Genomic DNA, 56,857 nt, shown 5'->3' on the forward strand with positions numbered 1-56,857 from the left:
TTTTTATTAGAGATTTTTCGAAACCTATTAATGCTCATAACCGATACTGTTCCTCCAGTGTCGACCTCCATTTGAACTGGAGAATTTTCTATATTTACTTTAATCATTATATATTGGTGGTCTTTTAGGTAATTCCTCGCTAAATGTTTTGTCATTTAATGCGTGCAACGGTACGGATATAGTATTTTCACACGAACATCCGGGTTCAGTGTCAATTTGTTTCTGGTTAACATGTTTATATTGTTTTGCTCTAGCGGCAGAAAAACACGCTTTTGTTAGATGTCCAACTTTATGGCAGTAGCCGCATGTTGCAGATTTGTATTTACATTCCCTTGAGGAATGGTTAGATCCCTTACACCGATAACATGCAAAGTTATTTTTTTCTTTCGTTTTGTTAGACCAGAATTGTTTCGGTTCTTTTTTCCTGTTAGCCTTAAATTCTTTAATTTCTGTTGCCTTCCCAATTATTTCTTGGGTGCTCTTACTAGCCTTTTCCATGGCCAAAGCAATTTTTACAGTGCGCTCGAGATCTATATCATCTTCTTCAAAAAGTCTGTCTAATGTGGCACGATCACGGACGCCACTCACAAAAACGTCCCTCAGCATAGTGTTCAGCAGTTCTTGTTTATAATTGCATGGCATTGCCAATGAACGAAGTTCTGCTAAATAAGCATTAATACTTTCTCCCTCGTGTTGTTTACGATTAAGGAAAATATGTCTGCTAGGAATAATTAATGGTTTTGGGTGAAGATGATCTTTAAGAGTGTTTTTTAAGGTTTCAAAATCAGCTTCAGCTGGATTGTTGGGAGCCAACAAATTTTTTAACAAATTATACAATTTTGCTGATAAGCTGGAAATTAATGTTTTCGCTCTTTTTTCATTTGGAACATTTTGTATGTCCAAAAAAGCCTCAAACCGCTCCAAAAAAGATTCAAATGTTTCTTGGGAATCATCGAATTTCTCGAAATTCACACCAGTAACGTTACTTTTGTTTCTGGTTTCGTCTTTCGGCTGAAGCGCCGACATTAACAATTTATTTTGTTCAACTAATTGAGAGATGAGGTCCTCCATTTGGAAAAAGAAATAAATTGTCCTACCTGGAGCAGTCTTCAAGAGCAAAAATATTACCTATCTTCAGGTACTTGAAACCTTAATCCAAATTAGTTTCGTTTTGAAACGAAACTTTTTCAAGCGATGATTTTTTGTATTATTGGAAAATAAAATTCACCATCCTCGTCGCCAGTGTGCTGTCCCATAGCGTGGGGTTTAGGAAATAACACTCTTATATTTAACAAGCACTATTTATTAATTAATTACAACATTTAGAATTTAGAATACAAAAGATGCGTCTTAACTAGGGTGACCAGATTTTTTCGGGCAATGCCGGGGACACTCATACCCCTCCCCCCCCCCCAATTTTATCGACAGAAAAAATTGAAGAAAAAAACATTTGATCATTTATCTTAAAAAATATTTTTTTTTTTCGTTTACATTTTTTTATAAATTAGTATATAAATTATATCGTTAAAATCGTGATCATAACATTTTTACACAATTTTAAAATCTGTTAACAAAACAATTGTATTGCTTTTAAAATTATACTATTTCTAAACACCGTATTTTTCTGAAGCATGAATCTTCTTTAAAATTTCAGGCTTTTTTTCGAGTAATTGAGAAAATATGTCACATGAAAAATCAAAATTAATCAGTACAGATAAAACCGTTTTCACTGTATTCATATCCATTCGCGATTTTTCATTAGTCCAATAGTTATTTATGCGCGAAAATACCCGTTCTACAGGCGCATTGATGCTTGGCCAGCACATTGCAAGCTCAACAATTCTTTTGATATTTGTAAATGGTATATTGTTTTTTTTTGAAAATAATTGTTTATTTCACGCCATTTGTCTGTTATGTGTACGGATTGGTACCATTTATCGTCTTTTGAATCCAAATAACCTTCAAGATAAGTAAACTCGTCAAATAAATCGTCGGAATTAACATTCAAAATTGCACATTTTGAAGAGAGAGACAGAACTGCCTCGTCGAATTCAGACCGTGAAGGCTTACAATCTAAAAGAAGGCACTTCAAATCAGACATATCATCGTTGTTATCGTTCCAAGCATCTAAATATGAAATCGCAGCTTCATAGAATTCTTTCGACGTTTCTAAATAAGAATCTACAGTAATGATATTCTCAGCAATCAATTTAGTCAATTCAGGTTTTATAACAAGTGGAACAAATTTGGCATTCTTTCGTGCTTTCAATTTAAATATCAAATCCCTGACAACCGCTCCAGATTCAATAACACATTTGTCATCGCTTTCAATTTTCAAGATGCTTTGATTAAAAATTGCAGCATGCGAATGCACAAAAAACAACCATAACTCGGTTGTTTCACTCTCAAAATAATTCTTCAAGATTTTTGGGCACTTTTTTTCAGACAACATAAATTCTTTAAGAGATAAATAAATTTCAAGAATTCTTTCTGCAGCAGGAAGTAATGTCAACCACCTAACATGAATGTGTCCTAAAATTTTATGATATTCTTGGTCAGCATACTCACAAAATTCTTTCAGTCTTTCAATTCGGACTGTTTAAATTTTAAAATAACTAAAAAGTTTAGATACCATAACTTCAATATCTACAGGCAAACAATCAAAAGCAGTTTTAGCGCAATTATGTATAATATGCGCATTACACCCAAAACCAAAAATATCTCTTCCTAACTCAGTTTGAAGTTTAGCATGAACATTTTCTGTTCCTCTTCTTAACAATCCTCCAAAATTAGTGTTAGTATTATCCGCAGTACCGCAGTCAAACCAGCCATTTTATCCTTCAATTGGAACTCGAATAGTGCGTTTAATATTTCTGAAGATAAAATCTTTACAGTTTCTCCTTTAATTTCGTTTAGTGATACAAGTTTATTATTAATTGGATCTTTAGCACTGTCCCACTGAAAATACCGCACTAAAATAGGAAGTAATTTTACTGATTGTGATTGGAAGTATCGTAAATCTTTCTTCAATTCAAGAAATGCCCACGGAGAAAAAACATTGACAGCGATAGCTTCGCATTTTGTTCGGGCACAAGAAAATTTCTTGTCTACAAATTTCTTTTGTAAATTTGAAGTACAGTCCATGCTGCGAAACGATTGGTTGTGACGAATGGTGTGAAATGCAAGCGTTCCTTCATATGTTGCTAAGTCAAACTCTTCTTTGGATGGTTCCAGCTTACGAAAAAACTGTTTGACGGTTTTCGTTTTTGTTTTTGCTGCCAAAGCTTCTTTGTGTTTAATTGTAAGAATATGATCTGCTATAGCTGTTCGTCCTCCACTTCCAACTGAAAACGTTGCTCTACACATTATACATTTTACTTTGGAAGAATTATTAGGATTCGGTTCAATAAATGGAAACTCGTTTTTCCAATCATCCAAATAATGGCATTTTCTTTTTTTTGTTCATGTTGCCATATTGACATCTATTTTAAAGAAATAAAAATGTTTTTCTAAATATCTATTACGATAACAAATTATGAGGTTTTCAAAATGTAGAATAATTGTAGAATTTATGAAAATTAATTAGTCGTAAGTAGGACTGGGCTATAAATCGATGTATCGAGACATATCGATTTAACGCATATATCGGCAAGACGATACAGTGACTTTCATTCAAGGCGATACATCAGGAATCTGATTTAAGCCGTCGAGTAAACACAACGAGCGCGAAACGATATAGCGATATAAGACACGCAAGGATATAAGAAAACGATATAGCGATATAAGACTCTTCTCTTACGTTCCGATGTCGACTCGCGCTGTGGAAGACGATGTTCGTTTCGTTATGTTGAAATGGCCTAGATTGGTGAGCTGTTGAATCAGAATCAGAGTTTTGAGAACATATATCGTAATCTCGCATGTTCGTTTTCGCACCTCTTAGTTTTTTTTTTTTTTTTTGTGGCGACTTGATATCGTTTCTTGTAGATTATTTTCAGTGGGATTAACTTCGTGATCGCCTATGTTACCTTGTTCTGAAGGCAATCTATTATTGAAAAGAATATATAAAGAGGAGTTTCTTCATTAATTAGATAAGTTTTTTTTTAACAAAACTTTTTTTTTATTTTTAAATGTGAAAATTATCGGAAATCTAATTTAAGGCGCCCATAAAAAATTAAATTTGTTAGGTTATTTTTTTACTTACTTTCCATTTATTAAAAACTTTTTGGATAAAACTCCTAATAATTTAATGGGTTTTTATTACTGATTTTAAATTTATAAATCTTGTTGTTTTATTTTTAGAAATAAAGTTAAAACAAAACTTATTTTTTGTCATTTGGATTTGGACATAAATCACTCAACTTTGCTTATTCAAAAAAATTTGAAAGGTTTGCGCATTTTATTCATTTTTTTAAATCATTTAGCACTTCGTTTTATTAAAGAGAATAATAAATTTTTTTAAAAATACTCTTTTCATATTATTTGTTAATTAGCTAAATATATTATCGAATATCACAATTCTTTTGTTTTTATTTTTAAGAAATTAAACCTTACTTGTTTTCCGTTCATAATTAGGTCACTATTCAATTTAATTTAATTATTTATCTGAAATAATAACAATAAAAAATGCTGTTTTAAAAGCGTTTTTTTTTTCTAAAATTTATTTAGCACGTTGTTTTAAACATACAAATAATTTTTAACGAACTTATTTTTTAAATTTTCTTTCTATACTGTTAGGTAAATATATTGATAAATTTCAACTTCATTTATTTTTTTATTATTTATTTTTAAATTAAGAAATATTTCATTTATTTGCGTGATCAATTTTAGAAAATGTAACAAAACTTGCATTTACTTTTTCATTTAGAAATTGAACATTAAGATCGAACTTAATAATTATGTAATTATTTATGCATAATAGTACAAGAAAATATTAATTTGTAAAAAACGCTTTAAAAAAAGTTTTTAACACTTTGTTTTAAGCGTATTATGAATTTCCAAACAAACATTTCAATAAATATTTTAAGTAAGATTTGTACATTGTAGTCAATTTATTTAATATCTTTCCTAAGCATAACATATGTATCTTCAAATTTATAAATTGATTTAAATCAATCTGAGTATGGAGTTTTGATAGAAATCTGACTTTCTGTGCCTTACAAGCAAATGAAATTCAAAAATACTATATCGCGATACATCGCTATATCGCGATGCAAAACTGACGATGCATCACGATATATAATTTCTAATATCGCCCAGTCCTAGTCGTAAGTGATAATAATAACAATATCATAAAAAATGGTTTTATACTTTATTGGTTAGTTATTTATAAAATGTTTACCTGATTTTAAAATGTTTTAGCTATTTTTCTAAAATAAAACGGAAATGTAGTAATTGTTGTTGTTTTTAGTGGAAATTAGCTAATATTGGCAGTTTATGTAACCCAAGATATTAATTGTTTTAAAAGCAGCAACTAATATTCATGTTACGTCTTGCCTTAAACTTCTTTTCTTACATAAACTTGTCTGGCGTACAGCCTAGTAAAAATGTAAACATAACTAGATATTAAAGTTATGTGCTCCAAAATTTCTGTAGTATAAGTTATAGTGCGTTCTTAAAAACTAGTTTACATTTAATTTTCAATGCTTACATTAATTTGTATGAAAATTTTTGAGAAAATAAAAATTGCATATAACATATTTTTATAAAATATTTTACACAAAATTTTTTAATTTTATAACCGGGGACAAAACCGGGGACGCAAACCGACCGGGGACACGAGGTCCTCGCCGGGGACAATCCCCGGAAATCGGGGACGTCTGGTCACCCTAGTCTTAACGCAACGCTAACAGATGAGGAATACAAACTGAAACTTTTAGAGGGAAAGTCCCAATTCGATTGCGTAGGCGTGATAGTTCGTAAACATAGCCTCGAACGGCTAAATACACGACAATTATCATGCAAAGAAGGATTTTTATTAAAACGCGATGTTAAACTACTTAACCTTCTTTTAGACAAATTAAAATTGTCAGAAATGTTTACCTCATCTTTAAATGGTAATTTAACTACGTATCTGCCATCCTGAAGTTTTATATTTTGTTCAAACTGTTTTAAAGTTTCTTGCTCTAAAGGTGTATTCTGAATTTTATCATTTATGCCTAAGCTTTCAATATCCCAAAATTTCCGTAACTGTAAATTTATATCATCACAAGAATTATTTTCATTAGTTAATTCCTCACAATTAAATTTTTCCTTACAATAACATAAATTTTCAATGATAGAGTCATTTTTTAAATCTGAATGAGTAATCCCAGTTACGCTTCCGCCGAGTAATGTTTCGACATAAAACAAATCTTTAGTCAACTCCTTTATGTACCCAGTGTGGAGTTTCCAATAATAATCTGCTCCAATTAATATATCAATGGAATTTATTCCTTTCGAAAGGCATAAATCAGTAAGCGCAAAATCCTCAAGCAGCAACTTTATTTTATTATTATGCGGTGGGAAAGAAGCACGTGTTATGGTACTTGAAACCAATAATTCGAACTCTGACCTTCGAGTAGGATATTTTTTATTGCTTATACTCGCCTTTACTATATCAAATGTTTTTTCTTGCGGTTCACTGCTTCCAAAAGTATAAACTAATAAATTTTCCTTTCTTATTATCGGGAGATTAAGCTTTTGAGCTAATTCTCTAGTAATGAATGACCTCATCGATGCGGAATCAAATAAAATATTTATCTCCTGCGTTTTGTCTGCCAAATGTAAATTCGCAACACATGTTTGTAAAATCACTGATTGAAATTCCCCTTTTTGTCCCTCTTATCGACATGAGAAACGCTGGCTACGACTGTATTTTTCTCTGCGGTTTCTTGCGAACTTTCGTTTTGAGTTTTCGGAATTCCAAAACAAATTATTTCGTGATGAGATTTACTATTACATTTTTTACAAGGACTAATTTTACTCCTACATTGTGAACTTAAATGTGATTTTCGGAAACATTTAAAGCAACGACCTTCGCGCATTAATCTATCTCTTTTTTCAGAAACCGACATTTTTTCACAAATAAATGAATCATGTTCTGATTTACAAAATACACAATTAAATTTTACATTAGTAGCCAATGCTGAAGCTGTGGGAATATTCGATCTGAACTGTTTTTTGTTATTTATTACTTCCCTGGGATTATAATAGTTATAGTGTTTATTTTTCTTAACATTATCATGGAATAATGTAGATGATTCGCGTACTTGAACTTCTTCCTTAATAAATTGAATTAATTCCGAAACATTAAATTCTGATTTTGATTTTCGTTTGCGGTTGTATTCTAAAGTTAAATCTTCTGGTATTAGTTTTAATAATATAGGGCATAATAAGTGTCCATATGTTCCAGAGACTACATTTAAGCTTTCTAAAGATCTAATGTTTACTTCTAAATTATCATATAAATTCCGTAATGCTCTAATATCACTAGAATTTTTTACGGGATCAAGATTTAATAGACGATTCATATGACTATTAATCACTAAATCTTCGCGCCCAAATCTATCTTTTAACAATTCTATACTTTTCATATAATTTTCTTTAGTCAAAGCAAACCCTTTAATAGCATTTAATGCTATTCCACCCAGTAAGCCTTTTAAATAAGTAAATTTTTGTATCTCAGTTAAACTTTCGTTTTCATGGATCGCGATTTCAAATTGATTCCAAAATTCAAGCCATAATGTTGTTTCTCCGTAAAATTTATTTATACTTAGTTTTGGGAGTTTAACTGCATTACTTATTTCTGGAACAAATTTAGATTTTTCATATTGTGCGCTGTTAAATGATTCTTCTCCTCCTCTACTTTCTTTATTATTTTCTTTCAAAAATCTTGCGATTCGAGATTGCCACTTTATTATTTTTTCCGAATATTCTTCAATTCCAGTAATTTCAATTTCTATTCCCTCACTTTCAATTAGTGGTTCAATTCGATTATTTATTGCTTTTAAACTTTTATTTTTATCAATTAACTGTTCCTTATGATCTATTAATTCCTCGATTTTTTCTTTAGATTCCACATTATCATCATTCATCAAATTTTCAATTTTTGTTATTAATCGAGTTGTTAAAGAGCGAATTGTTTTTCTTTTATTTTTCAAATCATCGTATGAATCCATTATTTCAATCAAGTGCACTCACCTTTAATCAAATTCTTAGCTCCAGGTTGGTGCGCCAATCTTAAATACGGTGATATGATCTCAGATCTCGGGGTTTCAATCATAACAAACGCCTTTTAACATAATATATATTTAATAACAAGAAGGATGATGATGATGGTACAGTGTTATGGAGGAAACTGATTAGAAACTAATGATTTTACATTACTGCGCAGAGCGCCATCTATTGAGCTTTAGAAATTATAATTAATATGGAGAAATAAATAATATTAACAACATGCTTTCTCCATTAGCGTGTGGAAAGTCATAGAGGAAGGAAGTACGTTAGTTTCTCTCTTGATTTTCATATAGATTAAAATCTTTTAAGTTGAAAACTATATGGAAATGAAAACTGCATTAAACATAGTTCTAAAGAAAAGTATCACGGAAATTTTAAAAAATATTTTTATTGAATAAAAAGGAAAAATATTAAGAAAAGGGAAAATATCGTAGTACATTCCTATACAACTGAAAAGAGCAGGAGAGGGAAGGGAGAAGGGCTAAAGGCATGAAACCGGTCTCTCCCCAGATGGCGTATTCGAGTGTTGCGATCGCGTTTCAAAATAAAAATATTTCTATTTTGTCAAAAAATAGATTTATTATAAAAATAAAAAGATTTAGAAAACGAGATGTTTCTTTTTTTTATCACATCACGTAATGCAATAGTGCATCTTAAAATGTTCTTGAATTAAAGCAAGAGATAAAAAAAAAAAAAAAAATAGATGAATATTCTAAGAGCAACATAAATGCGAATTAAATATTTTAATTAAAGAAATTGAATTGGTCTAAAATAATTTCAAATAAAGCGTACAGTTCAGAATAAGATTTAAGAATCAGTTTGAATTCAGTTCAGTATATTTTTAACTTTATGACGTTAATATTTAGTGAATTATCAGATTAACGAGATTTTATTAATGTTAAATCTTAAAACGATTTCCTTAAGCCCCTGATAATTTCTTTTTTTTTTTTTTTTTTGGTACAAAAACTTAGAAATAAAGTTTAATAACAGTAAGTAGTTTGAAAAACACATTTTCGAATTTCGGGTTATGTAATAATATTTTAACAAAATTTTTTAACAAAAAGTAAAAAGTGCCCCCCTCCCCAATAAAAAAAAATTTAAAATAACATGGACGATGAAATCGGTATAAATGAGGCACGTCGATGGTTTAACGACTTGTGTTTTTCGAATCGATTCGAAAAACACAAGTCGTTATAGCACCGGATTGAAAATATCGGAATTTTCGAAATCCCGTGGAAAAGCGTAGCAATGAGTGTTGAAATTTTTTTTTACATTTGCGATGAAATAGATACAAAAAAGCGCACGTTTCGAGTGCCGTATTAATACACATTAAATATATTGAGATTTTCAAATCCATGTGGAAATGCGTAGTGCCGAAAAAAATAACTTGGATTTACTATAAAATTGACCCAAATAAATCATGTTAAAAGTTATTACCATTTTAATGATTCATAATTCGATAAAGTATCGCATTAAAGAGTTCCGTATTTTTAAAAAAACACGTGTAAATTTCAACAATGGTGCAAAGTTACTTGGACTAACTATGAAATTAATGCAAATAGAGTTTCAAAAGTGGTTACTAAAATTCGAAACTAACGCATCACAGTTTTGTCGTATTAGAAATATAAGGATTTTTAAAACTTTGAAAATTCGTGGCGGTGGTAACCATCGAAAAACTACATCGATTTAGATTTGGCGCGTCAAAAATTTAAATGTACAATTCATAATTTAAAATTTTCTTTTATTTTCCAAAGAAATTATAATATAGTTTATAATTATTATATTCAAGTTCTGCTGCAGGTCGCACATCAAAAGTTGACGGGTTGCAAGTTTTGCACCCATATACGTATAGGGTACTATTTCTGGATCGCGCATCCCACGCACTGTGGGGGTGTTATTTACGCTACTGTACGAGTGCGTGATCACCATGATCAGTCTGAAAAAAGGAGGGTGTGCAATACCGGCCCTCATGACACGGCCTGTTCTACCATGAAGTGCTTAAGTTCACGCACAGATTGTTGGGCTAGTGAAGCAATGAGGCTACCCCCACTGCAGGGGATCAAAATTGTGATGGATCGTCTTCAGTTATGTTTCCCAGACCGTTGCCAATAGCCTGATGTGCAGTTCCAGTGCGCCATAAACTAACAATTTAAAATGTCAATCATATTTTTTAAATATTTCATAATGCTTATTTTAAAAATAATATACAATGTAATTCTAAGGTAGTTATAATTTATTTACGTCGCACTAGAACTGCAGTCTGCAAGAAGGGCTATTTTATTTTATAACCATTATTGAACAGTCGAACCAAATTTTGAGTTTATGACTATCAATGGTCAACTCCGAAGCCTAGTAATTCCAGAATCCCAATCCAGAAGACAAGGGAACTCCTGGATCAGTACTTCCAGAGGTATTGATTTGTTATGGAAACTTGGAGGACTTGTGATCCCGACAAATTTAATGTGCACCAGTCACCAATTAAAACATGGGGATTCTTTGGCCGGCTGAAATAGAGTTCCCCTTCTCACGAACTCGAGTCTAACGCCCTATCCACCCAGCTGGTGGCACAGAGCAGAACGCTGCATATGGTATATACCTATGGCAACACAACATGCTTTCACCATAATAGTATAGATAGTCATAGAATATAGTATACTATATGGAATGCAGAACTGAGTTCTTAAAGAATGAGTCTTGGACATTTTAGAAGATATTTTAACAATTAAATGCGAAAAATGTTATGACAGGGGAAATTTTTGCAGAACATTCCCATGCAACTGACCAAAAGAGGAGAGGGAAGGGTTAAGACATAGAACTGGTTTTCTCTTCAGGTATCATACTCGAGTGTTGCAATCGCGAATAGTTTCTGAACTGAAAAAAGTTAATATGCTTGAATCAATTCATGTAGTTCCAATCACCGTCAAAAAAATACGAGAACACTATTGGTGAAAAAAATTTTTCCGCAAAAAACTCACCTTCATAATTTTTTGCAAAGTTGAAATCAGAGCTATTTATTATATAAAATCGAGCGATAATTTGTAAAAAACTACCCATATATTTTCAGAAATGTTTCCAAAAAAGCTTGCTTATTCCAAAAAAGGCTAAGTTCTATAGCATTTCAATAATATAAGAAAGGATATATACTCAGCAATTTTTTCATTTTAAATTTTTGTTATGCACAAATTATTTAAAGTTTGTCTTTTCTGCAAAAGAGATCTATTTGTTAAAACTACTAATTGTGTTTCATGATCATAGAATTTTTTAAAAAAGCTTGTTTATTATGAAACATGCTAAGAGGTGAGTATATTTATACCGCTAATATAAAGTAGAATACTTTGCGAAATTTCCTAATTTTTTATAATGCTGATGTCCTTTCTAACTAATTGAAAGCTTGAATTTTAACAAGAATATAGTAATTTAAAATGGCAATGTTTTTTTATAGTTAACAACAATAAAAATTAAACTGCTGAATTATACTTATTAATTATATTTATATTAACTGTTAAGCTTATAAATAGTAAAAAAATTGCTACAAAAAATCCTTAGTGTTAAAATACTTTTATTATCCTTTAAAATGATAAGGTACACACATTTAACTAAATCATAGTCTTTCTGGTATATAATAAATGTTCTACACAAAATAATTAATAGATTAATTGTAAAGATAACAAACAATGCAACTACCTACAATATTAAAAGCATACTGTTAGAACAGTTTAAGTAGACAAAGCCATTAATGAGTTTATACAGAGAACAGGTTGAATTTTAATTCATAAAAATTCAAAATTCCTATTTGTCTATATTATAGTAACACAAGAGTCAATGGTACTGTTTCTAAAAAAAAAATATATTACTTTTCAGGTTAAGCTTGTTTCTAGGTATTTCAAGAATTATATATTTTTAACAAGTGTGCCATGAATCAAAGTAAATGTCACCAAATGTTTTAGTATAACATAAAAAATATAAGCTGTTCCGCTATTTTCCATTTCAAAACTTGCGGATCCTTAAAACTGATTCTTACTCCTAGAAAATTAGTAGTTTTGAAAATCCCTGAACGTAAAAGTAAGTACACACAACAAAATTAAAATCTTTTTTCCTAAGAAGAATTGCTATGCATGTCTAATTACCTAAGTACATCAATGTTTAGCTTTTTGCCTTTTTAAAGAAAGAAAAAAAAAGCTTGATGTAGTTAGTCATAATTTAATATCTGCATGTTGAGCAATGCCACAAATTGAATCAGATTACTCATCAAGCAGCTAAATGGCAAAATATTGACGAAGATTAAGTCCTATCTCTAATAAGTGCATACAATTACCATTATTACTAAATATACGTAAAGAAAAAAACAATAAAAAAGTTTAGATTACTTTCTGACAATTATTCAGTATGCAAGCAAAATATAAATTTTAAGATCTGTAGGATTTCCCATTTTAAATGGTATTATTTTTGTTAACAAATTCAATAATGAAAGTTTATTAGTTGAGTAACGTATTATTAGTTTAGTAAAGTTTATTCGTAGTGAAAAAAAATATTAAAACTGTTTTGGAAACAACCAATACCAATTTACTGTTTTACAAACATTTTCTTTCCTTAATTCCTAATGTTTTCAATTTTTGCTGAAGTTAGATTATCATTTATTTAACTGAAAATTGAACCACACTGGCTAACAAAATTTTTGCATTTAAAAAGAGCCCAAAAAATCAAAGATGTGAAATCAGAAATAAAATAAAAATAACAATTGATCTAATAGCAACATATTTACAGATTTTCAGACAAAAACAAATCTTTGCACATCGTAAAAAAAAAAAAAAAAAAAATTATAATAATTTTAATGCATAGTGCAATAAATGAGGTAGAAGAAAATCATTATGACAAATAACTCATAACAAAGTGAAACAAATTTTAAACCAAATGAAAGCACATTCATATTTAAGTATTATAAATAAAATAATCAATGCTTAATGAATTACTAAAGAAAAATTAAGTTCCTTTAAAAAAATAATAGAACAATAACAAAATTAACAGATGAGATACATGAAGTCATTAAATTAAATTTGTCGCAATAACTCTTGCTTACCAAAATAAAATCTTTCAATGTAACAAATTAACACATTTTGACACCTGAAATTTCATTGCGAAGTGTCTCAAAGACAACTAATTGCTTTTTAATACTCATTGGTAAGTTTCTTAAACTCACACATTTTCAAGGTCTTGAAGAAAACAGTTCCATTTTAAGGCTTTGTAAAATGAAAATAACTCAAAAATATTTAAACAACTAAAAATAAAAATTAATAATCAATGGTGAATATGAAAACTCAGCAAATAATTTTTCAAAATATATATACATAATTATAAATATACGAAAAGAAACAGCTGTTAAAAAATCATTCCATTTTACGCCTTTTACTTTTCTTTTCTGTGTTAGGAGCAGTTAATATAGTTTCATTTTCAAGTATCTCTTCTGATGGATTGGAAGAATTGCTTGATAATAAAACATCAAAATCTTGGGGCCCACAAAATTTGCTCACAGGAAAATCTGAATTATAGGATTCTTGTCCAAGTAATTCTAACATCTGTTGTTCATTTAGCCCAACATCATCATCTGGAGTGACAGAACTAAATTGGACAAGTTCATTGCCTATAGAATGAAAAAAAGAGTAATTAATAGAACAATTATAAAATTTTGAATAACTGAAGAATTCAAATAACAGAGTAGTAAGCTAAAGAAAGAGTGTGTTTTTCAAATTACATAATTTGCAAATTTGACATAAAAATGATACCTGTGATCAGGCCATATGTTATCTTACAAAAACGGTTATTAAAAATAGTGCAATTTTGAGTTAAGTAACTATTTAGGAGTTTTACGAGATCTTTAACTTCAAATTCTGAATAATGAAATTCTGAAGGCATGATAATGCACTTTCAACAGTCAATTGGTGACAGGGACTTAGCACAAAAAAAAAGGTATTATTACCAGATATAGGATGGACCCATTCATACATCCATTTATTCATCCACAGACTATAATTTTGACCAGAACCAGAGCACGATCAATCTCTAATTCAGTACCCCCAGAGATTTTGATTTTTTATGGAAACATGGTAGACTTTGTGATCGGACAAATTTAATGTGCACCAGCCACCATTCACTACAAGGGGGAGACTTTGGTCGGCGGGGATCGAATCTCTTGGACATGGGCCTAACGTCCTACCAACCAGGTATCCTTCCCCCCTCCAAAAAAGCTTGACTTGAAAAAATTACATGTCTGAAAAAAAAAGCACATCATATAGTAATATTTTCAAATTACATACCTGAAATATCATCAGAGGAACTAGTTATGGCCATATCTTTTTCATTCTATATTTTAAAAAAATATGATTTTAATACATTTGAAGCATTTTAGCTGTAATTCATTTTCATTCACATAAACAACAAAAACTAATAACAAAAAAATTGTTAAAGCATTTTTGAAACAGTACAGTTGGTCACATATTTTAAAGTAAGATATTTTATATAACACCTATTAATAGGTAAAAACATTCTTCGAAATATTGATATGAATACCAGGCCTAGAAGTGACTCAGAGCAAAAATATAATAGGAAATATAGGAATTCATTTAAGAAATTATAGGAATTTTATAGGAATGTTTTGAAAATAATATAAGAATCCCTAATATTTTGTTTAAAAAATATAGATTCAAAATTTGCATAGAACATGTACAACTTTTATTTATGTGTTATTCAAAACTAATGTTATGAAAAAACATTTCTACAAAACCCTATCTTGGCTTTAAAACTAAATGTTTTATTAGATAATCTAACTGGAGAAAAAAAGAACACTGATTGTAGACAAATTTTAGCTTTCTTGTCCAGGAGTAGGTAGGAATATATTTCTTAATATATTTGAATAAACCGTAGACTTATATCAGAATATAATGTTATGCATTTATAAAAGAATAATTAATAAAGTAATTATATTTTTAAAATTTTTTGAGGACCAGCAAAAGGTTTCAAATAGAAAATCTGAATAAAAACAATTAAGTTTATTAATACACAGCATTAGAGTTAAGAAAAAAAGTTTATTAGTAATTATGTTGGTAACACTAATTAATATTATATGAAAATTTAACTCCCCATCTTTGCAACACATGAACATAATCGAAACAATATATACAATCGAAAATAATAAGTGCAACTGGAATTAAAATTTAGAACAAAGTTATACAAATACGAATATAATACACTAGAATATACTAAGAGTGAACAACTCAGTTAGAATCAATACATATACGTAGAATTATTATTTTTTATTAGTTTCAGCAAGCTTTTCAGTTAATATTTTAACCTGATTAGTTGCGGATTCTATGATTGCAGAAGCAATTCTCATTTCATTAAAGTCTTTAGTTTTTAATGCTTTTTGTAGGCGGGCATTACTCTTCTGCAGTAAATTCTGGGAAAGGCTTAATTCATCTTTTAAGGATTTCACATGATTTTCTAAATCACGCAACTTTTCTTTTGCATCTTTCTTTTGTTTTTTCCGCAATTGTTCCGATTCTGATAGAGATCGTTTTTCTGCGTCTATCTTAGCTTGGGAAGCTTCTTTTTCTTTATCTTCTTTATATACTGAATGTGCTTTAGTTACAGAGTTCAATAATGAGAAAGTTATAGGAATATTTAAAATGTTATTATCATGCCTCCGAACTGCAATATGTTAAGATTTCCTATTAAAAAATTAAACACAAATAAAGCTGCATAAATAGAAAGAAAAAGATAAATTATGAAGGCAAAACTCCAAAATTAAGAAAAGAAAAAATAAACTTCAAATTTTTCTTTTAACTCAGAAAAACTCAACAGAACAAAGGGTTACTTAAAATTATTAAGAATGAAATACAGTAGAGAACCCGGCATGTTCGGGACCATCGCTATCCCAGATGTCTGAATTTGCCTGTTTTCGGGATATGCTAAAAAACATTATAGATCGATGTTTCAGCGAACCCAAATTACAATGAAAAATACTAACATAGTTTAAAATATGAAAAATAAATAAGGAAAGTTCTCCTTAGTTAAACAAATCGGAAGAAAACAAGATTTAAATCAATAAAAATATTTACAAATTAAGATAAGAAAAAAAAATTAAAAAAACTCACACATTAAAAAAAAAACAAAAACTAAATCATATTTAAAAATAAAAGAAAATAGAAAAGAATCGTATCAACTGCGAGAGTTTTTAAAAATAAAAGAAAATACATAAATTATGATAGTAAAACTGCCAAATTAAGAAAATAAAAAACTTATGTTCACTAATATACACGTGCAATACCCTCCTCCTCGTAAATCAGAGAGAAAGCGAAATCAGAAAGCCGCTCCTTTATGTTTGATTGACGGCAGCTTATCAGAAAAGCACCGTTTCTTTCCATCCCTGAAGAACTTCAAGGTTACAGAAGAAATATATTGAAGTTTTCTCTTTCAAAAACACCCCCCCCCACACACACACACACAAGTTTTTTCTTTCACTGAACTTGAATTTCATTTTATTTTGAAACTTCAAAAATCAGAATTTCCGCACATCGATATAATTCAAAACGGCGGGAAAATTAAGCAAAATTTATCCCGATGTTCTAGATACCAAATAAGTGGTCCTGTACTGTACTTGTATAAGCATATCAGATATTTTTAAGTCAGACACCCTATTTTTTTAAAATTATGTTAAACAATATTTTTAAGAAGAAAAATTATCTACATTTCAGAACAGAATTTTTAATGCAAGCTTCAGTTTCACATTGATTTTAAATAAAAAAATAAAAAAAGATTTATGAAAATGAAATAATATTAATTTTCAAATTTATTTATTTTCACCTACGTAGGCTGCAAATTGTTTAATTTTAACTCCCAAACATTTTATTGCACCTGTGTGGACTTTAAAATTAGACTACAGAATAACTATCATAAATGCTTTAAAATGAATTGCATTTTTTTTTTCTACCTGTTTGGATATTAATCAAGTAATTGAATTTTTAAATTGCATAAAAATGAATAGCGATTTGAAGACCGAATTATATATAATACGAGTATAGCTCGCAAATTATTTCGCAAATCATGATTTTTAAGTAAGTTACCTACATAGGAATCGCGATTCATAGTCCAAAATCATTAAGTGTGACATTCGTAAATCATGTTCTTGAAAACCAAATCTCTTAAATGCTAACGATTTCGGATTCGTAATTCATGTAATGATTGTTCGTCGCGTGATATGTTTCGAAATTAAACTCGAGAAAGAGAAAAAAATCACTTAATTACATTAAAATAATAAAAAAAACTTTTAAAAGGAAAACGAAAATCACTTTATTGAATCCGCATGACTACACTAAAATATATTGCTCCGTTCTGGGTTCCTTCTTTTCACACCCTTTCTATTCTATATCTTATTCCACAAACCTCACATATATTTCTTTCACTTGCTGACGATTCCCTTTTACTTGTACTTGGTGCAGCTGGGTTAAGACATTGCAAACGGATGATTGGTTAAAGAATTTTTAGGTGTGGTTTGATGATTGACATCAGACTAGCGCAAATCGGGAGCGCGGACGTTGAGAAAGGATTATAAGGGAAAATTAAGGAAAATAATACAGAAAATATAGGAAAAAATAGGAAATATAGGAAATATAGCAATTTTTCTAGATTAATAGGAAATATAGGAAATATAGGAGCGCTGCAAGGCCTGGAATACACAAACAAATGATAGCATATTTTTGAGTGACATAATAATAAATGAACTGATACACAGATAATTTGCATTCAAATAAATCTTTTGAGACAAATTTTAAACACAATTTTGGCTTAAACGGGTTAATTAAACAAAATTTTGCCACGCAAGTTTCTTTTAAATTCAATATGAAATTATACTTTCAGAATAAGCATATACTCTTGAAATTTCAAATGTAGAAGTGACTGTTACATAAGATTCTGTATTATGTTGATGTAAGCGAAAAAGTACAAAATATGCACAAAAATCTTTATAAGACATAACAGAATTAGCTAGATTTAAGGTACAATAAAGTTCCCCAGAGAAAAATTCTAAGAATAACATTTTTAAGGAGTTAAAATCAATACATGTGAAAATATTTTATATTTACAATTAGAAAAAATCTAAATTAGTTAACATTTATAAACTGATTATGAGATAAGAAACAAATATTTTAATTTACTTACATATAATGGTATATAAGTATCATCTAAACGCAATAGTTGCTAAAAAATAAAACAAGTATTAATGTGTAAAAATATTTGAATAATCACAAATTTATAACATGAAGTTTAATAACAAAAAACAAAATAGAACATTATGTGTTAAAATAGAACATTATGTGGACAACACACCGAGTGTGCAAACAATGCAAATTTAATTTTACTTAATTAAAACTGCTGACAAAATAATTACAACTTTAATGATAAATACCACACAGCGCATAAGTAGGATGGTGAACGTCAAAGGTAATTCATAAATTAAACATAATGATGAATGAAAGATGATAACAACAGAAAATAGAAACAAACAATTAGCAAAATAGCACTAAGCAAAATTATTAGCATAGAAGTACGAGTGAATTCTTATTTACACTAGCATGATTTCCATAATGTTGATGCCAACACAGTTTAATGAAAAGTTATGATTATCTCTGGTTCAAAAATATATATGTATTCTGATCTGACGCAAAAAAAAGAAAGAAAAAAAGATATATGTAGTATGATATTGTATTTGATAACCTTACTCCCTAGAGTGTAACAGCTTTTGTAACCCAAAAACCCACCGATATAAAAAAACAAAAAAAACTTAAAAGTAGATTACATCGCAAGATAAATAATAAATAATGTTATACAAAAGAACAAAAAAAACTTAAAAGTAGATTACATCGCAAGATAAATAATAAATAATGTTATACAAAAAAAAAAACAAAAAAAAATAAGAAGAAAAAGACTTAGTTTGAAAAAAACTATATTCAAACAAGAAATAATTTACAATGGAATAACTAAAGGAGACCATAATTTCTACCTATTCCTTTTCAAAATATCCTGCTTAAATGATATGATTCCCCAGTCAAGTTTATTGAAACAATCTTAAAATATTTTAAAAACTGAAAAATATTGGATAATCTAGAAACATTTCTGTTTAGTTGCAATTTACCAGAACACTTTTCTGACAGATAATAAATATTTTTAAGACAGCAAAAATAAATTCCTTTTATTTCCAAATATGCATACCAAAAATATTAAACTAATATAATTGTAAAGAGTTTACCTCTAAAAGTTCAAAGCCAGGAGTGGAGTTCATATTATCTTGTAAAATACTGAATTCTGGGTAACTGCAATAAATATTTTAAAAGAAATAGAATTAGAAAACAATAATTTTCTACATATTATATAAAATTATATTTAAAAAATTACTATTAATAATAATGATAATTAGTGTACCTCTTTGATTTAACTAAGCTTGAAGATTCAGGAATAGCTAACTGATAATTTGAACTTTTAGAAGAATGTGGTAGAGATAAGGAATCTACATCCATTGAAATATCATTCATCGTTGAACTATCATTTAGATCTTCTTCTAAACTAGATATTTTAGATGCTTGTAGTAAATCTGATAAAACTGAATCATCAAAGTCACTGTTTAAAATTGATGAAGTTTCAGGCACTTGCATGGAAGACATTTTATTGGGAATATTAACACTAGGAATTTTTCTACTGGTCATTTGAGGTGATTTCAGTTTTGAGCTAGAAGACTTTGCATTTAAAGTTTCTTCATCATCTAAAACCGTTTCTTTTGCTGGTAGAGCAATAACATTGCAGAAGGCATCTGGTTTGAAATTAGATATTTCTTGGCTGGTAAAATTTTCAACTGGGACTAAACATAACTTATTCGGATCACCTGCAACAGGAAGAGCAACATATCTAACTGGTGAAGCAACAGGTGGAGATTCTTTTGACGTAGAAGCTGTCAATCTGCAGAAAAAAAGGATAATTAAAACAAATATGTATATATATTACAGTTGGAATGTAATGAACACACATAAAATTCATAATCAGATATCTAAACTTTAAGTTCCTGAAAACAAATTTCATTTATTTTTTACGTTTATACTTTGATTCTTGCAAATCCTATAACGAAAGTTTCCATCTAAATATAAGATTTTAATAGTCACTGAAAATTTCAACATCAGGATCTTTGCACAACATTGCTTACACTGCATTGTGTGCACATTGAAAATAAAATATAAATAGCAATAATAATTTCAAAATTTATAATGTTATTAGCATGGCTTGCTCTAATCATCAAAGTTATTCATTTGTAAATACAGTCAGACCTCGGTATAAGGTCATCCGCATATAAGGTCACTTTTCCAAAGTCCCGGCACACTGAATAGGAATTCTTTGTTACAGATTATCGGATATATGGTCAAGTTTTAAAAATCGTTATCGCTTATAAGGTCATTTTTATCTGAGGCGAGGGAAGCTCTTTTCTAACAAAAGCCTATTTAACTTCCTTACAAGGCAATTACCCCTCTCGAGTTTTAAGAAAATGTTGCAGCCAGCGAACAAACTGCAATTTCTGAAATTGTTTCACAAGTTGTAGACAGTGAGGACATTGACAGTGATCCTGAGACTGTAGCTGTAACCCAAGTGGAAGCCTTCAATGTCATACGAATTTTTTTTACAAACCATGAGGGAGCTGAGTAATATTTTGAGAAGTTACAAAATCTAGAAATCATTGTTAGAAAAATGAAATCAGAAACGAGACAGACCTGCATAAATGATTATTTTAAATAAGATAAGATGTAATGTGTGTATGTACACTTTGAGGAAATATGTAAACAACTTTATTTTAAAAATCTATCTTTCTTTAATTCTTTACTAATTCTGTTAAAATTTATTGACTTAAATATTTAATTTATGGCTAATCGTTTTCGTTTGTATAACTATTTTTAAAAAATCATAATGTGTACTATTTATGTGCTTAGTTACGAACTGCTAATGAATCGATTAAAAGGTCACCCCTCTTATAAGGTCACTTTTGCGATGTCCCTTAGGGTGACCTTATATCGAGGTCTCACTGTATTTATTCAGCCATTACTACCTAGCATTGTTATAACTGTGCTCTAAAATGTACAACTCTTAGTTGTTCTTATAAGTAGTTATAAATTTTTTTAAACTAATATTTTAAAATTTTTTTGTCATAACTTTAGCTAGAGTATTTATTAAGTGCCTTTGCTAAGCACTGATTATTTCATGCATATTCAAACAATCTTATGTTATAAAACATCAGGATTATTTTTAGAATATGTATATCATAAACTTTCAAGCATTGTAAATTAGCCATCAAAAAAGTAAAGCCATGAACAGGCACCTGAAGAATCCCACTGACACAAGCTAAGTAACCAAATTGCCAATAAAAAAATTTAAAAAGAAATAGGAAAACACATTTTGTACATAGAATGCTCCCATAATCTAGATGATCTTTCAGCACCATGGTAGTTACTTTCCTTTTATTCTAGTATAATGTATAAAATCAGGGTAAGGTAAAAAATAGAAAATTTGACAGCTAAACAATATATCCAAGGTTTACTTAAGACATGATTTACAAACTTATACAGTTTAAAAATTATTTTTAAAAAAAATTATGTCACACATCTGATGCCTTATATTAGCCCTATTTGTTGAGGAACTGTTTTAGTTTCAAAAAATCAGTTTTAAGTCTGTTAATTATATATTTTAACTGCACACACACACACACAAAAAGGATAACAGTATCAACTCAAATAATATAGATAAATTATATTTAAATATTATTTATCTATATTATTTAAAAAATTAAGATTTCTGTCTTATATACCCCCTCGATTTCGGATTTACACTACTAAATAGAACATAAGTGTATGACTTTAAATAAAAAAAATAATATATAAAAAAGAAAAAAAAACCTGTCATGAAGATTTTCAAGTATATTTAAAGGTTCAATAGATGATGAAGACGCATTAGTGGATGATGAGCTTAATGATAAAGTACTGCCTTCAGCATTCTTTACTAATGGCTTAAGTATAGATGTGTTAAATTTATTTGTAGACACTGATGGCGGACTACTGGCAACATCAGATTCAAAATCTGTCACTTCATGTATAACAGCTCCTGCAGGACTAGAAGAATTTTCATCAGGAACCTTAATAAATAAAATTAATGTGTAAGTGTAATATTTGATGGAAAAAAAAAATTTTCAGCGATAGTAGAATAATTAATATATTTTTTACACAATAAATTTTACTAAAAGATTCGTCAATAATGCCCGATTCAAAACTTGCAAATAGTTCTATCTATAATAAAGATATCAGAATTCTATTCACTTGATTTACACAGAGTAAAAAAAAAAAATAAGAAAAAAAAACAAATATATCACAGTGATTTAAATCTTTTGCTGTAATCTGAATTTGTAACAAAATTCACACTCATAGATGGTGCCACAATGTCTTATGTTGGCCAAAATTTAGATTTAACACATCCAAATTAAAGTATAAGTAAAATGCAAGAAGAAGGATATTTTAAATAACATTATATTACCAATTTCACGTATTTGTCTTTGTTATGGCAATTAATTCTTTCAGATGACAGTCATTTCTTAATTTTTCTTTGGGTCTCACGTTTTCTTTACAAATATACATAAAAAAAGTATGATTAACAAGAATTCCGGTAGGAAAAAAAACAGGCTTGCTGATAAAGAAACTACAAAACATTTTCTCATTAAAGGAATTGTGTGAAATATTGTAAAAGATTTCCGAAACTCTGTGAAAATTTTGTCAGAGTATAAAGTTTTCATTAACGGAAATCGGTAAGTCAATGGAAAATGACATGCCTAAACTAATTTAGTAAGCTATTTAATGCCAAAAAAGAATAACAGAAGTAGTCAAATACAAAAAATAACAAGTTACAAAAATATAAATATTTAATTTTAAATCTTTTTATTACTAAATAAAGAGTAATATTTTAAATGACTTACAAAAATACAATCAGAATCATTATTTCTCAAAACATCAACGATTCTAGCTATATGGGAAGAATTCTCCTGAGAAACCGAGCTATCTTGCAACATGCGAGCCAATTTTCTAGGAACATGAATATTCTGGTTACTCCTTTGAATAATTTGCACAAGAAACTGAATTACCTAAAACAAAACGATTTGCAAACACTCAATAAAGTACTTATATATTCATGCTTTTTAAAATAGCAACTAGATATCTAAGTTTTAACTTTACTTTGTGAAGAACTTGTTCTTGCTTTTTATGTCTTTGCTGCACAGTTGATAGTTCACGCCACAAAAGTTCATTTTCCTGTTTCATTTTTGACAGTGTCATATCCATATTCTTCTGTTTTTCTCTTAGAATGGACAAATTAGTTAAAACATCATTAGAGCTAAAACTCACTTCTGGCTCTACAGAGACCCCTTGGGATCCTCCTCTGGTATCCCTAGAAGGAGGTATCTAAACAAAACAGATATTTATATTTATATATAATAAAAACAAATATGGTATTAAGAAAATAAATTGATAGTTCCCTTGCAAATGAATTTGTTGCTTTTTGACATCTAAAATTGGCTTTTAACATGACAACTTTATAAAATAAATTAAAACTCTCTAAACCTAAGATGAGTTGAAAATAGAGTAAAAAATTTTAATTAAAAAAAATATTGCAAAATTTTACAAAAAAAAAAAAAAAAAAAAAAAAAAAAAAAATAGTAATTTTTTTTTTTTTTTAATTTAAAATTGTTTTTTAAAATGCATAATCGACACAATTTCTACCAGCTTTACTTCTACTACAACTATGATACTTAACATTTTAAAATTACAAATTATTCCTTAAAATGTAGAATTAACACAATTTCTACTAAATTTCTGAAAATTATTTAGTTTCATATTATGTTTAACAATTTCATAAATAGAATAAAAGGAATTATCACATTTGTCAAAATCTTACAAAATACATACAAGATCTACTATTCAAATTACCACTACTCTAGAATCTTGATTATTTGAAACAATTAGTCTATTTCGATTTAATGAAATATTAAGATGAAAGAAAGAGGTTTGAAGAATTCAGATTTTACTATAGATACAAACGCTTCTTCAACATTTTAACAACAAAGTATAGTGTAAAAGACAAAAAAATTAAGAACTATTTTTAGAATATGAAATACATCTAATCGTCATGCCATGTTAAGGAAATATAAAATACAATTTTGAGAGGATTGAAGGAAACTAAGCAACTTTCATAAAACCTTACCTTTCTTTTTATCTTAGTCAAAAGCTCAGGATTACCCCGTAAGAAAAAGGCATGATGGAATTCTAGTTCATTTGAATCGCTATGTTTTCCAATGTTCATAACTTTTCTAAAACCATCTGTTTAAAAATAACATTCTTGAGCAATCAGTAACTTAGAAAATGAGAAAAAGACAAAAATATAAATAGACAGTAAAAAAACACAATTAATAAACTTCGGACAGTCACATATAGAAAGTTGCACAGTGTGTGTGTGTATATATATATAAAGAGAGAAAGTTTTTTTTTTTGCATTAAAAATCAGTTTTCCCATATTATTAAATAATGTACCCTACATTAAGAAAAACGTTCTCTGAAATTTGCCAGTGTATCGTTTAAAAAAAAATTTTTCCCCTTCAAAGCAGGCTTTTTTCTTTTTTTTTAAATGCACCCTTAAATGTTCATTTTTTCATTATTTTTAGTTTAAATTATAGAAAAAAGCTTCCAAATGATAAGGTGTGATCGGAAAAAAAATTATTAGGTTTATCTATGTAAAAAAATGTTTAATTAAACAATTTTTCAGTTTACTTTTTTTGAAAAAATATTTATACTCCATTATAAAAAAATCAGAATATTATAAATATATAAATTTATTACATTATAAATATATCAGAGATTGTATTTTTGCATGCCTTCAGTTATTTTTTCTAAACTATAAATTTTCCTTTTATTTTAAAAATGTGTGAGAACTACTTTGTGAAATATATACATAAAATAATATAAGAGGGTAATTTAGAAATTGTTGAGATTCGAATTCAGTTATTACATAATATTACGCAATTTGATAAATTTTTACGGTGTTAAGTGAATGAGTTTCAAACCTCAAAGTGCCGTTTTATGTCAGGAAACACCCTGCCATTTTTTTATTCCTAGGGAGAACTCTGTATCAATAATACCGATTTAGGAAAAACTGCAATTCAATTTAAATTTACCGAAAATAAAATTTAGATAAATAATATTAATCTGGATAAATTGGAATAATAAGTCACAACTTACACATATTTAACTGCCTTATAAAACTTGCACAAGTAGGATTATTTCCATGCTTGAAATATAGCGGCAGTAATTCTTTGCAAAATCGATCAGGATCATGAATAATGACACTCGATCCATTCTAAAATAAAAAGCAATAAATATTTAAGACTTACAATGAGTACTAAAAAATAAGCATTTTTACTCTAATTAATAATAATCATTTCAATGTCAAATTGTCAAGAGGGAAGTTATTCGCACCTAATTATTCTAATTTTCAAGTGCTTAGTTCTAGATGTTTCAAATTGAAATCCTGCACTAATTACATAACAAAAATTAATCCTAAATTGGAAAAGTTTTGTCGAACATAAAACATCATTGTGCTAGAAAAGTAACTTTACATGATTTTGTCAAAACTGAAGAAATTATTTTGGAAAATTAGGTAAAGTTCAAATTGAAATCCTGCACTAATTACATAACAAAAATTAATCCTAAATTGGAAAAGTTTTGTCGTAAATAAAACATCATTGTGCTAGAAAAGTAACTTTACATGATTTTGTCAAAACTGAAGAAATAATATTGGAAAATTAGGTAAACATTGCTTAAAATTTTTTTTTTAAGTTTTAAAGCTAACTTTTCAAGCTATTTTTAACTACAAAATTCTTAGTAATATCTGTAATGAAAATCAGATCTCTTAATTATAAATTTTTACAGAAATGATACTTAAATACAAAAAAAAAAAAAAAAAAAAAGAGATGATGACGAAAAATGATAATCATTTCTAATGATTGCCTATGCATTCTACAATGTGTATCAATAACATTTATACTTTTTTTTTTTTATCAAACATAAAGCGAGATAAAAAAAATTAGAATAATTAACATCTTGTCAATCAATCAATTAATTAATTCAGCAAACAAGTGTTTCTCATCTTTGATGTAATAGTTTCAGAATGATGACTAGTATGAAACTAACACTATTGACAAATTCCTAATTTTTATTGTTCCTATTAAATTTTATGTTCTTGTAATAGTTTAAAACAGGGTTGGCAAGTTTTTGACACATGACGGTTTTTACCGGCTTATACAATGGTTTTTACCGTCATGTCAAAAAACCCACTGTCAAAAACCCATAGTTTTGATAAAACTGTATTTTAATTTGAGTTTAACTGCTTATGATTTAAAATTAATTCATTTTTGGGTAATAAAATTAGAAAAAAAGTTGTTAAAAGATATTTAAGAACAGATTTTTGCATTTTCCCAACATGATTATATCAAATCATACTATTTGAAGTAAAATATTAGGATACTGAACCAAAATTTTCAACATTTCCAAGCATCATTTTGTTTGGCATATTACATTACAGAAGAATGTCAAGTCATTCCTGATTTAGAGTTTGTTAGTTAGTAGTTACAAGTTTTGAAAGTTTTGTTTAGCTAATTTCTAATATTTAAGAAATGCCAAATTTTAAATTCTTTTTTTAGTTCTTGAATTTATTAATAGTTCCAAGTATTTTTGTTTGTTTGTTTATTGCTAATAATTAAGAAGTACAAAATTTTGAATCCTTTGCAAATCAAGCTATAATGATAAAAGTTAAGTATCACTATTTTCAATAAGTACGTTACAATATTTCTGTATGAATGCATATCCTTCTATAAGAATATGTGTACATAGTTGCAAAATTAATAGCAATCATTTACAACATTCATTTATAAAGGCAATTAAGTGAAAATAATATATTGTCCGCTATATGCCAAAAATGAAAGAAAACAGTGGGTTTTTGACGGTTTTTACCACTGTCATGTCAAAAATCAGTTTTCAGGGGTCTGTCTAGGTTTTTCTGAGAGGTATCTATTTTGTGAAAATTTAGACATAATTTGTGAAAAATTAAAAATTATATTAAAAAATCAAAACAAAAATATGAATTTATCATGTCTTAAGGGATACAAAAATAAAATTTTAAGAAAAGTACTTTGTGAAACTACCGTTTTTCCTAAAGTTGAATTTGTGAAACTACCGTTTTTGCTAAAATTGAATTTGTGAAGGTACCGCTAAACGGTAGTAAATTCGGCCTGGACAGACCCCTGGTTTTTGACGGCAAAAACCCAACCCTGGTTCAAAATTGATAATATCAACATCAATTTAAGTCAATTCAATTTTAAATAAAACTATCATATTTATCATTTTTAAAATAAGGTATATATTATAAAGTGGAAACATTAAATTTAACTTTTATGCATCTGGTAACATATAGAGAAAAGATGGAAACAACATAATTGTTTACTTGCTTCTTAAGTTATTAAAAATTATGTTATCACTCTCATCACTTTATTTAGTAATTATTAGTACAACAACTTAAGATGAATATGTATAATACTGTTGCCGTAATTACGTTACATTTAAGGAATAATCTCATTTTAATAAATCTCATCTTTAAAAGACATTGTGTAGAGTTACTGTAGTTTACCACATTGTAGAATATAAATAACAAGGAAGCTCCGCCCCCTGCTCGCTAACCCCCGAGAATTGCTACGCAATCTTATGTGTTTCACGCCGTGAACCATGGCTCGCTGCGCTCGCTCGCCAATGAACACAATGTTCTAGCACAAAGACATAGTATTGTACTTATGTAGAAGAATTCTATCAATGTTCTTATTGGATTTTAAAAAAGTATATTAGCTATTTAGATTGTACATGGTGAAAAAATCAAAACATTAGCTAAATGAGAAACATATTAGCAAAATAAATTATCAAATATTGCAGTTACTCACCTAAATTCAACTAAATGTGTATAATGAATTAGTTAATGCTAGAAATTCGAAAGTTTTAGAAAAAAAATATTATTTAAAAATATAAACTTTAAACCCTAACTTTTCCTTGTGAGTTAATAACCCTCAAAAAGTTTTTCATTTTCAAGAACACAAAAATTTGTTTTATCACCAAATGAAATATTTTTTGGTGATCAGCATTATTGAAATCAATTTCTATATTAATTAACATTTGTGATAAAGTACATAACATTTTAGAACAAAATAAGGATGTGTTACATACAATAAATTAAAATGCATGGCTGTTAGCATTACCCGAGAAATACCACGTGGAGGTCGCCATGCTGCATTTCTAATCGGGGAGTTATGATTTTGGCAGTTCCCCTTGCCTACTGCCAATAGAAGTTTCAATTAAATTTTTTTCTGAAAAACATTTTTTTTCTGCAAAGCTCTAAGAAATTAACACTAAGCATTTAGAATTTCTTTGAAAACACAATTATAGATTTGGCATCTTGGAGCAATTACTGAAAGGCTGTCAAATGACTTAAGTCTTGACAGGCCAACATAAAGTTGTCCATGACTAAAAACTTGTTTAGTCAATACTAAACTGATTTTCTCAAAAGTCTGATCTTGTGACTTATTTATAGTTATGGAGGAGAAGGCCTGCCTAATTAATTCCTAATTGAGTTAAAATTAAATATTATCATGTTTTTAGGGCATGAATCTGAATTGAACAACCTGATAATGCTCACTCTGGTATAAAAGCGCAATATGTTGAGCCAGTTTAAATTAAATATTATCATGTTTTTAGGGCATGAATCTGAATTGAACATCTGGATAATGCTCACTCTGGTTATTGTTTCCGTTTTTAAAAGCGCTATATGTTGAGCCACCTCATGTGACATTTTTAGCAACAATCATTGGTCGATTTTCTAACGTTGCCATTCGGGGAGTTGTAATGAGGCTTTTTTTTTGGTGCCGTGTAAGAGAAATATATATATAGATTGCCAGTGCCATCAGCTGCTTCAGCATTCTGTACAGTCTTATCTTCAAAGGGAATAGGAGTTTCAGGTCAATTCTTTCAAGACATTGGGTCGGTCCCTTGACAGGGAGCTTTTAGAGCTCGCTTCAAACTGCTCTGATAATTTTTTTCGTAAACAAACTGAAATGTTTAATCGGTTTTTATCTAATAAAAATATTTTTCCCCTTTTTTATTATAAATAAAAAATTTTGTGTAGAATTAACCTTTTAAAAATTTTTTTTAATTTTAATACAAAATATTTTCCAATGCTGCATTGACAATGACTTTTTGTCAATTCTTATTAAAGTAAAAATTGACATAAAATATGCATTTAGATATTGAAAATTTGACTGGTGCAAGTAGAATGATCAAACCATATTCAGTACTAATATTCTTCAAGTTTGTAAAAATCTTGAATTGTATTTTAATATTTTTTCTTTAAGATTTCAACTCTTATACAGTAGTTTAATTTTCTGAAAGAAATAATTAAAATATTGTAAAATGGAATTATTAGGTATTAAATAAAAAATAATGAAATTTTGTAAAAATTATGTATCCGCAATGTACCTTTAAGTTTGCAAAAATCGTGACTGGTATTTCATTATTCTTTAAGATTTTAACTCTTTTAATGTAGTTTACTTTTCTGAAAGGAATATTTAAAATATTGAAGAAGAATTATTATTAAATAAAAAATAATGACATTTTGTGAAAATTATAAATTAAATCAGTAACGAAATCAACAGTTAAATGACTAATAATCGTTAATGGTTAAACGATAAATGTCTCAAATAGTGAAGAAATTTGGAACAGGCTCCAAAAGCTCCATGTTGTGGAACAGACAAATTGTCTTTCTCATAGTAGGGTGACCCGGAGTAATTCACGATCACTCTGTTTCTGGGGTAAATAATGATCACCTAAGTTTTATTAAAAAAAAATTTTTTTCCTCAAATTTAAGACATGGACAAGAATGCTTGTACACTTTACTAAAGTATAACTACATTTACTTAATAATAATTTTTTGTTTAATCTAACAAAATAAGTATCTTTTAAACTGCTTTTTGTATTTTCCATTTCAAAGATGGGTTTCAAAATGTGCACATTTCTGCAAAGATCCCCCTCCTTCTCTTAGTAATAAATATTTTGAGTCACTCTCTTTTTCTTTGATATAAAAATAGTGAGAGCTTTTGTTTAATTGTTTCACATCTACTGTAAACATTATAATTGATTATAGGAAACTATATCAAATGTTGCCCCCTACAGATGGGGCAATTATTGATCACTGGGGTAATTCCTGATCATTGTCATTTCTTCTTATAAATAGTATATAAAATAGCTTATAAATACCTAATTGTCTTTTCCTAAATAACAGTTCACATTTATTAAGTGGAACAACTATAAAATATATTTTAAATGTCATCACAAAATTTGTTTTTAACTGTATACAAGACTGTATTCTGATTTGCACCATTTCTGGTTTGTCTTACCTTGCTTCTATCTTAATTTTATGTGTGTACATCGTTAGAATAATTTTTAAGTCAATAAATTAGCCTAGTATAAATATGGTGAGAAATTATAAGCCTAAAAAGGATACTAAGCTTCTAGAAAACAAAAATAGTGAATTTCTTTTAATGATTGAAAATTTCAGTGTGAGAGCTGCTGCCAGAGCTGTTGACATACCTTACTTAACTTTACACTTTCCCTAAATGAAGTTAAAAAATCCAGCAAAAGTAACCCATGTGGGAACTCTCTTATATTTCAGAAGAACATGAGAATGAGTTGGCTGATTGCCTAAAATGTATGGCACAATACAAAGATTTTCGAAATTTTAAAGTGTCAATCGTTCTTCTTGCTTTTAAATAAATCATTTTATTAGCTGCTTAAACATATCTTTTTGGTTTATTTGTTTGATCTTGATGTCTTATGTGTTAATTACCATTATATAATTATTTTTAAGCAGCCCCTTTACAACAAAAACTGGTGATCAATAATTACCCCAGAAGTGATCAGGAATTATCCCAGAAATGATCAAGACCAGGGGTAATTCCTGATCACTAAATATTTAAAATCTTTTAAATTCTAATTAGATTTTCAAACAAAAGAAGGTGGCATTGGACTCATCTCATATAGCCTCAAACTTCCAGTAAATATTAAAATTCTATTTCGAATAGTTTTTTCACAAAATAGATGTTTGCGTTTTTTGATCAGGAATTACCCCAGGTCACCCTATAGGCAAGAAATTAGTAAAAATAATCAATATAGAGCTAAATGATTTATAATTCAATAAAGCATGTAAAAATCATTAGAAATCTAATAGAACAACCTGTGGTGTAACAACCACTACAATTAGATCAACAAGAAAATGTTTTCTTATTGTCAACAAAATACAGATGAATTCTTATTTCTCAATATTGAAATTCAACTCAACACGAAAAAACACCAGGAACAAAATTTTAACGGATTTACATTCAACAAAGTTCTTACATTCTTTACGAAAAAATAAACCGATAAAAACTGAAAAAACTCAATTTAGAAAACACCTCAAATATTCTTAGATATAAGCTTTTAATTTAGAACAAAACATTCTAAAGATTTGGTATCTAAATTTACTGAGTGTTATAAAAAAAATATGAGGTACAAATATTAAAAAATTTTAGAGTGAGAAAAGAACTATTTTTTCAAATTTGATACCACTTTTAAGCATCATATAATCATCATTTTCGTAATTTCAAATAGTTGATCAACTTTTGAAAACAAAAGTGACAAAAATAAAATAGATTTTTTTGCCCTTAAAGAAGTTTTGCCCAACTTAAAAACTGCAAATTAAATAACAATTTGCATCAGTTTAACTAGTGGTTTTTAAGAACAGACAAACTTTTTAAAGTAAATATACAGGCAACAACCTGTGCCCTAGTTTATAATATTCTTCCTTTACATTACGCTATTCATATTGATCTCAGTTTAGAGATTCAATCCATCGCAACTTACAACAAACTTAATTAAAATACTTCCAGTATATGACTACAATAATAAAAATGTATTTTTTTGTTCAGAGTCATTAATTTAGTATAAAAATGAATCCAATTATTGGAAAAATAAGAAGTTAGAACATATCAAAATAAATCCCCAAAACAAATATAGAGTGTGTGCATTAATTCATATAACTGATAAGCATAACAAAAACAACAATAAACTTAATAAAAATTCTATACAGCGTTTGACATCTCCATATATGGTGTGAAAACAAACTTCTTACTTGATTCCAGGAAATTAAATCATCTGATGATGAGTCGCCTACTATTTTCCATAGCTTTACAAGAAAAGCAGGAATATTAGAACTATTATTATTAGGATGCATAATTGTTCAATACATTTAAATTAAAGGTGACGCAAGTCACTGTAATAAAAATTAATTAGATTTTTTTAAGTTGTAGTTTCAAGTCAACAGCTATATCACAGGGGGAAGAAAAAAACTTTTTAAGTCAACATGAAATAAATCAGCTTGTGGATATGATATTACATAAAATATCAACATCATTTGTTTGAAACACCGAAAGTATATACTGCAGTTGTTTAGTTTGGTTCCTGCTGTTTGGCGTTGCCATTTTAGACTTACAAATAATAGTTGTTCACATTATTGTCCCAGTAAAAACTGTCTTAGCACCCGCGATTCTACTAATCTAACCCTACAAATCTATAGGAATGAAGCCAAAAATATTTAGATTTAAAAAAAAAATGAAAATGGCATATATTTATGTTATTAATTATACTCTATTGCTCATTTTTTGTAGTATTCTTTCTTTATAACAATGTTACTAATTTAACTCCCACGCTATGGGAGTTTAAATAACAAATGGGCCTCAAAATTTAATTTTTAACGTTTTTCCTACTTATTAAATGGCCTATATTTATTTTAAGGATACTTAAAAAAAATTACGAGTAAACAAAATAATTCTGGAAATTGAAATCAAGGAGGGAAAAAAAAAGAATAAAAAGAACGATATAATAGATATTTACAGTACATTTTTAAAATAATATTAAAATTAAATAAAGCATTGTTAAAAAAATCATTTTACTTTCATAAATTGTATTGGAAAGAAAGAGAGGAATAATGATATTGATGTGGAGCCTTATGTGTATATTAATTGTAGGCACATTCCTCTAATTTGTTAAATACAATTAGCTGAATGAAATGAACATGTGGATTAAGAATGTGTCCACGCATACCAGCTGCATAAAATGCACATGCGTGATCAAAGATGCCAAAAGAGGCTATTATGCCAAATCTTGTAAACATAAGCAGTTATTAAGTGATAACGATGCCAAAATCAACCAATAAGATTCATCTATTTTGTTATTGGTCACGGCTGCTAAACAATGTCCGTTAGGGTGTTAAAAATTTTAAATTATAAATACTCTGTATTTGAAATATTTATGCATAATACTTAATTCGTTTTGTTTTAAATTCTTTTAATAAAGTCAAACACATTTCATTTAAAATGTTTATATTAAAAATCAAGCTGGCAATAGTTTACGCACCGCGCATTGTTTTGATTAGCAGAATGAAGTTTCGATGTTTTCATAACTATTCTATTCTGAATCTTAAAATTATGAATTACAACGATTAAAGAAGCTTGGAATTATGAGAAAAGATTAGAGATCGAATAGTACAATTCTTGGGACAATACCATTTTACTAGTTAACTTAATTTTATTCGAAATCTTTATTTCTAGATAAGTAAAGTTCCTCCATCTCTTTTCTATGTTGAAACTCATGTTTTTATACTGATCCTATCCTTCATTAAATAAACAATAAGCCATGTCTGGACCAACAATTTTTAAAAAAATTTTCGTCTATTCCATTGGCTTTATCATTCGTTTCCTTATTTTAAAATACCCTGCAGTGACTGAAAATCTGGGTAAACGCGTCGAAATTTCGACTCCTGTAACAGCTTGGAGGAAAGGTAAAATATGCCGGTCAAATTTTTGAAGTATACGCAATTATTAAATCATAGTTTTTATTTATCAATATATGTTCTTAATACAAGAATTCTCATAGTTTTACAAATAACGGGAAGGAGGCTAGTGTGGACGGTTTTCATTAAATTGCTAAAGCTTTCTAATCATTATTTTGAAAATATCCAGAATAGTTTTATTCAAAATTTTTATGGTTGTCTTCATTTTAAATTATGCTTAAGCTAATTTAGATATATAGTTTTTTAGCAATCTTTTTTTTTTTTTTAAAGTTGCCTTTGGGTAAAGTTGCTTTAAACCCCATATTATGGAGCAAGTGTGGAGACATCTTAAAATTTATTCTATTATTACGTATATTGATCATTCGAACCAGTGAGTAGTTTGGTAATGAAATTGATAAAAATGATTTATCTAATATAAAATTGATTATAAAATGTTTTTTTTTTTTTTTTTTAATTTTTTCTGCTTTATATATATGCTTCAATATATCATAAAAGCTATTCTAATTATTCCTCGTATTTGCCTTTCTGTCAAAGGGAGGATTTAAAATTATCTTTTTAATTTTGATATGAATATAGTGTAAAAGAGTTAAGATTAGACCCTGCTCGATGTGTTCACCAACCCTGGATTGCTTTTGTAATTTTTTCCGAATGACTTTTTTATTGCTAACATATTTAGTCTAACTTTTTATGAATAGTGGAACATTTTTTATATGCATCCTGTGAAACCTTAGATTCATATGCTTTTTTGGTGGGCTGTTTAAAAAGACTTTTTGCTTCAGTACCTGTATAAGTATACTAATTTCCTATAATCACAATTAGTTAAGCATCCCTAGCACCAATAATAGCTTAACAAGCACTGACCACAGTGCTGACATAAAATATCCACAGTGAAAGATAGATTTTGGAATAGAATTCCCTTACTGCCGGGCTAACCACGAGAGGTTTTTGTTTTTTTCTACTCCATGTAACGCAAATGTGGATTAGTTTCATCAAAAAGTTCTCCATGAAACCTAGTTTGATCCAGGAGCTTGTTTTGTGTTGGGCTCAAAATTACTAGGCTACGGAGTTACACTTTGGTAGTAGTCAAAAACCACTACCTATTTTGTAAAAAAACAATATTAAAAAAGTAAAATGAATTCTAGAATGCATGGGTGTTGTTCAAGAGCTAAAGTTGCTGTGAATCATTTAGAAAACAAAAGGGGGGATCTTTTTTCTTCTCAGAAAAAGGGGTGGTTTTCCAACTTTTTAGTATAAAAATTATTGTCACTCTTTTTATCGTAAACAACAAATGTTCCTCTTTTTCGAGCCTCCCAACTCTCAAGAATGATAAATTCCAAGTAGGGGGCTGATCAGCAAGATGTAATTTCTGCAGTAATTTAGATGATGGTAGATATTTTGTAGTTTCCTGTTTCAATTGATTTGCTTTTCTTTTTACTGAAAGTGCTGGTTTTTTTTTTAAAAGGATTATTCGTACTTTTTGTCTTTAATTGTTCGTATACTAAACATTTTTTGTTCTTATGCAATACTTTTGCCTTTGATTGTTCTAATATCATATTTTATATTCAAAAATATTTCGGTTTCTACTCTTAGCAAATCTGTAATAGTTTGGTGACTATGTAGTTAGTATTTTTTTAAACAAAAATGTTACATATTACAGTGAAACATTCGGTTTGCGCTAAAAAAACACTGTGAGAAGATCAAATTTGAATCATGTGATTTTGATAAGTGATTTAAGTCAAGGGATTCAGAACAATCATTCAAACCAAATGATTAAGATCAGTGGTGTTAATCAAATGATTTGGATCACTGATTTGAATCAAATGATTTGGATCAATGATTCGAATCAAGTGGTTCCAATCACTGATTCAAATAATCTAATTCGGATCATTGTTAGAATAAAGTGATTCAGATTGCTTTTCGAATCAAGTGATTTTAGAGCGGTGATTCGGATTAAAGATTCTTAGGAAGTGATTTGGATCACTTTTGGAATCAAGTTATTCAGATTAGTGATTTGAATCATGCCATTTGGAAAACTCATTCAAATCGTGATTGAGATTATCCTTCAGGCCAAATAAATCAGGTCAGTGATTTGAATCATGCTATTTGCCTTAATAATTAATAAATGATTCTTATAAAGTAATTCAGATCTCTGATTCCAGTCATGTGATTTAGATCATTATTTGAATCGAGAGATTTAAATCAATGATTCAAATCATATGATTCGGATCTCATTTCGAATCTAGTAATTTGGATCACTGAGTCGGAAAAAAAGTCGTTCAAAAAGTTCTACTGAGTTGTTCAAAAAAATTCTAAAATAGTTTTCTTACTATTTTTCTTTTAAGTAATATCGATAGAAAAAAAAGGTATTATTATTTCTCATGTTTTGTTATGTAATATGTTTGCCTTTAATTTTCTATATTAGACTCATAAAAGAGGACCTTAGCAATAGATATAAACTTTAAAACGTTTGCTGAATACATTTGTACAGTGGCTAAAGTAACCTATATAAAACTTAATTTTAACTTTTATATTCAATGCTTATTTTTAAATAAACTTCTATGGCATCAATTATTTTATATTTTTATTGAATATTGTATATACTTTACCACAATTTAAAAGCTAATTATTTGCGGAAAAAGCATTTTTAAAATAAACACTTAAATATTGTATGTTTTCAGCTATTGAAGGTGTGCATTTGTGGAAGCAAGGTGTTGATCCATATGATAGCGATATTTTTCATGAGGTAAATATTTATTTATCTGTGTTATCTAGGAAAAGATGTTATGAACTAAATAATGTATTTAACTATCAACCAATTTAATTGCCAAGTTTTTATTACATATTATTTTAATGACATTAAAGTTTTTGAAATTTTAAAAATACAAAATCAATTTGACAGTTAGCAGTTGATTTCAAAATAACAATATTTTTTATTTTATTTCATAATTTGAAGTTGTTAAATGTTTTTTCTATTTTTATATTTGATGATTCTTATAGATTTAGTTATGAATTAGAAAGGAAAAGACTATTTTCAACTTAGAAAAGCCTTTTCCATCCAATAACTTAGTGTAAAGTGGTAAAAACTTTACAGTTGAAGAATATTTTTGAAATGTTTCGATTAATAATAGCGCTTGCATAGCATTTTTTGGTATTGTAACTATAATTATTTGAAGATAATAGTTCTCATATATGAATATATCCTTTACAGAAACAAAGTGTAACTTTCTATTGCAGCTTTTACTTATTGTTTATACTTCAGATTTACGCCTGATGTTTACCATATACAAATGCTTGACATTTATCCAAAAAGGAAATCAACATCTGAGAGAATTCTTATATTTCTCAATAGGTCTTAAAATTGTGAGAGTTTATTTGATGAAAGGATTATAATTTCCACTTTCATAATTACTGAATAGAGAGGTATACATTAGAATTTTTTTTTTTAAATTATTATATTTTACATTTTATAAAATTGATTAAATCTTGTTTAAAACTTTAAAAATTTCTCTTTATTTTTAAGATATGAAAATAGTTTTAAATGTGTATTGTTCAGATATGCACAACTGTACTAAATTTTATAACTCTAGTAATTTAAGAAGTAAAGAAAATATTCTATTTTCTGCAAAAAGAGGTGCCAAGCTTGCAATTGACCGTCTGTTTAAATTTAAAGAAACAATTTTATTTTGCACTTTTTAACCATTGGAGTGTTAGTCTCAACTTTTAGCTGCAAGCTTTCCTACACCATGAAACCAGTTTTTTGCATGTTCATGAGTAGAAAAATAGTGTGTGTCAGGAAAGTTTCAGTACATTTTTGCCCAATGACTCAATGCAGAAGGATTAATACTGTATTTCATTGCTTTAAGATGGGGGGGAAAAAGACAACATTTACCTATTATTACTCACCTCATTCTTACTTGTGTGTCAATAAAATGTCATTATATTAAATGTACTAAAAATGTAATTACTAAAAATTAAAAAAAATTAATACTACTGTTACTAAAAATTATTAACTTGAAATTTAATGTTACTAAAATTAAAAATGTATTGTTGCAATTTCAATATATATATTAATTTTATTGTTTATATCGATAATACAAGGAATATTAACTACTTGTAGAACAAAATAGTGTTAGTGTAGTGAAAAATAATGTTAAAGCTAATATAATGTTAATATTTAAATAATAGAGTAGATGCTATAATAGAATAATGTTAATATTTAAGGGTAGCTTTAAACACTATCACAATATTTGTGCATGTACAGAAATGTTTTAAGACAAAGATGATGACTAGATGGAAGGAAAGACAAGTCACCATATTAAATTTATCTCCCATACATTAACTCAAAATACATTTTTTTTATTCAGAATTACTTCATTATTTTATATTAACTGTATTATTTACTTTGCAGAGTCCATTAGGTCTTGTAGCATACAACTACCTCTTAACTCATTATCAAGAATGGATTCCTGTCATATTTGCTGTAAGTAACAATAATCTTTTTAGGAATTATAATTTAGATAATGCATAGATATTTTAACAATATATTTTGAATATAAAAATAAGCATGTTGTATTGGGTTGGAGCCTTCTATTTAATATCATACTTGAAAAAGTAATCAGAGCATCTGGAATCAATGTAAGAGGCACTATTTTTCAAAAATCTACACAATAGATCTACACAAATCTACACATTTATTATTATAAAAACAAAGAAAAATTTTCAACTTTTTATTAATACTTGTAGGTTATACTTATATGTTTTTTCACGCAGAACTACATGATTTTTCACTAATTGTTTAACTAATTTTTTCACTAATGTTTAAAAATTTATTAAAAAATACATTTTCTTATTTCTATTTTTTTGGTAATTTTTTACATTTCAAAGTAAATGTTATGAATATTTATTAAAACCAGATGAGAGATCTTAATGTTTTTATCTTTGTAATTATAGGCCTGTGATGTCATAACTGCAGTTCTTTTATCTTTAACTGCGAAGATATATCTTAAAAAGCTTGTAAGTATTTGATGTGAATTATAATATTTAAATATATCTTGTCTAAAAATAAATATTCTTGTCTGAAGTAAATTTCTTTCTTGACAGCAGTCTATTCTCCAGTTGAAATTTTAATTAGTTGTAAATGATATATATATATATATATATATATAGTATTTTTTTCCTTTACGTAGACAAAACACCTTAACCTTTTGCCATTTTCACAAATTCGCTTTTGGGTTAAAGTAATCCTTTCCTATTTCTCTGTATGAAGTGTTTCTCCGTGTTTTTTTTTTTTGGGGGGGGGGTGTATACAAATAAAAGTTAGATTTTTTATTCGCAGGATTGTCAGAAGATAATAGAAAACTATTGTTTATAGAAATTCAAAGTTTTATTAGCTTAAAAATTAAAATTCAACAAAAATACTACCCTATTAATCTCTAGACTATAGTTATATAGTAAATTCAAATTTACATTTTCAATTAATTAACAATCATTTTTTGGTAAATAGAACTGATACTTTTCTTCTCAATGTAAATTTAAAACAGCAATGTAGTTATTTTAAGTATTTCCTCATAAATGCAGCTTAAATGAAATTTCTATTCGCAGTTAAGATTAGATATTTATAATAATTATCATAATTGCTGACACAATTAATGCAATTTCAATTATTTAATATGCATCAAGTTTGTCCAATCTTCATTATTTTTTCTGCATTTCTGCTTCATGGCAACAAGTATGTTTTCACATCTAGGATAAACAAGAAAGTGATTCCAAATTTCCTGAGAATGCAAATCCTGTGCTTTTAAAAGCTGAAGATCTTAACTGGGTGCCTTTTTATGTTTCAGTTTTGTAAGTATAATAGTTCTTTTTTACTCATGCTTTAATAATTATTAGCATTAGAAATTAGTTATTTTTATAATCTCATCCACTGAACTTGACAATCATAAGCTTCTAATAAAAATCTTCCCTTAAAAATATATTATTTCTTTTTTATACACAGCATTAAATTGAAAATAATATGTTTTTCTTTAAATGAAATGTTATAAAAATATAAGTTGTTAAGTTAATTTCCATTCCATCATTGAAAAAAAATCCGATAATTCGATCAAAAGTTATTCTGTGTTGTCCGTTTTTTTGGCACATTATATTTAATCATTAAGGAAAAAATTTTAATTCAGACCTGCATTAAAAATGTGCTTCAATGTGAATTTCATGTTTATTTATAGAATGCGAATTTCAGCTTTTAAATAGTATATTTTATGTCAAATAGGTGACAATTTTAATTTTTGTTTTTCTTTTTTGAAAAACCAGTTATTATAATTTTAACATATATTTTTAAATTTATTGCAGGTATTTGTTATGTCCATATGCTGTGCTGTCTTGTGGGGGGAAATCAACTGTAACATTTCAAAATTTAATTTTGTCTTCATTTCTGCTTGTTACTGTATCAGGTTAGTTTTTTTAATTTATTTTTTATAGATATTGTTTTCCCAATTTATGTATAAGGGAATGACAAAAAACTTTGTCTCATGCCATGTCAATCCAAACCATTCAAATCAAATAAGTTTTTTTTTAAAGAACTACAAGTTAAAAACTTAATAGTTTATATGTTTTAAATTTTTTTTTTCTTATCTGAATTCTTATAACAAAATGTTTGTTTTGAAAATTTTATATGGATAGTTTAAAGTTTTGAATAAAAAAGAAAATTTAGACGTCTATATTACTTAATTCAGCATTTTAAAATCAAATCTAAATTTCACTCAAATTAATATATTTATGTGTGATTCAATTCATATTAAAATATGAATTGAACGAATATTCTTGATATTTTTTGTCTAAAGAATTTTTATTGTAATTTTGTAAAAAGGGATATAATATTTTGGTATAATAATTATTTTTAAATAAACTAAGTACAAAAATTGTATAAACAAAACCTAGGAAATGAAACTATTTGATGATCATTACTTGATTATTTGTTAAAAATATTATTTATTTGTTATATATATAATTATTTGTTAAAAAAATATACTGATTGGAAGTAACAGTCGACGTGTTTTGAGCCCCCAAAAATAGACACCCATTTTCAAGACTTGTCAGGGATGAATGGGAAGACATGAAAAAAAATATATAATAGAATTGAATGTATAAAATAATATAGAATATGTCAAAATTTTACAGATATCCAATGCGTATACTTTTGAAGCGAATAAAGTTTTTTTTAATCAAATATCTTACTGCTTCAGTTTCTTGGGATTATTTCTTTAATACCTGGTGGCCTATTATAATATTAATTTATCTTTCCCCTTATAACAAAAACAGCCAAATACTTATTAGAAATTATATTAGTGCATTGCCTACTTAGTTTTTTTGCATGAAATGTGTGTTATTGATTTATTATTGTAGCTTGAATGATAATAAAGTAAATATTTAAATTTTTTATCAAAATATTGCAAAAAAATAATATTAAGTGGTTTTTATGTTCAGTCATTTCTTATAAGATAGTTATTAAAAGGAAATTCACCTCATAATATTGCTCATAGCACTGTATAATGTAGTATTATGTTGTGTCCTACACAAACTCAAATTCTTTGACTCATAGTGAAAGTTCTTTATGGATTTTACTAATTTCATAGTTTTAGGAGTTCAAGGTTTTGTATTAGTTTTCGAGTTTATCTTTTCCCTTTGCCAGCTTATCTTCCACCATCAGTTGTTTATAATTTTTATTTCTGAAATTTCAATTTTTATTATTTTTTTAAGGTTATTGGTTACTTGCACCAGTATTCCTTGCAATCCTGTCCTGTCACACATTTTATCATATGTTTCTACTTGTTCCATTGGTTATGTATACTTACCAAGTAAGTTGTATCTTACTCTTTTTTTATAATATTTTAAACTATTTTTTGATTTGGCACTTTTTGGTTATTAATGTTTATTACAAATAAATAATTTCTGAAGTCATGTATTATGATGTAAAATAGATTGTAAAAAAAAAAAATTTTTTTTTGTTCATAAATTTACTTGTTTATTACGTTTATTACCAGAATTAGGCCTAATCGTAAAATTGTTTTCAAAGACATTTATTTCATTTTGCCAAGAAAGAAAACTTTAAATCTATTATTTTAATCATTTATGTACATCTATTCTTAAAAACTGATGCATGCAAAATATTAAGAATTCCTCTAATTATTCTTTTTTGTAAAGAAGATTAGTCTTCAGCCCAAAGCAATATCCAAACTATTTTGCAATGTAATGTGTGTGGTTATTAGTTAAAAATAGTCTTTTATTACATTAATAAATGCTGAAATAAATCAGTTAAATCTCCTAAGCAACTGTATACACATTTGAATTTAAGAAGTTGGCTGCCATTTCTAATAAACCATAAGGGGTTTGAGGGTTTAAAACCCTTCCACAAAAAATTATCATGAATTAAATCTGCTGCCAAATATTTCAAGGAACGCAACAAAATAACAATAAGGGAAAAATAATATCACAGAAGAAGAAATCATAGAAGATTCACGAGTGAACAATATGTCCGTTTCACAGGAGTGTCCATAACAGGAGATTTCTCTGCATATAATATACATATATATATCGAATTTATATATATATATACACATATATATATATATTATATATATTGAATATTGAATAATAAAATTATTGTAGATATTTATTGTTTTCTGTAATTCTAAACATTATTGAATGATATAACTTTATTTATCTTTCTATAAAGATATTGGTTATATTTTAGTTTTCATTAAATATTCGGATTGTTTATCTATTTTTCTTCGGGTTTCATTGAACAGAAATGAAAACATTTTTATTGTTAGTGCTATACAATTGGAATTTTGAAGAATATTTATATTCAAATTAAATTCTGTTTGTATATGAGGACTGAAGCTTATATATTTTTTCTTTTTTAGAGTAGTTGTGGACACAGCAAAATGTATGATACATTTAAGATTCTTACTATAATCATCCTTACCTTTGCATTCAGTATAACATTATTAAAATCATTTCATGACATGACTGGATCATGGAGCTTTTTGTCATCCACTTATGGATTTATGTAAGTGTTGAAGAGAATGTTCTTTAATTTTGTCATGAGTTTTTGTCTTCTATTTTTCCATGTGTGGTAACAGTATCATTTATCTGAATTGTTGTTAAGTTGCTTGTTTTGAAATCTAAAAGTGCCCGTTTACGAATAAAAACTGCATCTTTTTTAAATGCTAGTAGAATCTCTACTTTCCATCATTTGCAATTAAGGGATTTAGAAACTTTCCATGTTTTTCATCTTATAACACTTCCCCTGTCTGGAAAAAAAAACTGTTTTCCCATCCAGAACTAATTACTGTGCTCAATTTCTGTTTTATTGAATATTAGATAATTCTTTTTATTTAATATTTCCCATAAAATCTCTTTTTCTGAAAATTTTGTCAGAATTTTAACACCCTCATACAATTGATGAAGACATAATAGTTTTCTAAGGTTCCTTTCAACTGTGTTATGAAACTAAAAATTAAAAAATTTAACTTTCAGGTTGACTTTTTTTTCTGAAAAAATGGTCTGTCCCAAATTAATATTTCCCATACATAAGCTTTTATATTTCCTTTTCTTTTATATTTCCTATTAATTTAATATTTCAAATAAAATCTGTTTTTCCTAAAATTCCTTCAGAATTTTTGCACTGCTCATTTAAATTCATGAAAACCTTTTAATTTTTTACCTTTTGGCTGATATTTGGTAATAAAAACTTAAAAAAGTTTAATTTTGGGGTTGACTTTTTGTTCGGGGGGAAAAAGGCTGTTCGAAATTTATGTTTGTCATAAAATCTTTTTTTCTGAAAATTTCCTCTGGTTTTTAACATCCTCTTTCAAATTAAAGAAGACATAATAATTTTCTAACATTGTTTCTTTTTAGGTGATATTTTGCTTTAAAAACTTAAAGAAGTTTAATTTTCAGGTAGATTTTTTTTTTTGAAAAAAAGAAACTGTTCCAAATTTTATTTGTGATTTGTGTGTCACACCAAAAGTTTTTTTATTTGGGGAATAAGTATCAAGAGTACCTATTAATTGATTTTATAATGTTAATAAAATAATCATTATGAATTAATGTAACAAAAAAGACTGGCTGGATCTATTCCACGAATGTTAAAGGCACACAATAATATGATATATTATTAAAATAATATTTTAATAAATATTTGCTTCAATTCAAAACTTAGTAATTTTTTATTTATTTTCTTTTTCAGATTATCTGCTCCAGATTTAACTCCTAACATTGGTTTATTTTGGTATTTTTTCACAGAAATGTTTGAACATTTTAGAATATTTTTCTTGTGGACTTTTCAACTGAATGTGTTCATATATGTCACACCACTAGCCATTCGCTTAAGGTACAAATGCATGTTGCATCTTAAATATTTCTATCATCAATGTTTATTATAAATCTTTATTTTTTTAAGCATATTTCAATGTAGTTATAACTGTGTTGTTAGGCATTTGATTTTGAAATGTGTATTTGTTTCATTAAACTAGTGCTGTTATTAAAAATATTTATAAATTTTTAACTTTGGGATTCATTGATAATATTTTACAAAACGAAAAAAATAAAGATATTTATAGTATTAAACTGTAGAATTCAGATAGTTTTAAGCTGTTCATTTTGAATAATTTAAGGGGACACTGGATGTTGAGAATGAGAAAAATCAATTATTTGTTTTTTAGCATATTAAAAAAAAATTAACATTTTAATAAGTAATATACATCAAAACGCGTTAAAATCTGGGGATTTCTTTATCGAGTTATAATATTATGAATTTATAAAAAAGGTTCATGCATCAATATGTAGTTTTCGTTGACGAAGTTGCTTTTTCTAATAATGAAATTTTTTGATGTTCTCACAACTTCAGAAAGTTCCTTTTGCATCAATTTTTTTTCATTGTTTTAAAAAATGCATGTACTCTTCGTTGTGTCTTGTTTAATTTTAAAGGCATTTCTTTAACTCAATACCTTAATTTTATATTTTATTAATTGAACTAAGATAATTGAAGCTTTTTAATCGAAAAAAGGTTTTGTGACAAAATAAACATTTAATGCTTAGGTACAAATATTTTTTGTACGATTCCCATAACCACTTAAATGTATTTAAATAGCTATAAAACTATGTTTTTAGGTAAAAACTTGATTTAAAAAATTATAATCCATTTGCAAGGAACTTATTAGTTATCAACAATTAAAAACCACACTTTTAGCTATAACTTTAAAACCATTAATTTCTTTTTCCTAAAACATCATACACAGACTTATGCTGTGAATATTCTGTTAAATATTGAAAATGACCTAATAAAAATTGCTCTTTTTTTGTTTTCAACATCCAGTGTTTCCTTTATATAATAAAATATACAATTTGTTTTGGCTTAATGCATTTTTTATATATATGTTTTTTTATTTCATTTCAGGAAGGAGCCTATGTTTTTACTATTTATTTATTTAGTTATTATAACAATATTTAAATCATATCCCTGTATTGGTGATGTGGCTTTGTATTTTTCTCTTCTACCAATTTGGAGCCATTTGTTTTGTTGTAAGTATTTATTTAATATACTGAGAGATGATTTTGCTAATGTGACAGAGTGCATAGTGTTTTTAAGAAGTGCTTAATGGTGCTTATTTTTTATTTATGTTTTAAAAGCCCTTAAATGTGCTTTTTTTAATTTGGGATTTGTAGAAAGCGCTTAGTTTTCTTTCTCGAGATTTTTTCTTTGACGTATTGATTATTGTCATAAATTACAAAAAATGTATGATTTTTGCAATTTTCTCTGCAATATTTATCAGAAACTAGTTATTTTATCATGATTACGTAAAATTTTTCAATTTTATTGATTTTATGTTTATAAATTGAAAGCTTTAAGTGATAGAAAAAAATAATATTTACTACTGCACAGATCCTAATTATGATTTTTTTTTTTGGAAAGTGATTAAAACTATTTTTGAGTGCTTAAAAGGTGCTTTTTTGTTGAAAAGTCTGGCTACGCACCATGTGTAGAAAGGAACATTTTTAAATTGCAAATAAAAAGTAAAGAACACATAGAACTGGTTTTTACCAGAATGATTCTCAATCAATAGTAGCCATCTTGCTGCAATATGTAAAATTGCACATACTGCTCCTCTGTTACTGTATTCAAAATTCATAAAAACTGTTATCGGTCTATCAGTTTGATGTTACATTATTTCATAGAGTTCGCCTTTTTACTCAGAAACCAAAGCACTGAACCATATTAAAATAAATGAAAAATGGCATTTAAAATCACACATAGTAAAGTTTAAAATAATCTTAACGAGTTTCGTTGTTACATATTTGTGCTGATAATAGTGTACCTTTATGTGGCATCAAAATGGTTATCTTGGATTTAAGAAATATATTTATAATTTTTTAAATTCATACAATTGTATGGAAAGTAACTAAATATTGTAAAAAATTTTATGAAGTTAATATTTGTTTATTGTTGTTTTTTATGTGCATGCAACTTATCCAATTTTTTCCAGTTATGAGGCAAAAGTTCATTATTGGCTGTGTCTTGGCTAGCTGCACTCTTTTAGGACCAACTCTGTGGCATTTGTGGATATATTCTGGAAGTGCAAATGCCAATTTTTATTTTGGAATTACATTAGCATTTAATACAGGACAAGTAATTAAATATTCTTTTTACTTTCTAAAATATAATGCAACCATATTAAGTTGAAATATTTAGCCATTGTTAGGTTTTTATTTAACAATGAAATCAATTAATCTTTCTATTCTTGTGAATATAAATTGCTAAAAGGTATTTATATGTGTATTATTTTCTCTTTGAATTCTTTGCTGCAATACTGAAAATTAGTTGATTCTACATTATAATGTATAACAGGATAAATTCATAACTTGATAGCATAATTTTAATATTACACTGTTAATACAAACTATTTTTTAAAAAAAAAATCAGATCATAAAAAGTAATATACGTACATATAACTCTAATCTTAAGCTTTTGCATAAAAAGAAATTCTAAGCAATTAATGTATTTTAAGCAGTATTTATTTATAATTAATTTGATGAATATAATGATAAAAAACATTTAAGTAATGAGTTAGTTCATTGATTTGCAATTATATAATAACTTCCTTCATAAAAAAGACTAATATTTTTTTACCTTAGGTCTGAAAACTTATATCTTTTTATGTAACTCAGTTTTGAATAATTTTTTTAATTCTTTAATAACTATATGAAATCCTAATTTTAATGATGGTTATAATTAAAAATATTATTTATTGAACTGCTTTGATTATATTTATTTAATTATTTTAATTTTTATTTATTTAGGTTTTTTTACTTACTGATCTTTTGTCAGCTTTTATAAAGAGGGAATATTATCTCCAAAATGGTGTTAAGTATAATGAAGATGGTAGTTTACCTGTTATGAGACTTCAATGAGATAAACAAGGACTAGATAGTAAAGCAACTCATGTCAAATTTTTCTTCGATACGAAAAACAGTATGCCACAATTACTCCCAGATGCTACTGAATTGATGTATGCGAAATTTATTTTATCTGATGTTTAAAATTTTCATGCATTCTTAGGAACATGGATGGCATAGGTGCAAAGTACTTCATATTTAGAACTGACTTGAAATAATTTGAGTCCTAAAAATTATTATTTCTCCTACATATGATGGAACTTAACTAGAAATATATTTAATTATAATAATGTCAAAGTTTTATTTCAGGTCACATGTTTTATGAGACTCATAATTTTTTTGAAATTAAGTAACTAATAATTTCTAAATAACCACACATGGAGGAGGAAATCGTTATTTATCCCTCCTTAAAATTAATATTTAGTCTTGGCCTTAGCTTGAATCAATGGTCAAAATTTTGTTACATTAAAGAAACAAAAAGTTATGAGTTACTAGCAGTTTTAAGTGCCTATTTTAAAATTTCTATGCAATGAATAAATGGATAATGATCTTGAAAGTAATAATGTAAATTTGTGTGAATTTTTTTTTTATTTACCGATGTTTTTATAATGTTATCTCTAAATATAAGGTACCTTTTTATTAAATTTATTTATGTTTAGTGATAATTTTCTATGAATATCCGTTAATCTGTGTTATTTTTTTTAATCAAATCTATCCAGTCAAAAGCATTAATAGTTCATGTTCTATTATTCTTATGCAATGAATGAATGGATATTAAGAAGAATATTCTTTAACAATAATAATGAAACCTAGTGTGAATTTTTTTTAAAAATGTTTTCCTATTAATATCCTGCAATATATGTTATTTCTCTATTAAATTTCTTTTTGTTTTTGCTTATTTTTTTTCTATGAGAGAATTTTTCGCATCCCTTAATATATGTTATTTTTTTAGTAAATTCGTCCAGACAAAAACATTAATTGCTGAAAGGTTTAGAACATAACTGTTTTATATGATATTGTGTTACCTATTGATGTATTCAATATCATAATTTCATCTAACATGCAATACTTTTATCTTCCTGTTTTATTCTTACTAAAAGTGCTTTTTTTAAAGAACTGAAATTATATTAATTAGCAAATTATGTATTAAATAATTATATATTAATTAACAAATATAATGTGTAAACTTCAAATATTTTGTTTCTCATACTCTTTTTTTTAATAATTTATATAATTTTTAACTTGTTACGATCGAAACATTCTTCACTTTATTCTTTCAAAATGTCACTTATCTTTGTCCCGGAGCAATACATAACATCTATTCTTTGGTTTACTGCAGGAATAACCAATGTCGAAATGTTGGTAACTACGTTTTAACAACTTTAAGAAAAAATTATGCAATTGTTTAACCTTAAATAAATGTTGGCATTGGTTGTTATTTATATTAACTATTTTTTTTTTTCATCTTCTTAAAATCATTCTTTCTTCTTCTTTTTTTTAATCTTTCTATATTTTTTAAGCCTAGTTACTCTGTAACAGCCAGAGTCCATTAGTATTTTAATAATAAATGTTAAGCAATCAAATTATATAAAACTGTGTAATTATAACTCAATTATTTAGAATTTCAATTTAACATAATAATACAAAAAATTTAATCTTGCTGATATTAGAATACTTATAAAATATTCAAATAAAAAAAATTTATTGCATAAAAATTTTTTTTTTATAAAAGTTTAAACTATTCTATCTATTATTATTTTAAATTCACTAAAATTATATTTTTAAAATTGTAATACTTCTATAATTCTACCTTTTAAAATTCTGCTATCGTTAGTTGTTTATTGTTTAAGAGAGCTAAAGGAAATTAATAAATGACATTTCATTTTAAGTACAAAAGTGTTAAATGCATTTAATTTCACGTGCATAGAACTAAAAAATAATATTATTTTAATTGATAGTTCTGGAAATGAAGAAAAATCTAGTAGTTTTGAAATTTTACAGAGTTGCTGTGGTTAGGGTCCTGAATATCAATGCTTAAAGTTCTCTTTAATATAAAGGGAGGGTTTTGTAGGAGGCTGTTCAACCATCCTTTTTTTTCCCTGTCAAAAAGCATTGTGTAAAAAGTAAATTATGTATAAATTGCTGAAAAATTATATGAAACAGATTTTTTCAGGATTATTTTCTTAAATAAAGAAAGAGAGGAAGAAAATTATTCTTGTTGTCAAGAGAAAAATAAATGAAAATAGAAATTGCATAGTTTTGAAATTAAGTGAATATGTTAGAGTTATTGTATTAAAATGCTCATTTAAGATATAAATTTGTATAACTGTTTCTTGAATCTAGAAAAAAAAAATTTTTTTGCATAAAAAAGCTAGTAAAAATTTCTGGAAAAAAAAAATTCTTTGAAACAACAAAAAAATCCTTCAAGATTAATAATATGAGGAGTAAAAATAGTTAAAATAACATTGATTTTTTTTTATATTTCTTTTATATCTTTCCTTTCTGAACTAAGTAGTTTCATGTATGAAATAAATTACATTTTAGTTCCTATAGAACTATATTAAAAAATTTTTTATAAGATTAATAGTTAAATGAGAACTATGCAAATTTATTTTTCAGGATACTTTCTTCAGTAACTTTGCCGAATTCCAAAGACTCTTAATTTACATTTCATAATCAGTCTTTTTTTGGTCCTCATTTCTTGAATTATAAATTAGCTTTGAAAAACAACAACTTTATTCTTGTATTGTTTGGTGAAGATTTTTATTATTTAATTTCTTTTTTTATGTATTTATGTTTCATTTTCTTAGCCCAGAACAGTATTAACTATTTCTTAATTGTATTTGATGTATCAGTGTCTTAATTTTTTAATCAATTACCTTTATTATTTATTATTCTATAATTGTGGTAGTTAAATATGAATAAACAGATCTTGATCTCATTATTTTATTTTTAGTAAAAATGAATTTTTTTTTAACTGTCTAAAATTCTTGGAATTTTGTTTGGAAATTGAAATATTAGTGTTTCATTCCATTTTTTGCTCCATGTATGTTTCATAATTTATTAACACTTTCGATTGAATTTCACATTACATATTATTTAAAAACGCTGCCAATTTCTTTGTAAAATATATTGTTTCATTGTTTAGTAATGAATGAAGTTTGTATTAATAAAACAAGTCATTAATAAAGCATGGTTTGGTGTTTCTTCTGCATACTATCATATTATGCTGTTACGACAGGATAAACTTGTATTTGATTAGTGATTTATTAACACATCAGTGTTTTATTAATCCATTCTGTGATGTGATTTGCCCTTTCCAGCCAATGAGTTTTGTATGAGACGAGCCTTTACAACACCAACAGCCCCTGATCATATTGATGTAACTTCAATCTAGAATGCCAGTTTTAAACAGTTACTTTATTTCGGTTTTTAACCGGTACTAGATGAGTGTTGAAGTCCGTTACAATTTAAAATAATGCCTCACAGAGGGTTGATCTTTAATGTGCAGTTTTGGTTCCGATATTTTTTTTATATTATTATCTAAGGTATTTTAACATGTAAACAACTGCGCGTGTTCAGTTCTTTCGAGAGAATTGAGCATGTGATTTACCACTCTTTGCTTTTTTGTTTATATTTTGACGGAGTGGGAAAAGGTTGTTGTTCATTTACGTGGCACTAGAGCTGCACAATAGGCTATTAGAGACGGTCCGGAAGACATCCCTGAGGATGATCCAAAGACATGCCATCCCAATTTTGATCCTCTGCAGAGGGGATGGCACCCCCGCTTCGGTAGCCCCACGACCTGCACGCGAAGTCGAGCACTTTACGGTAGGAACAGTTTAACGAGGACCAATACCGCACACCCTCGGTCCCTACACAGGCTGATCCAAGTGGTCACCCACCCGCACACTGGTCGTAGCCAGTGATGCTTGACTTCGGTGATCTGCTGGGAACCGTGTCTTAACGGTCAGTCCACTGCGGGACGAGTGGGAAAAGGATGTAATGCTTATTGATTTACGTGGGTTTAGACTGGACATTTACTGTTTGGTATTTTCTATAAAATATCTTGCAGGTTTCGGGTCAGTTTTGCAATTGATTTTTTTTCTTCGAAATACTACAAACGTTTTATTAATGTTTTATGCATACTTATATTTACTCAGAGGGTAAGGCACTTTTTCCTTTTGTTGCTCCATCTGAATAGGTTAAATGAAAAAAAACAGTTGTTAATTACCAATCATGTGTGACTTATTTACCCCTTTCAAAAAGATCACATGATGATCATAGTGTTTAATATTTGTGGTCGGAAGTTTTGCTGCTGTCTTTCAATATTATTCACAAAATGATGTATAGAGATTGGATGTTTCTTCCACATTAAAATCACTGAACAAAACAGTGAAAATTAACTGTATAATATTAATAATTAACTTAAGTTTAATAATGAAGTTTAATAACTAACTGTTGTGAAAAAAACAGTTGTTAATTACCAATCCTGTGTGACTTATTTACCCCTTTTAAAAAGATCGCATGATGATCATAGTGTTTAATATTTGAGGTTGGAAGTTCTTCTGCTGTCTTTCAATATTATTCACAAAATGATGTATAGAGATTGAATGTTTCTTCCACATTAAAATCACCGAGCAAAACAGTAAAAATTAACTGTTTAATATTAATAATTAACTTAAGTTTAATAACTAACTGTTGTGAAAAAAACAGTTGTTAATTACCAATCCTGTGTGACTTATTTACCCCTTTCAAAAAGATCACATGATGATCATAGTGTTTAATATTTGAGGTCGGAAGTTTTGCTGCTGTCTTTCAATATTATTCACAAAATGATGTATAGAGATTGAATGTTTCTTCCACATTAAAATCACTGAACAAAACAGTGAAAATTAAGTGTATAATATTAATAATTAACTTAAGTTTAATAATGAAGTTTAATAACTAACTGTTGTGAAAAAACAGTTGTTAATTACCAATCCTGTGTGACTTATTTACCCCTTTTATAAAGATCGCATGATGATCATAGTGTTTAATATTTGAGGTTGGAAGTTCTTCTGCTGTCTTTCAATATTATTCACAAAATGATGTATAGAGATTGAATGTTTCTTCCACATTAAAATCACCGAGCAAAACAATAAAAATTAACTGTTTAATATTAATAATTAACTTAAGTTTAATAACTAACTGTTGTGAAAAAAACAGTTGTTAATTACCAATCCTGTGTGCCTTATTTACCCCTTTCAAAAAGATCACATGATGATCATAGTGTTTAAAATTTGAGATCGGAAGTTTTGCTGCTGTCTTTCAATATTATTCACAAAATGATGTATAGAGATTGAATGTTTCTTCCACATTAAAATCACTGAACAAAACAGTGAAAATTAACTGTATAATATTAATAATTAACTTAAGTTTAATAACTAACTGTTGTGAAAAAAACAGTTGTTAATTACCAATCCTGTGTGACTTATTTACCCCTTTCAAAAAGATCACATGATGATCATAGTGTTTAAAATTTGAGGTCGAAAGTTTCGCTGCCCTCTTTCAATATTATTCACTAAATGATGTATAGAGATTGAATGTTTCTTCCACATTAAAATCACTGAACAAAACAGTAAAAATTAACTGTTTAATAAAAGACTCAATAATACATCCAACTGCCTAATTAACCTCTAGATTTTATATCCTTTGTTTTTATTTCAAATTAGTGAATTGATGTAATAATTTTTATTAATAAATGCTATGATTTAATTAATAATTGTAATTTGATTAATAAAATGCCTGTGTTCTTGAAGGTTGAATAACGCAATCAATTTTTTTAAAACAAAATCAAGGGTTCCCAAGGTGAACTCTCATGATCCCTATTCTCTATGGAAAATTTTCATAGAGAATTGATTCTGTAGCGTATCTACTCGCCCCACATTGGTGACCTTCGGACATGATGTGAACGCGCCTACGTTGGCAGAAACGCCCACTTCGATATGAACACGCCTACCTAGACAGTAACGCCTACTTCGATGGATGGTCCACTTGGAATAGTTGACTTGTGACTACGACATTATCCACCTCCTCGCACTGTTGCTACTCAGTCTCGTCTCGATCACATGCAACGTCAACCTGCATACACCCGACTCCTAAAGGCAACACAGGAGCGACTACGACCATGATCTTAATACAGCTCTCATGACTAGGACTGGGCGATATTAGAAATTATATATCGTGATGCATCGTCAGTTTTGCATCGCGATATAGCGATGTATCGCGATATAGTATTTTTGAATTTCATTTGCTTGTAAGGCACAGAAAGTCAGATTTCTATCAAAACTCCATACTCAGATTGATTTAAATCAATTTATAAATTTGAAGATACATATGTTATGCTTAGGAAAGATATTAAATAAATTGACTACAATGTACAAATCTTACTTAAAATATTTATTGAAATGTTTGTTTGGAAATTCATAATACGCTTAAAACAAAGTGTTAAAAACTTTTTTTAAAGCGTTTTTTACAAATTAATATTTTCTTGTACTATTATGCATAAATAATTACATAATTATTAAGTTCGATCTTAATGTTCAATTTCTAAATGAAAAAGTAAATGCAAGTTTTGTTACATTTTCTAAAATTGATCACGCAAATAAATGAAATATTTCTTAATTTAAAAATAAATAATAAAAAAATAAATGAAGTTGAAATTTATCAATATATTTACCTAACAGTATAGAAAGAAAATTTAAAAAATAAGTTCGTTAAAAATTATTTGTATGTTTAAAACAACGTGCTAAATAAATTTTAGAAAAAAAAAACGCTTTTAAAACAGCATTTTTTATTGTTATTATTTCAGATAAATAATTAAATTAAATTGAATAGTGACCTAATTATGAACGGAAAACAAGTAAGGTTTAATTTCTTAAAAATAAAAACAAAAGAATTGTGATATTCGATAATATATTTAGCTAATTAACAAATAATATGAAAAGAGTATTTTTAAAAAAATTTATTATTCTCTTTAATAAAACGAAGTGCTAAATGATTTAAAAAAATGAATAAAATGCGCAAACCTTTCAAATTTTTTTGAATAAGCAAAGTTGAGTGATTTATGTCCAAATCCAAATGACAAAAAATAAGTTTTGTTTTAACTTTATTTCTAAAAATAAAACAACAAGATTTATAAATTTAAAATCAGTAATAAAAACCTATTAAATTATTAGGAGTTTTATCCAAAAAGTTTTTAATAAATGGAAAGTAAGTAAAAAAATAACCTAACAAATTTAATTCTTTATGGGCGCCTTAAATTAGATTTCCGATAATTTTCACATTTAAAAATAAAAAAAAAGTTTTGTTAAAAAAAACTTATCTAATTAATGAAGAAACTCCTCTTTATATATTCTTTTCAATAATAGATTGCCTTCAGAACAAGGTAACATAGGCGATCACGAAGTTAATCCCACTGAAAATAATCTACAAGAAACGATATCAAGTCGCCACAAAAAAAAAAAAAAAAAACTAAGAGGTGCGAAAACGAACATGCGAGATTACGATATATGTTCTCAAAACTCTGATTCTGATTCAACAGCTCACCAATCTAGGCCATTTCAACATAACGAAACGAACATAGTCTTCCACAGCGCGAGTCGACATCGGAACGTAAGAGAAGAGTCTTATATCGCTATATCGTTTTCTTATATCCTTGCGTGTCTTATATCGCTATATCGTTTCGCGCTCGTTGTGTTTACTCGACGGCTTAAATCAGATTCCTGATGTATCGCCTTGAATGAAAGTCACTGTATCGTCTTGCCGATATATGCGTTAAATCGATATGTCTCGATACATCGATTTATAGCCCAGTCCTACTCATGACTAATGTTCAAAACCCGGTGACCTTAATCCAGCTCTCCTGGTCTGTCACAAATGCAGCAACTAGTGGTATCCATGTATCGAATTCTATCACAGCTATAATTCTGGTGGGGGAGTACTGTAGCGTATCTACTCTTCCCACAGCTCTTTATGGCTTCATATCTATACTTCATGATAGGAATAATTGTATAGTGGGAAACAGCTTCACCTAAATACCGTTTCCTTAGTAGTTTATTTTAAATATTCCTTGAGGTGCGTGAAATTTACAATACGAACAATTTTAATGTAAAATTAGAACAACTGAGTTATGCGAGCATTTTAGTGCACCACAGTATATAAAGTTTCTCTGAACACCCAATTTTGTTCCCTCGTTAGTAAAAACAATTTTAAATGTGATTTTTTTGTCAGTCTTTAAATGCTATTTTAAGAAAATGCCACATAGGAATAGTATTTTACATAGGAATAGTATTTTAGGAATAAGTATTTTTTTTTTCTTCCTAAAAACTTATTTCAGAAAAATTAGAATGTTTAGGTTCGGCAATTTCACTCCCTCTGCTTATATCATTTTTAAACTATAAAATTGTACATGGTCGAATGAAATTTAAGTCAATGCTTTTCCCCAAAATTATCAATTTTATAAAAATTTATTTCAGGGTAGTTATAGAATAGTTGATAAAAGTTCTAGTTGATATTTTACAATCGAATCGCACATATCCGGCCGCAGGACGAAAATGCGTCAAACACCTGTAGCGAAATGATAAATGAAAAAATGATCGCAATTAAAAATCAGAAAATGTAGTCAATAGTCAAACTGTGCCGCGTTTGATTAATGACTGTGCAAATAATTTGAGACGGATATGTGTTCAGCATGGGTATCGTTTACGTAGGGCAGTGCTTCCCAAAGTGTGGTACGCGTACCTCCAGGGGAACGGGAACAGTTTAGCAGGGGTACGCGTTCTTATGCGAAATATCTTGCAACAAACGAAAATTTCAAAATATTTTATTTGAAAACAAAGCTATAGGCATGAATATTTACGATTACGTATTTTTCTATTAGCTATTTTTTGCAGAGTTAACAGTTAATAATTGGTGGTGTCAACAGCCAGTTGTGATTTGTTAACTTGTGTGCAATTTTTTTTATCACAGCAAACACAATATCATCCTTCTCACTTGATGCAAATAAACTTTTTAACAAAACTTGTACCAAAAAAGAAAAATAAGCATATTTTTTAAA

General features: G+C 27.7%; 2 protein-coding genes across 2 annotated transcripts; one reads left to right on the plus strand and one right to left on the minus strand.

Moving 5' to 3' along the window:
- Nucleotides 1-11,756: 11,756 nt before the first annotated feature.
- Nucleotides 11,757-33,007, minus strand: LOC107452465 (uncharacterized). Its single transcript, XM_043047776.2, has 11 exons — nt 32,587-33,007; nt 25,569-25,686; nt 24,538-24,653; nt 23,514-23,738; nt 23,258-23,422; nt 22,191-22,426; nt 19,684-20,214; nt 19,511-19,574; nt 18,424-18,462; nt 14,526-14,571; nt 11,757-13,852 (listed from the first exon to the last, which is right to left on the minus strand). The coding sequence occupies exons 1-11, from the start codon at nt 32,686-32,688 to the stop codon at nt 13,599-13,601; spliced, it is 1,896 nt and encodes a 631-aa protein (XP_042903710.1). The 5' UTR covers nt 32,689-33,007; the 3' UTR covers nt 11,757-13,598.
- An 859-nt stretch (nt 33,008-33,866) lies between these two features.
- Nucleotides 33,867-50,155, plus strand: PIG-U (phosphatidylinositol glycan anchor biosynthesis class U). The gene is made up of 12 exons (XM_016068962.4): nt 33,867-34,293; nt 36,984-37,048; nt 38,714-38,785; nt 39,256-39,318; nt 40,052-40,149; nt 40,651-40,751; nt 42,058-42,155; nt 43,224-43,369; nt 44,552-44,695; nt 45,761-45,885; nt 46,848-46,990; nt 47,662-50,155. The coding sequence occupies exons 1-12, from the start codon at nt 34,149-34,151 to the stop codon at nt 47,770-47,772; spliced, it is 1,311 nt and encodes a 436-aa protein (XP_015924448.1). The 5' UTR covers nt 33,867-34,148; the 3' UTR covers nt 47,773-50,155.
- Nucleotides 50,156-56,857: the final 6,702 nt, after the last annotated feature.

The sequence above is a fragment of the Parasteatoda tepidariorum genome, chromosome 4, assembly GCF_982258835.1.
Source record: "Parasteatoda tepidariorum strain Cologne lab strain chromosome 4, Ptep-v5.0, whole genome shotgun sequence".
NCBI lineage: Eukaryota > Metazoa > Arthropoda > Arachnida > Araneae > Theridiidae > Parasteatoda > Parasteatoda tepidariorum.

Coding starts and splice junctions, on each gene's coding strand:
- LOC107452465 (XM_043047776.2), bottom strand. CDS start 32,688: ATGCATCCTAATAATAATAGTTCTAATATTCCTGCTTTTCTTGTAAAG. Junction 14,572..18,423: donor ATACTTATATACCATTATAT/GTAAGTAAATTA, acceptor TTTAAAATATAG/AATGAAAAAGATATGGCCAT. Junction 13,853..14,525: donor TTCCTCTGATGATATTTCAG/GTATGTAATTTG, acceptor TTCATTCTATAG/GCAATGAACTTGTCCAATTT.
- PIG-U (XM_016068962.4), top strand. CDS start 34,149: ATGTCTGGACCAACAATTTTTAAAAAAATTTTCGTCTATTCCATTGGC. Junction 43,370..44,551: donor TCATCCACTTATGGATTTAT/GTAAGTGTTGAA, acceptor TTTCTTTTTCAG/ATTATCTGCTCCAGATTTAA. Junction 46,991..47,661: donor TAGCATTTAATACAGGACAA/GTAATTAAATAT, acceptor TTATTTATTTAG/GTTTTTTTACTTACTGATCT.